Genomic DNA, 72,089 nt, shown 5'->3' on the forward strand with positions numbered 1-72,089 from the left:
GAAATTACAGACAAAAATTGGTTGTCTACAACTTCACGTTGAGGACACATTTCATAGTCCAATCCAATGATTTCCTTAGTCAATCAACACTGAAAATTAAAGTTTTGAGAAAACAAATATGAAATGTGTCTTCAACGTGAAGTTGTGGATACCAAATTTTTGTTTGCAATGTCACATTGCAGCTATATATGTCAAAAATAAAATTCATACATCTTAATTTGTAGTTCATGTGAGCTTGTTAATATTCTTTAGTCAATTTTGCTTATTTTCTAGACAATTGTAAAAAATCAAAATATACTTTCAAAGGCTTACATAAATTAGATCTTATATATGTGCTTGAAATATTTATTTAGGCAAACTTATGTGTGACATATCTTAGAATTAAAGACTTCTCTATCTGGATCAATTTGTCTTATAAGCAAATGACAACTTTTTTCTAAATTTATTACATATCTCCTCAAAATTAAATGACTTGTTAATTAATATTTTCACACAAAAAATGCTTCTCATATAAAAATTATTACCAAAATGCGATAAGCAGTACCGGCACCACATGCATACCTAATTGTGGCCACACAAGAGGTGTGATCCTCCTCAGCATTAATTTGAAGGTAGCATGGATATATAGCCAAGCTAGGGAATGTCAAATTATGTGTTGTTGGCTCTTAATATAAATAAATATAACATTTAATCGATCACACTTAATTATTTTGGTCCGATTATTATGTATTATTCATATTTTTCTAAGTTATTGCAGAAAACCAACAAAATAAAAGAAAATTAATTTATTGATTTATTTTTCGTTATATTAGTTTAAAAATTAGTAATTATCCACCAATAATAAAGTATATATATTCCTTGTGAATTGGATATGATCCTAGATATTCGAAGAAATGGGCAAATTGCATTCTACTGGTTTGTCTTTTTCCTGACAAGCATTAGCTATTACAAAATTTTAAAAAAATATTATAATATATTTGTAAATATAAAAATTAAAATTAGATTAAATCTTAATAATTCTGAATCTGTAAAATGTAAAACATTACCGTGGGCTCATCTTGAAATCTATAAAAACAGGATAATAATTATATTTATCATGAATTTGTTTGATAACTAACTCCAGTACCAATAAGCTATCCCACCTTTAATGACGGAACAAATACTCCAACAAGTTATCCAACCTCGCTTCTTTCCATTTATATTAAAAAGTGGAAAAAAGGCTATTGGATCAAATTTATATTTTTTAATTAGTTTATTAGTTTCCAAAAAATGAAAATTCACATATAAATAATAAATCTTATTTGAACATTATTGTGTTCGATCTTTTCAGATATTTAATCTTATTTCTTCTGTTTTTTTAACATAGATTTGAAAATGAATTCAATAATTTGAATCTGCATAATATGTACACGTCATATTTTTTTATTTTGCACAAATAATTCACGATAATCTACAAAGTAATATATAAAAATCTCTATTCATTAAATTTTTTAATAATCATTCACAATGTGTTGTAAAAAGTTTCAGCATATATGCATATCAATGCTGCATGAATACAGTCACAGTTATCGTAGCGGATACAATATGGATACGGTAATTTTTAAAAAATCTAGAATACGATATGCCTATTATGCATATATATATTATTTTAAGAGAAAATTATATATATCCCCATCAAAACTTGTCTTTTTAGAAATTTTTACCAATTGAAACTTAAAATTTAGTTATTTCCCCATCAAAACTCAATTGCTTTATTTATATCCCCATTTCTTCATTTATCTATATAAATTTTAAAATTAATATTACTAAAAAAAATAAAAAGATGATTTTGTCCTTCATCAATTATTGTGCTAATCCATCCTCTTCATTTCTTTCATGCTACCACTAACGTATAACGCTCCCCCTTCTCTTTCGTTCTCTGCACAATCCAACTATCCCGATCTCAGATTTGAACTTTTTCTTTTCTTTTTTCTTGAAATTCAACTGCAAACTTGTTCTGGTCTTTGGGCACAAGAAAACTTATTCTGGTCTTTTTCAATTTCCTGTATTCTAACTGAGATGACTTAAGGTTGTGTGAAATATCACAAGAATATTGCTTTAATTGCTTCAAGCATTTCAATTGCTTTAATATGACTTGTATCAATCCACCGATGTAGTGTTTTAATGAACCAGTATTAATCAATCAATTGCATAAAATCAGGCTCCAGCTCAATTTATGAGTAAAGGAAAACTTACAAAAAAAAAAAAATTGCACCAAATATTTAATGTGTACACCAATATACCAGTATCTGGTACAGTAAATTGTGAACAATTTATAAAGGAAATCTAAAGTTTTTGTTTGAGCTTGAAACAACATTTCTCAAGAGCCCCAAAATCAGAAATATAATTGTTATTACTCCAGCCTATAGCCATAAATTTTCACTGCAAACTTTCCTAACAATGTCAGTATACCAGTACCAAGAATGCTTTTAGCATCAAATAAAAATAACTCCCTTTAAACAATAAAAAGAATCATATCAGATTTAGCTTCTGGTTAGAATGAATTTCAAACAGAAAAGTAAGTAATCGAGCCAATTTTAGAGAAATTGAAAGAACATGATATTGGCGTAAGCCAATTTAAGAGGTGAAAACACACAAAGTTTTATTCAATAGCATAGTCCAACTAATTACCACTACTACAGAATAAGTGATTGTACACGGACATAAATAGGAGAGCTACACGGATTTTCTACCGTGTGGAATGTGAGGGTTTAGAAATCCCTAAATATTTACACACAGATATTTACCCGTGTGCGATTATCGAGAGCTACACGGATTATTACATAAACAACCGTGTACAAACGCTTGCCAACGTCGCTCTCAAAATAACCGAGCTACACGGATATTTACATAAACAGCCGTGTATGATTACTCTTTCTACGCGGACATTTAGCTAAATATCCATGTACGATTACTCTTTCTACACGGATATTTAGCTAAATGTCCGTGTAGCTCTCTTATTTTTTTTATATGTTTAAATACCTTTCTACACGGACATTTAGCTAAAAGTCCGTGTACAATTACTCTTTCTACACGGATATTTAGCTAAATGTCCGTGTAGCTCTCTTATTTTTTTTTATATGTTTAAATGCCTTTCTACACGGACATTTAGCTAAATGTCCGTGTACAATTACTCTTTCTACACGGATATTTAGCTAAATGTCCGTGTAGCTCTCTTATTTTTTTTATATGTTTAAATACCTTTCTACACGGACTTTAGTTAAATGTCCGTGTAGAATTTTTTTTTTTTTCAATTTTTTTTAATGTTTAAATATCTTTCTACACGGACTTTAGTTAAATGTCAATGTAAAATTGTTCCTTTTTTCCCATTTTTTTTGTGTGGCTAGCTTCCAATTTTGTTAGCCATTTAAAATTAGAATTCCAAAACAGAGAAACATTAAACAGAGGTCTTTTAAACTCATAATTCCAAAACTATACAACAGTATAAATAATTTATGTACACTAAATTATACAAAATTATACAAATCCATATTGAGCATTACAAAATTTAAATTGAAACTGCCTTGTCCACATACATCTGACATCGTCAATTTGCTCCTTGATGTAACACTTTTGCTTTGGTCCATACTACAATTATAATTTGGTATTAGTTAGTAACAAGAAAAGGTAGAAGATTACAATTCATGCAACATATATATATACAAAGCCTTTTGTACATGCAATCTCATGTGATAAAACATAACATATACTCCTCAGGATCCAATACAATGTTTGTATAAAAGTTATATCCTTACCACTTAGTAACCACATGATCAAGCTTTCGCCCAAAATTCGGTAATGGGCTCAAATTGCCAAAACTCTTGGTTATGATCTAGTTTGGACCGAAATTTCATACAAACTAAGGCATATTAGATCCAACATATCAAAAAAGGAGCACCCATGTGATCCATGACATGATGCCTCTTGGTTAAAGGTCTCCAACATATTGCATCTCCAATAAGAATCCATTGATCAACATATACGTGCATACATAATAGGGAATAAAAATTCTCCTTTAAAATTTTCATCCAAAATTATAAGAAAATATTTATATATAAAATTAGTTGAATCTGTCTAGCTTTGATACCAAATGATAGTCTTAATAATTCATGACGTGTTTTGCAATTAAAAAAACACAAGCAATCCAGAATCTGTAAATTCAAAATAAAATAGCAAAGTAATTTAAATCTTACAGTTCTGAAGTGCAGACATCTTTAGGCGGAAGCGTTAGTACTGATCTTCAACGGTTTTTCTCAGATCTGATGATGGAGACCTTAGGCGTTTTCTTTACTTCTCACTTTCAAAAAATGGTCCACATTACACTAATTATTTACATTATCTTAACAAATCAAGCATGCATGCATTAATTAATAATTGACCTAAATAAGCAATAATAAGCTAGTAACAGAAAAGAGAAATATATATATATACATGACTAAGCTTAGCAAGATAGAGAGGAGAAATACAAATTAACTTCAAAGATCTCAGATCCTAGCTCTTTGTGCACAGAAATCAGAATGACACTTCTGGAAGGAGAGAGAGAGAGAGAGAGAGTATTAATTGATCAAAACGGCGCTGCTAGAAGGAGGTCTTTTATATAACCAAAATCCTAGAATAACCTTTCTACACGGATTTTTTACTTAAAAATCCGTGTAGCCCTCTCAAGGCTTTCTATACTGTTATTTAAACAAAAAACCGTGTACAATTTTCACCTTTTTACACGGCTCTTTATTAAACGTCCGTGTTGCTCTCTCAAGTTTTCTACACTACTATTTAAACAAACATCCGTGTACAATTCTTATATTTCTACACGGTTCTTTAATAAATATCCGTGTAGTTCTCTTAAAGCTTTCTACACTGTTATTTAAATAATAATCTGTGTACAGTTCCTAATAAACGTCCGTGTAGCTCTCTCAAGGCTTTCTACACTTATTCTTTAATAAACATCCGTGTAGAGATCCCACAGATATTTCAGGCTTCCAAAAAATTACAATTTCTCCACGGTTTTTAGGTAAAATTATCAAATCCGTGTACAATGTGCAGTGTACAATGACCATTTTTGTAGTAGTGTACATTCATTTGCCTTATATAGGCGAAACTATTCAAGAAAGAAATTCATAATTTTATTGGTCGGATTGCTCAAATGCACGAGGTGTCGCCATCTCAGCATCCATGTCAGTGTTATTTGGTGATATGGTACAGCCTCTTCAACCTCTATCCTTTCTTGTTCACGCACGTGAGGAATCTCTCTGTTTCTGTCAGGTGGGTTCAATATTTAAAAGGGTTGTTGCCTATTTGAACTTAGATCCGCCATTGCCATGAGGCAGAGTCAGACATAGCTTCACAAGGCAAAATAGTTGGAGCGTGCTGCTAGAAGAACTGAGGGTAGGGTAGGGGAGCGTCGCTGCTAAAAGTCAATTTTGTAAGTTTTCCTTTACTCATAAATTGACTTTTAGCTGGAAGGGAAAGAACGACGTAGAGAAAAAAAGGAAGAGATTAGCACAGTAGTTGATGAAGGGCAAAATTGACTTTTAAAATTTTAGTTGTATGGGTCTTAAATTTTAAATAGATAAATGAAGAAATGTGGTATAAATAAAACAATTGACTTTTGATGGAGAATTAACTAAATTTTAAGTTTCAATGGGGAAATATCTAAAAAGAGAAGTTTTGATGGAGATATATATAAATCTCTCTTATTTTAATTATGATATTTAGATTAATCATAATATAACTTAAACCAAACTTGTACACAAAGGCGGATATAGAATTTTCACCATATAAGAAAATATCAAATCAAATTTAAATCTTTATATATATATATATATATATATAGGGTCTGTCTAAATTGCTGCTGGCAGCATTTCGGCAGAGGTGCTGCCGGGGCTATATTTAGCCGTGTGATGTCCAAACAACAAATCCAAACCGTTAGATGTTTAATCTATATTATAATCTACTTGGAGACCAAATTTTACATTTTTTGGATTTTTTTTACTATATATTAAGCTGGTTTGAAAACCGCTGATTTCAGTAAATTTCTGCAGCATTGAAATCAGCGGTTTTCAAACCAGCTTAATATATAGTAAAAAAATTCCAAAAAATGTAAAATTTGGTCTCCAAGTAGATTATAATATAGATTAAACATCTAACGGTTTAGATTTGTCGTTTGAACATCAAAAAATAGAAAAAACAGTGGCAGCACCGCCGGCAGAAATGCTGCCGGCAGCAAATTAGCCACAACCTATATATATATATATATTGACAGCAAAAATTGAAATCTGTCATAGAATAGCATAAATTGGCGTAGTTTCTGGTATGAAAAGCAATGCAAATATTGATAATCACCAGCGCACATCTGATATCAAACTAGACCTGTAAATTTGACCACACTTCAACTGAAATGGTGCTAAAATCATATATATTAGTTGGAACTAGGGGTGGTAACGAGCTGGGCTCAACTCGTAATCAGCTTGTTTAACTACTAAGCAAGCTGAAATTAGAGATCCAAGCTAAAATCTCAACTTTTGATCGTCACAAGTCAGTTCATGAGTTAGACTAAGCTAGCTTCATTGGATCTTGTTTAAGAAAAAAAAAATTACAAACTTTTTAAACCAAGTTGAACCAAACTAGATAGCATAAAATGCGCACAAATTCATATCTAACCAAACTAACTCGCGAGCTAAGTCCAGGTCGAACACATTTAATTTGAACTGAACCACTAACAACCTGGCTCGTTAATACAATTCGGTCCAGTAATGAGTAAGCTATTAACAAATGAGTCAAATGCAAGTCACACGATGATGAGCTAAGAGCTTTCTTACCAACCTAGTCCGAACATCAATCCTTAATTTGACGCTATCAGTCATCAGATGATAATTAATAGTAAAAAGTAAATTGAATCTCAAATGTATATATAAAATGCACAAAACACAAACAATGATTTAAATGGACTGCAACGTTTGTTTATTTACGCATCTCAACAATGTCCATTTCTTATTGCTACACAATTTAATAATAATAATACACAAAAAGAGCCGTCCCAGATTCATAATTTCAACCAAAAAAAAAGCAATAATGTAATAATGACTGGAGACAGAAAATTCCCTCAAAATACAAAAAATGAAATAAATAAACACAGCACTGTGTGTCTGGTAAGCTGTAGCAACAACAGCTTCATATGCTCTCAAAACTAGAATAGCCATAGTAGTAAATTATATAAGGAACACTAGACAACAGGGCCTTGTTTTCTTTTGTTTCTCACCTTGCTTCATCCTCCAGATTGCGGAAACCGGTCGTGAGATCTTCGTATAATTGCTTGAATTTCGCCACAAGTGCTTCCTCTCCCTCTGCTGGGTCTTCAAACTTTTGCGACCTGTTTCAAAAACAAACAAAAAATGTCATTTTATGGGAATTATCAAGATTATAAATCATATATACCTTCAATTTCTTACAAGAAAAAATAAAACTTCAAAATAACCCCCTCTAAACTTTGAAATTACGTATTCCCCCCTCTAAACTTCCAAAACTCACAATCTTATTGTCTTTTATATTAAAACTCATTTTAAATTTTTAAAATACCCATTTTACCCTTTATTAAAGGTGAGTTTTAATATAAAAGACAATAAGATGGGTAAATTTGTGAGTTTTGGAAGTTTCGAGGGGGGGATATGTAATTTTGAAGTTTAGAGGGGAAATACTTCAAAATTACGTATTTCCCCATCTAATTTTGAAATTTCGTATTGCGCCCTCTAAACTTCCAAAACTCACAAATTAACCCATCTTATTGTCTTTTATATTAAAACTCATTTTAAAATTTGAAAATACCCATTTTACAATATTAATATAAAAGAAAATAAAATGGGTAAATTTGTGAGTTTAGAGGGGAAATACGTAATTGTTATGTTTTTGAGTATACATGAAATTCCCCCTTTCTGTAAAAAGTAACAACAATGATAAAAAAAAATAAAAAAAAAGCCAGCATAGTATGAGATGAATTGCTTACACTAAGCGGTAGAAAAGGTCACCCATCCGATGCTTAATTACAGCATATGTTATCTTCTGACTTTCAGAACCAGCTGTTTTCTCCACTGCCTATTATTTATGAAATAAAAGATAAATAAATACCAACGTGCCCCTATAAGTTCTTCATTTAAACATGTAAAATATCATGTAATTTGCAAGAACAAAAAGGCTAGGATAGAATTAGTACCTGATTGGCAAGGTTGTTGAAGTGAATAATGTTGCGCATCATCCACACAGATTTGTAGAAGGGGCAGTATTTATCGTACCTATGCCAATAACTCAGTTAATAAATAACCAAAAAACAGGATTTTGAGCAAGATAATCTTCTCTTTTTTAGAAGAATTAAATTCCATCCAGAAAAGGATATGACAGTTATTGGCATTTACTGCTAAATGTGCTTTCCAAGTTGTAGTACTAAAATATGTTCACCTTTTTTAGTTAGGTTTTAGGATTGAGTGGTAAATATGAAATTATCCCAAATATTTTTGACCAAAATTATAACTTACAGAATGTTGATTAGATATTTTCCATACATGGACCAAAGATAAAAATTTCTTTTGAGGAATCACAATTATTCAATGTTAACATAGAGAGAGAAATCTTACGGGGTAAATGCATTTTGAGCAAGATAATCTTCTCTTAGAAGCTTAGCTGTCTCTAAAGTAATCTTGTCTGTCTCTGCCAGTGCATCTTTACCAACAAGCTATATATTTAAAATTTAATTAGAACCAACTGAGTTTGTACAAACCATAAATTATTGGATGAATACAAAATTTAAAAGGAATTCACATTCAAATGGTATGACATATGCTAGAATAGCCTTACAAATAAGGAACAAAAATATGTACCTGCACGATTTCATTGAGTTCATCTTCTCTTTGTAAAACCTCACGAGCCTTTGTTCTGATGTCAATGAAATCTGAATCGAACTTGTCATAGAATGATTCTAGGGCCTAAAAACATAACAAGTAGCAATGTTATAATTTAAATAACTGAGCTACAACTACTTTGGGACTAAAGTTGTTGTTGTTGTTGTTGTTGACCTACAACTAACACAAACCATGTTTGTATTGAATAAAAAAAAAAAAAAAGGAGATGTACCTTGGAGTAATTGGAGTAGGAAAGGAGCCAGTTGACAGACGGGAAATGTTTCCTCTGAGCAAGCTTCTTATCTAGACCCCAAAACACCTGGCAAACAGGTAATATGCACATACAACTCAGTTCAGTTACTTTCCTTGACTAGTTGTTTTCCAACTCAGTCGATTATATATCACATTGGTTTCATAAAATAAACGTACCTGGACAATACCAAGGGTTGCGGTGGTGACGGGATCAGAGAAGTCACCACCAGGAGGAGATACAGCACCAACAATGGTGACACTACCAGTTCTGTCTGGGCTACCAAGGCACTTCACCTTACCAGCACGTTCATAGAACGATGCCAGACGTGCTGCCAGGTATGCAGGATACCCACTATCAGCAGGCATCTCAGCCTAACAATTCCAAAAATAAATTACTAATTTATACCAGTAAAGTATAGCTATGTAACGAGTAACTAAGTTAGAAGTTAGAAATGCACAATTTTCATTTCAGTGTTACTTTTTATGTCATTTATCTGAAGTCCTATTAAGAAAATTAACGGTGAACAAAAGGGTAAATTAATTTACCAGACGACCAGAAATTTCACGCAAAGCCTCAGCCCAGCGAGAGGTGGAGTCAGCCATCATACTAACATTATATCCCATATCACGGAAGTATTCAGCAATGGTAATACCTGATAAAATTATATCAACAAATGAACAGCTATTAGATAACGATTATTTAACAGGACAAGAAGCATTGAATATTAATACAGGAATAGGAGAGAAGAATTTGTTGTCGTACCAGTATAAATGGAAGCCTCACGGGCAGCGACAGGCATGTTGGAGGTGTTAGCAACAAGAGTAGTTCGCTTCATGACAGACTCCTCACGCCCATCAGGTAGTGTCATTGTCAATTTAGGGAAATCCATCAACACCTAACAGCAATGAAGCATCCTCATGTTTGTATTCAAGAAAATATTGATTACAATAATTTGAAAAGCATCTAATTTGGCAAAGAAACTTAGGAGTTACATACTGGCACAATCATTTTAGTTATTTTGATTTTGTTATCTTTTCAATTTCTTTACATTTTTTGTTCTATTAACATTTTGCAATCTATTCAGATCATAACCATAGATAATTACAGCAAGAATAATAATGATATTTAAGTAGAAAAAAAAAAGAGTTCAGGACAGGAACAATTAACATAAACAAACATGTAGTCCTATGTAACTATCATTTTGTAATTGTTAATTTCAGGTAAAATATTTTACTTTGCATTAGACTAGATATAAAAGTTCCACAATCCTCATTGCACTTAACTAGATAATAGATATAGAAGGCACAATTTGTAGTTTTTGCTCATATCACGCAAGCAAAAGAGTAATTTACTTTAATTAAATTTAGCAACACAAACCTCAGCCATCTCATTTCCTCTTTCTCCACAGCCCACATAGACGACTGTATCCGAGTTAGAGTACTGTAGGAAATGATACATGAATAAATTAGAAATGCTAACAAAAGAGGAAAAAGTAAGCAAACGTGAAAAAATGGACAGGCTAACACATAGGTTCTTTACCTTGGAAAGGGCCTGACTAATGACAGTTTTACCACAGCCAAAAGCTCCAGGAATAGCACAAGTCCCTCCCAGCACAGATGGAAATAAGGCATCAAGCACACGCTGTAAAAAGGAAGGTATAGTATATTAAATAAGAACTATCTTTGAAACAGCTGGTACCAGTACTACTGTTTTCGACTATACCTGCCCAGTCAAAAGAGCTGTATCTGCAGCAAGCTTGGAAGCAACAGGCCTCGGAGAACGCACTGGCCATGACTACAATTATTAAAAGAAAAAAAAGTTAGATAAATATAACAAAAATTCCTAATACATAGATGCTAAAAATCTGATCTGAAAACAAGTTAGACACCTGAAGCATGGTGAACTCCTTTTTGATACCTTGGAACTCCACCTCCAGTACTGTGTCCTGTTCACAGAAAAAACAACAGAGACAGATCATCAAAATTTAAGAACAAGAAAAGAAAAAAAATGAAAAACATATATATATATCTCGTGTTTCATTCTAAGAATAGTCTGATTTCATGTAATTCCTGCTTATCCTTGCCACCTCTTCTCATTGCCACCTCTTCTCATGTGTAGAAATATACAGTGAGAACACAAACTATTTGACAATTTACAGAGGCGCATGCAAAACAATCCCCACATAAAAAAATAAATAGAAAACTTTGACAACTTCTCAGAGAAGAAATACTAAGATGCAAAGAAATAGAAACTAATCTCTGACCTTAAGGCTATATTGACCAGCTGGAGCAACGTATGTTATTTTTCCCATGGAGCCCGGTGGAAGTGCCATATGGTGGTTCATCAAAGTGTTCTCAATAACAGTCTGCAATTAAACCAGAATTTTAGCAACATAGAATTTGTTTCTATTGAACCTTGATGGAGTCAAATAAACCACAAACAATAAACAAAACAAAAATGAAAAAGGATAAGCATCCTAACATATCGGGTTGAAACAGAACCACAATTGTCAAGTAACAAAACTTAAATCTCAAACAGAAACTCAGGGTTTGAAAAACATAAAAGGAACTTACAGCATACAAATCTCCGCCAGTTATATTATCTCCAACACCTGAAATTGGAACAGTAAGAAAGAAAATCAGTAGGGGTTTATTTTTTTGCAAACACTTAAAAAATTTGCCTTATTTTTAGATTTTTGACAGTAGGGGTTTTTTCAAAATTCCCTCACAAAGCTTTATGCATAATTTTGAAACTATTTTATAGGAGAACTTGCCTAGCTTCGTTGGTTCGAATTCCCACAGTAAATCTTTATCAAGAGCAGGGACAGATACTCCACGAGGAATGTACACATCACCAGATTTGACAGCAATAGTTTTTAATGGACGCTAAATGTCAGATAAAAAAAAAATGAGTTCAGCATAAAGTAATAAGCTATAATACTATAAGAGGAGAATAATATTATTTGAGATAGCCTAAAAGCAAAGATATTAAATTCATCTGGTATGGTGTTGAACATTAGACAAGTCATTAGAAACCAAATAGAAAGCAGTAATTACAATTTACAATTATATTTGCAAACCTGAATTCCGTCAAAGATGTTGCCTAAGATACCGGGTCCTAATTCAACTGAAAGTGGCTACAGATGACAAAGAACAACAAAAGAAAAAGAATCGTCATTAAAAATATTGACAGTATAGTAACAAAATTCATAATCTTTGTAGCAGTGATGTAAATAACGGTATGCACTCGTCGGATGGACAGGGCACCGCCAAGCGATTAATCGGAAATAATCAAGAATAATTGGCCATAATCGGGAATAATCGACCGATTAGTCGGGACAATCCGTGACGGTTTGATCGCCGATAACGACTAATCGGCCTAAACGGCCATTTTTTACAACACTGCTTTGTAGAATAGCATCACAGTATAAATATGTACCTTGTGAGTTCTCAAAACTGGGTCATTGACCATCAAACCAGCAGTTTCTTCATACACTGAAATCAAATAGAAGATGTAAAAATTGCAAGTTTCAACAATACTTGGTTGCTTATTCCTTCAATAAGGGAATAAAATTGTACCTTGGATGGTGGCAGAGTCTCCTTCGAGACGAATGATCTCACCGATTAGATTGTCATAGCCGACACGAACCAGTTCATACATGGCTGCACCACCCATTCCATCAGCAACCACCACTGGCCCTGACACCTGTCACCAACTGATGTTAATTCAATTTCATAAAAGTAAAGGACTACAATGATCCATATATTATTTTATTTTTTTTCAATAGCTAATAGGATTTGTCAATGTTTTAAGCATAGTTAACCAAAATGAAAAGTCAACACGAGTAGCAGTCCATCAAATTATTAATTAATTTTACAGAATATCTGAGCAAAACATATCTGATTTACCAGAAATTAATTTCCAGAAATCAGAACTATTACATTGAAATTGTCAAAAAAAATGAAAAACAGACTTCTGATCAAATCAATTACCAGAAATCAGAACTGAAATTGTCAAAATTCCAGGGCTATCCCTGACTATTACTGACTAAAACTCGGATCTCACTAAATGAAGATTACAATAGCTTAGTCAGATCAGCACTGTTACAATGGATTAGGGGGAAGCGAGATGAGAGATGGTACCTTACGAACATAACCGTACTCGCTCTCCTTCTCTGAATCCTCAAAGGTGGTCATGCGATCGCCGTATTCCATGGTTGGAAAGAAGCTCTTTGATCAGAACCCTAGATTAGATCTGCTACGAGAGGAAGAAGAGAAGAGGAGAGAGTAAACGTAGAGAGACAGAGAGGAGATATTAAGGGTGCCACGAAAAAAATTGAAATCTATCACCTGAGGTAACAGAAATTTTTGGTTTAGATCCAAACTGTCTGATCTGTTAAGGCGCGAATATTAAAGGCTCCTTGCATTCCACCTAAGGCCGGATTGACTCGGATTCTGATGCGACGGTTCTGATTTAAACTCAAATATTATGTTACCGCAGAGGAGACGGATCTAAAGGTGCCCCGAGAAGAATTCATATTACCTGAGAAAACAGAAATTTTGTTTTTAGATTCAAGCCGTCAATCTGCTTTGGCGCGAATATTAATGGACTCAGATTCTGATAGAACGGTTACGATCTAGACACAAATGTTACGTTACCTCAGAGGAACAGATAATTAACGGTGCCACGAAATGAATTCATATGTATCACCTGAGGTAACAGACATTTTGTGTTTAGAACTGAACCGTCAGATTCTGATTGGACGGTTCTATTGTAAACTCAAATATTATGTTACCTTAGAGGATGTGGAATCCCACGAAACAAGGAGAGGGAGGGCACTCATTGAATTGAGTCATTGTGATCACGGAATTGGTATTTGAGAATTCCTTATCAGTAGATCGGTGTTTCATTAAATGTTTGCACCGTATTGTTTCTAAGTATAGCCTAGCTTGAGGATTGAGCTCTGTTTGATTCTTTATAGCCAACAAACTGTTATATACATACATAAAATTTATATACCTGGCAGCCTCTGCCTGGTGCCATTCAAAAAAAAAACATACATAAAATTTATATATGGATATTTCCCATTTTAAGCTGCTTAAATTAAGCATCGTTATTATGTTAAAATTATTTACCTCTATTCTTATATTATATTATATTAAATTTATATTAAACATGTAGATGTCCTGATCTACCAACTAGGGGTGTAAACGGATCGGATATTATCCGATTTTGTCCGGATCCGAATCTGAAAAATTACCTAAATTATCTGATTCATATCCTATCCGAAAAATTATAATGGATAAGGATACAGTAAGACTTTTAAATATCTGTATCCGACCGTTTATACTTTTAAATCACAACAAATGTGTTCTATGTTCTTAAATTGATTTATTAAATTGCATATTGTACCAATAATTTATTAAATTGTGTGTGTGTGTGTATATATATATATATATATATAGTTAGGCTGGGGTGCTATGGATAGCATAATGGCCTCTATGCTACGGCTCAATATTCGAGTTTTCAAAATCCAAACGGTCGATCCGAACCGTTCATCTTATTCTCCATATTAATATCTGCTTGGAGACCAAATTTTACATATTTCTGAATTTTTTTACTATTTATTAAGTATTTTACAAAATTGTTGATCCAACGGTGGCTGCACAAAACAGTAAAACCGTTGGATTAGCGATTTTCAAAGTGGCTTAATAAATAGTAAAAAAATTCAGAAAATTATAAAATTTGGTCTCCAAGCAGATATTAATATGGAGAATAAGATGAACGGTTCGGATCGACCGTTTGAATTTTGAAAACTCGAATATTGAGCCGTAGCATAGAGGCCACTATGCTATCCATAGCACCCCAGCCTAACTCTATATATATATATTGATAAATAATATAACACTATGACATAATTAGTGACTGATACTTTAATAATATAATAGAAGTTTTGTAACCAACAAGCTAATTATGAAAAATATCCATACCCGTCCGATATCTGATCCGTATCCGTAACATTTAATATCCGATCCATATCCGTATCTATATGCGTATCCAAAAAATTATAACGGATACAGTAAGACCACTATCCAATCCGTATCCGACCGTTTACACCCCTACCGCCAACGGTAGTGATTAATAGATGAAATTTTAGATTGAATATCAGTCATTCAATCAAATAGTCTGCCTTATTTTGATTTAATGTATAATTTTGGCGTTTTATTACGTGTAGAAGTCTAAATATATTTAGACATACTCACCACACAAACTGCACATGATTTGATTAGAATTAAATTGAATATACTTAAATTGAAGGTGTTGTAATAAAAAAGCTATTTGATGTCTTATTTTTTTTGTCTTCTTCAAATCTTCAATACGTATAATCCCACCGATACAGAGAATATAAAAAAATATTATAAAACTTTAAAAGAAAATTTCAATACATATAATCCAATATCAAATTTTCTAAGAACAGAGATTAAAAAAATATTTGACTACATCTCATTTTATATGAGAATTTTCAACGCACGGCGCACGATTCTGTTATTAAATGAAAAGAAAACAATGATTGTTAAAAATAATAATAATAATAATAATAATAATAATAATAATAATAATAATAATAATAATAATAATAATAATAATAATAATAATAATAATAGTAAGATTAATGTTATGTTCTGATTGTCAAAAAAATTATTGCAAATATTTAAGATAATTAAGATCTTTGTAAATCTATTGATTGTCAAACAATTTAATACAGAATGATTCTAACTTTGTGAATTTATATATGTTCAATTTTACATTTTTTATCAAGTCTATTTTCAATATATTCTTCTCAGCTTTATGAGTAATGCATATTTAATTTTGCTTAGATTTCGTTACTATGTTAATAATTTAATATATAGAAATCTAAAAAAAATGTAATTCAAGAAGACTAATTTAACATTTTCCAACGGATATTTTTGTTTCTGGTCCTGATTTATTTCTATTCATAATTTTTTTTCTAAACCCTCTTATTTGTTTCTCAAATACTTGATTATGATTGGTTCTTGTTTCTTTTCATTTTTAAAATATCATTTAAGAAAATTCCGCTGAATAATTCAGCAGAATTGATCGTGAATTCCGCTTGATTACCCAACAGAAATGTGTAAAATTTGGTCTCCAAACACATATTAATATGGAGAACAAGATGAACGGTTCGGATCGACCGTTAGAATTTGAAAACTCGAATATAGAGCCGTAGTACGGTGCCAAATCGTAATATGCATAGTACCATAGACTCACTCGATGAAGATTGTAAAATTATATTGATACAGTAGTCGAACGGAAGTGAAATTGGATGTAATTTGTGAAAAATGTGAAATTGAAATGAAAACATGTACTTAATCTTTTCCTTTAACTCTTTTTCTTTTTTCTTTTAATTTTATTCCACCATTTCCGTAGATAGATGAGGTGAAATTGTACAAGTGCGACCTTAATTTTAGGATGGAATTAGGTCTCCTTTTACTAGGAGTGTTCATTGGATCGGTTTAATCGGATTTAAACTGAAACGAGAGAGTTCCATAAACAGTTCGGTTTTTACTAGGAGTGTTCTTTGGTGAACTCAAGGCTAAAACATGTCAAATCAGCTTCAAATGACGAATCCGAACCGTTGAAACCCGCTTACCTTACGGGTGATGCGCCTACATGTAAAAATTTTAAACATTCGAATTAATTTAGTATAAAGTCAAGCGGTCAAAAAAATGTTCAAAAAATGAACGCATTAAAATTAAGTTATTAATCTTCTAATTTTGACCGATTGACTTTATACTAAATTAATTCGAATGTTTAAAATTTTTACATGTAGGCGCATCATCCGTAAGATAAGCGGGTTTCAACAGTTCAAATTCATTATTTGAAGCTAATTTAACGAATTTTAGACTTGAATTCACCAAGATACTTAGTGAACTTAAGAACACCCATTAAATAAAATAAAATACATGTTTTTTTTTTGTTTTTTTGTTTTTTTTGTTACAAATAAAATACATGTGAGAATTTGGTCATTGATACACTTCATGGTGGTAGACCGGGTCTAGTAATAAATGCCCTTACGAGCCCTACCAATCATGTAACCTGGCCATTCATATCACATGCATAACCCAAAATAGACACGAGGTGGAGCAAGCAAATGACCAAATGCCACGTGACAAAATGTATGATTTTTATTGAAGCAGGGTTTGGATACTTTGCACGCTCTCTCTCTTGCACATAAATTTTAAAATGTGTCAATTTTCCTCAAATAAAAAATAGGTTATATTTATGTAATCATCTCTCGTAACTATTTTCATAAGATGTTATGTTTAAGAAAGTTGATAATAGTTCTTCTAACAAAATTTATCAAACGTCTCTCAAAGTCTAATTATCTGAAACTGCACTCTAACTACTGTGGACAACGATCGGGTCCGAGATTGGAACCACAAGCACAAGCGCCATCACAGTGCTCTTTGCCAAAAAAAAAAAAGACATATAATGAATAAAATATCTTTTATAACGGAGGAATCAAATAAGATTAAAAACAAAAGAAATTCAAAAAAATGATTACAATTGGAGAGCAAATGGAAAAGAAATGAAAAAAAATATCGAGAAATAATTACTTGAAGAAGAACAAGAAATAAAAGCAAAAATAGGAAAAAAAATAAACCTTCCTTCTGAGAGTAAAAGATAATAATAATAATTTGTCGTAATTTATAGTTATGATTGATTAATAAATTTTAAAATTTGAGGTTTTAACCGTTGTTTCAGTCTGAGAGAAGGCTTAATTTTCGGAGAGATGGAAGATGAGAAATTAATTAAAGAGTATCGTATATTTTGCTGACCATATAGTTTGAGAATTTTATTGTACTTGTGATGTGATAGATTTTTATTTAGTTGTTGTGTGTTAGATTTATTTTGATATTACTATAACCTTCAACCAAAATAACATCTAACAATTGCTGAATAATAAATAAATAAATAAATAAATATATAGGTGCGCCGAATCAGTCTGCGCACCAAATGGATGCTCCAAATTGATGATCCATAATTGGTACGCAGATCATTCTAGTGTAGATGTTAACTTCTGAATTGTTGCAAAATTCACAGTAATGCGTGAATTTTGAAATATTAGGCTGGTAACTAAAAACTCATGTCTTAGAATTTACCATCTTGATGGTGAAAATGGGTTTTTTTTTTTCACAAATTGTTGGTAAGATGAAAATTTTAAAATTTGGAGGTGGTAACTAAAAAAGTTTCGGGAGTTTAACGGAATGGATATCTCTATTTCTCTATTCTATTATTAAGCACGTTGGGTGTCCGATCCGCCAACGGCTACGATTGAGAGATGAAACTTTGGATTTGATCTCAGCTCTCCAATTACATAATTTGTCTTCTTTTGATTAAATGCATTTGTTTAATATATAGAAGTCTAAATTTAGTTAAAAACATACCCACCACATATGTTGCCACACGATACGTTACAATTAAATTGAATAAATTCTTAAATTTAGCGATATATTTATCTGTTTCCTTATTTTTTTTTTTGTTTCCATATTTCTCATCTTCAATTGAGAAGACTCCACCTTCCATTTTCTTATTTATTGTTTCCTTACTTCTTCGTTTCTATATGGATTACAATGGAAATCATTTTTTTTTATTTCCTTATTTCTCTTTCTTTGTTTCTATACATATTGGTGTAGACAATTTAGAATATATTTCCGATATAGAATATATCAATGTGTGTGTGTATTCTAAATTGAAAACAAAGAAGAATATAAATTGGAACGTGTATGTGAATATATATTTTTCTTATAATATATGTGTGTGTGTGTATATATCCTATACATACACATGATAACACTTTTTATTTATGTTTTTTGATATCATATTATATGTTGATATTGAATTGTTGTATGATATGCGATATTAGATTCGAATCGAGCTATTATTTGATATTATTGGTACTTAAAAACAAAAAAATCATCACATCATCAAATTGTTATCATAGATCACGATTAAAGATAATTAAAAATACATAATCATATAAATTTTCTATTAACATGTGTTTTAATTTTTAGATAATTATTATTTTCGTTGATATATTTGTTTCTTATAATATGTTCCGTTGCAACGCACGGGTATGATACTAGTAGGACAAATATCATGTATTTTACGATTTCAGATTAGCTAAAAAATAATGCCTATTCGGGAATCGGGATGGCACAAGGGCGGTATAATTTGAGCTTTGAGATTCATGCTAAGTTAAAGAACGGTTCATATCCAATAAAATAATTGTAAAATATTATCTATTACCGTAAAAGGGAATTCTTTTAGAATTAGTGGATTCATACCCTTTTTTTTAACTTTGCACAAATCTCAAAGCTCAAATAATACTGCCTCTTGTGTTAGTTCGAATCTCAAAGCTCCTAAGAGTAAATCACAAACCGTAAAATGAAGAGAATCTATTATACATATTGGAGAGGATACTCTGCAGAATCTGATTCCATGGATATATTCCGTTTTTTTTAAGTACCACCCCAATAAATCGGAATTAAATAAATACTACCGGATTTCATAAATTTAAGATTCCGTCACGTTCACAAAATGAATTTGCGCACCGACCTGTTCCCGACTGATCCGTTTCCTGACCCGTTCACAAAACCATTCTGCGAACCGACCCGTTCCATGACCCGTTCACAAAACTATTTTGCGGACCAACCCGTGGACCCGTTTCCGACCTGACCCGTCCGCCTGTACCCGTTTGCGACTGACCCGTTCCATGACCCGTTCACAAAACCATTTTGTGGACGGATCCGTTCACAAAATGGTTTTGCGAACGGGTCATGGAACAGGTCAGTCGGGAACGGGTCGGTTCACAGAATGGTTTTGTGAACGGGTCAGGAAACGGGTCAGTCGGGAACGGGTCGGTGCGCAAATTCATTTTGTGAACGTGACGGAATCTTAAATTTATGAAATCTGGTGGTATTTATTTAATTCCGATTTATTGAGATGGTACTAAAAAAACGGGATATATTATGAATATGATATGATATGTAGAGGTGCTATCGGGTCGGGTCCGGGTACTATTATATTTGGACCCGGACCCTAAAAGTGTTCGGGTCCAAATTTCGATCCATATACTTATTTGTTTCAAATCGGGTCGGGTCCGGATCCGGATACCTATCTACCCGTAGATATTTCGGGTCCAGTCTTTCGGTTCCGGGTAGATAGATATTCGTAACTTGTTTGTGGATTATCGGGTCCGGTTCGGATACGGGACGGTTCCGGATCCAGAGCGGGTATAGGTCTGTATTTTGTTAATTTAGAGACTCTAGGCACCACATGTTATTATTTTTAATTTTGAGTCGTCGTTGAATTCAGTTTTTTGTTAATAGCTTTTGAATTCAGGAGGATGGAGGAGATATAATTTTTAGAAAGTAAAATATTAGAGATGATGATTTTCTTTTCTATAATTCAAAAAAATCTATGAATTGAATGTAATAGAAGAAAAAAGGTATAAAATAAGTTGGTTATGGAAGAATAAATTTGACAATCATGTGTCATATGTCACATGTGTATAATATAGAACAAAAATCAAAGGGCGTAATTAAAGGGCTAGTTAATGATGTAATTAAATGGTAGTGTAAAATAATAGCATAAATTTGGTTAAGTTTTATCAAATTATAGCTTAGCTGAAATATATTATCTAACACAAAAACTTGATGCAGAGTTATTAATATATATTTTATCGGGTATTTATACGGGTATCGGGTCGGGTCCGGTTATGGGTCGGATAATTAAATGATACCCATATCCTACCCATTACAGTATCGGTTCCGGTTCGGATCCGGGTCGGATATTAAATTATTAATTTTGTATCCATACCCATAATTTAATCGGTTATATTTTTTAAACCATACCCTATCCAAATTAATCGGATCCGGATCGGTTCCGGGTCGGATCCGGTTCAGTTCCGGGTCGGATCCGGTTCAGTTCCGGATCGGATCCGAGTAATCGGGTAAAAGTAGCACCTCTAATGATATGATGTAATATTAACCTTTACTTTTGTGTATTTTTACAAGGAATTTCATGTATATCCCTCAAAAACTTTAAAATTACATATTTTCTCTTGTGAATTTTGAAATTACGTATTCCAAAAATTCACAAATTTACTTATTTTATTGTCTTTTATATTAAAACTCATTCTAGATTTATAAAATATCTATTTTACTCTTAATTAAAAGCATAAAACGCATGTTGGATTCCAATTTGAATCTGAAAAGTTTCTCTACCATCCGATCTGTGCGAATCGCATTAAGATCTATGCGCATCTTATTATATTTAGAATTTTTATAAGGAAAATATATAATTTTGAACTTTTTGAGGGGTATACATGAAATTCCCCCTTTCTTTTGGGTCTTGTACAAATTTTGTTTTTCTCCGGTTCTCTTTCCCGCAGTCTCCCACCAGAGAGAGAGAGAGAGACTGAGCCATGAATCCACAGAGACCTCGACAAATCCTCTCTCTTTCCAAAACCCTAACCCTAACCCTAACCCGCTCCGTTTCCTCCACCACCCCTTCTCTCCTTCAAGCCCCAGATGCCTCCCCCACTTCTCCTACTCCCTCCCGCCTCGCCGACCTCCGCCGCCGCCTCTCCTCAGAGATGCCCATTCCTGGTGATTTCGTCTACTCCGTACCAGTCGGTACCAAGAAGAACCCCATCAGGAAACCTGATTGGATGAAGGAAACTATACCTGGTGGTTCCAAATACACTGCAATTAAGGTAATAATCAATCAATTTCGTGCAATTGGGTTGCATTTAAGGTAATAAAAATAATTGCAACTTGTCTTTTATTAGGTAAACTTCAATCAATTTTGTGCAATTTGGTACCTGAATTTCTGTTTGGTGACCTTTTCTCTCTACTTTTTTAGAAATTTTCAATTTGCATTTTGGTCAGTACAATTTGAAATTCAAAGGGGGGTTCTGAAATTTTGTAGTACTTTGGGGGCATTTTTGTGCATAGTTTTGAATCTTGTCTACTGTTACTGATGCAATGCAAATGACATGAAGTGAACTATAATTTGTCACTGAAATGAAGGCCAAATTGAGGGAGCTCAAATTGCACACAGTATGTGAGGAGGCGAGGTGCCCAAATTTGGGGGAGTGCTGGTCGGGTGGTGAAACTGGTACGGCAACCGCTACTATCATGATCCTTGGTGATACCTGTACCCGTGGTTGTAGGTTTGTTTTCTTCATATTCTTCTCTTTCAAAATTTTTAGTGCAATTGAGGAGAGAATTTGGTCAAATTGAGGGTTAATTAGGAGCAAATCAGGTTAAAATTAGGACAAATTTTGCCAGAATCACATTTAATTGATGATAGTTGCATAATTTTACCAGTACTGACCTGACTGGTATTTACTAGACATGTGTATAATTTTGTTTCTGCAAATATCTATAAAACTAACCTAAATAAAAACTCAATTATGTATGACTCCTGTTTCTCCAATTTATTAGTCTTAGATAAAAAAAAAGTAAAAAACACATCATGGACAATGATGTATCTCTATTTCTAAAACCCGCTTCAAATTTCAGATTTTGTAATGTGAAGACATCACGGACCCCACCGCCACCTGACCCGAATGAACCAACAAATGTGGCTGAGGCAATTGCATCTTGGGGTCTTGATTATGTGGTCATAACAAGTGTCGACCGGGACGACTTGTCAGATCAAGGAAGCGGGCATTTTGCTGAAACGGTACAAAAACTCAAGTTTTTGAAACCCACGATGCTCATTGAAGCGCTTGGTAAGATGTGATTTTACTAATTTAAGGTTGATCCCATGATTTTTCAAATGATCGTACACAAGTCGTCTGTACTGTAGTCATGATTCTTTGTTTATGTTTTTATATGTTTTTTGTGGAGTAGAACTAGGGTGTTCTTAAGTTCACCAAGCCCCTTGGTGAACTCAAGTCTAAAACCCGTCAAATCGGCTTTAAATGACGAATCCGAACCGTTGAAACCTGCCTACCTTACGAGTGATGTGTCTACATGTGAAAATTTTAAACATTCGAATTAATTTAGTATAAAGTCAAGCAGTCAAAAAACGTTCAAAAAATGAATGCATTAAAATTAATTTATTAACCTTCTTATTTTGACTGAATGACTTTATACTAAATTAATTCGAATGTTTAAAATTTTCACATGTAGACGCATCACTCGTAAGTTTGATGGGTTTCAACGTTTCGGATTCATCATTTGAAGCCGATTTGACTGGTTTTAGACTTGAGTTCACCAAGGGGCTTGGTGAACTTGAGTACACCAAGGGGCTTGGTGAACTTGAGTACACCCTAGTTCTACTCATTTTTTGTGCTCTTTTATGGCAGTTAATGGCGTATCAAGCAATTAACTAATGAACAAAGGATTCCAAAAAGTAGTTGAGATTTGGGACTGACCATTTATTTTATCGGGGGAATTTCATGTATACCCCTCAAAAACTTCAAAATTACGTATTTCCGCGTCATAACTTCCAAAACTCTCAAATTTACCCATTTTATTGTCTTTTTATATTAAAACATTTTAAATTTATAAAATACTCATTTTACTTTTTATTAAAAGCATAAAAAAATTGTAGTTTGTTTAAGAAAAATGTTGGTCTTATATTTGATACCCATTATACTCTTTATCTAACTTGAGGGAAAATACGTAATTTTGAAGTTTTTGAGGGGTATACGTAAAATTCCCCCTATTTTATCAATGGTTCTAACTTGAATTAATACGCTTGATGTAGTACCCGATTTCCGAGGTGATGCAAGCTGTGTAGAGAGAGTTGCCACATCAGGATTAGATGTGCTTGCTCACAACATAGAGACAGTGGAGGAGTTACAGAGGAGTGTGCGGGACCACCGTGCGAATTTTAAACAGTCGATAGATGTTCTCAAGATGGCCAAGGAGTATGCCCCTCCTGGTACGCTTACGAAGACCTCTATCATGCTCGGCTGTGGTGAGACTCCTGATCAGGTATTCCTTAAAGATCTCCAAAACTTGTACCCATAATACACCTATTTTGATAGGGGAGATTTCATGTATACCCCTCGAAAATCTTGAAATTACATATTTCTCCCTCTAAAATTCATAATATCATATTTACCCTTATAAATTCGAAAACTCACAAATTTACCCAATTTATTGTCTTTTATATTAAAACTCATTTTAAATTTTTAGAGTACCTATTTTACCCCATAAAACACCTTTTGTTTTTGCTAAGTTTCTACTTTCTACTTTAGGTGTCATTCTTCCTATGTGGTATCATATCATGTGATTAATATGCCCTTTTTAATATAATAAAGAGTGAGGCTATGGTACTGCATAGCGCGTATTGGTCCGTACTATGAATCAATATATTTGTTTTTAAAGCCCAGACAGTCGATTTGAACCGTTCAACATGATTTCCATCAACTTGTAGATCAAATTTTATATTTTTTAGAATTTTTATTACTATTTTTTTTAGATAGGTATAAAAGAATTTGATCTAATAATTCTTAGACCATTCAAAAGTAGTGATTTTCTACCTATATAAAAAAATTCAAAAAATGTAAAATTTAGTATGCACTTAACCTTTTCTTATGGAGATTATGTTAAACATTGATCCATAGTACAGACTAATATGCGCTATGCATAGTACCATAGCCTCACTCTACAATAAGTACCTATTTTGTATTTGATATGTTTGAGGATGCATGTTTGTCATTTTTTATCACGTCTTAGTAGAGTAGAATCAATGGCATTGTGGTGGCAATATTGGTCTGAAACTGTTAGTTAAATCTGATAGACCTGTTAAGGTTAACTGGTACGGTATGTCACCTTGTGAATTGATAAGAGTCACATCTGGTACATTACATGTCAAGTTATCATTTGCTGTGTAAATTACAATTTTACCCTACTACCAAAGAATTTGCAGAGAAGGCACATAACAGAACAAATGAAATAGTTATCAACTCGTATCAACCTGTGCCAATTGAAATTTCCTCTGGTACATAGTAGTTCTTGGAGATTGAAACTGTACTGAAATAAGGTATTGTAAAATTCCTCTTTGTGATATAAAAGAAACAAAATATCGGTCCCTGCTGGAATTCCACAGTTTCCTGTTTCAGTTCTAGATTGTAACATGCATTTGAATTGGCAAAGTTCCCATTTTACCCTTTATTAAAAAATAATAATATATAGTAATGTATAAGAAAAATGTTCAATCTTCTAATTGGTCGGTTTCCAAGGGCAAATGGTTCATTTCTAATTGGGTAAATTTTGTGAGTTTTCTTTAGAGGGGTAAATATGATATCATGAATTTTAGAGTGGGGTAATATGTAATTTTGAGGTTTTTGATGGGCATACATGAAATTCTCCCTTTTTGGCATGGAATTGCTGATTTGATCCTTAATTGACCCTTGAGTATTGTAATTAGTTCTACTAATGTTATATTAGAGTACAATTATGACCAATTGGAGGTTTTATTTTCTTATTTCATATTTTTTTATAATCATTTTTTATAGGTAATAAGCACAATGGAGAAAGTACGGGCAGCTGGAGTTGATGTGTTTACATTAGGCCAGTATATGAGGCCTTCGAAAAGGCATATGCCTGTGTCTGAGTACGTCTCTCCTCAGGCTTTTGAGAGATACCGTGCTCTTGGTGTTGAAATGGTAACCCTAGTTTTCTTTAACTTCTTTATTCTCTTTCGTTGCAGTAACATACTTTGTTTCTCAATAGATTGTAGATATGGTTCCTCCCCAATAAAATAAAATAAAATAACTAAATGAAAACTAATCAGAATTAAAATAAAAAATGCTGATTTGGTCCTTTTAACGCCTTGGCATCAGGGTGAAATGTTGTAATTAAATTATTAAAAATACAGCTAAGTTTTAAGTCAAATGTTTTAGTAATGAAATTACTAAAATTATTACAACTAATCTTTAACAAAGCATTAAAATATGAGAAAATATTAGTAATTAAATGTATGATATCCACCTTTTTAATATAATGCAGGGATTTAGATACGTGGCATCGGGCCCGATGGTGAGGTCGTCATACAAAGCCGGTGAGTTCTACATCAAATCAATGATCGATGCCGATCGGAGCAAATCTGCATCAAGTGTGTGAACTCGTATAATATAAATTCATTTTTTTTAACATTTTTCGTTTCTTTAATTAAATAAGCAAAATCTCAATCTCATGTGTTTGTACAAGAATAGTTCTCTTCTTCGCTACCAATGTCTTGTGAAATTATGTTGAACGGAGCAAATTTAATGTAAAGCATTTTTTTTTCTTGATTGATTGTTTTTGAACCTTACTAAAACAAAAAATAATAATTCAATAAAGAAGGTAACTTTCTTTTTTCTTGGTCTCCCAAACTGTTGTGTTTATTGAGTTGCATGATATACCCACCTTTCTGAAAAGAGAACGGAGTATGTCTGATGGGTTCTAGAGCCATTCGATCTGCTTTAAGATTTGTGTGTACAAAAATTGGGGCGAGTGCACATGAATATTAAAGCGGATTGCATGGATCTTAAAGTGGATCAGACGGTCCTAGAGGCCATCAAGCCTACAATATGTCTGATGCTAAGGTTTATTCTATGTTTTGTGCTAAACATGATATAATAATCAAATCAGAGGGAGAGAACAAAATCAAATCAAATCAAATCCACATATTACAATCTTGTTTGCCATTTACATCGCACCACAAGATAATAATAATAATAATAAATAAATTAAATTGGAGATGCTTCAACAAACTTCAATAGTCGTGTTGTCATGTATCATGTTCCGTACCTTCAATACTATCTCCAAGATCATATTTTTTTTTAATAATGATAATAATAATAATAGTAAATTAATTAATTAATTAATTAATTAATTATATTCCATTCCTCAATTCTGGGGCGTATTCCAGTAATTTACCAGTAAAAGGTGAGACTTTGTCTTTCTGTTGGGCACGTCTACATAATTCAAATCTTTTCTTATTTCAATAATATGAAATTAAGATGCTTCTAAGTCTCTATATATATACCCATTTAGGTTGAACTTGAACACCTTACTTCAAAGTTAAAACAATTCTTCTTTGAGCAACCAATAGTACACCAAAAAAAAAAAAAAAAAAATCATTAGATTCCTTCCTTCCCTTGCAATTAAAGGTCTCAGCATAAATCTTGTTTTGCCAAGAAAATAAATGGAGCAAAAAATTTTGATGTCTAGTTGTGAAAAAGGAATGAAAGAGTGTGATATCACTAATGATTTGTTGGTGGAGATTTTGGTGAGACTTCCTTTCAAATCTCTGTGTAGGTTTAAATGTGTCTCGAAATCATGGTACCGGTTGATCTCCGACAACTATCTCCGACAAAGGCTCCCTTCAATCGCCACCAGCCTATTCTTTCGATCTGAATCCGACCAATTCAACAAGGCTAGGTATGCATACACATCTTCAAATGGTACAATTCAAGATTGCAACCTCGATTTCTTTCCTTTCAATGATAAATTGTTGGTAGTCGATGGTTCAAATGGGTTGCTTCTCTATTACGCATCAACCTCTTCGACATTTTATGTCGTAAATACGGCTACTAAATCATGGGTTTCTTTACCTAAATCTAAGAAGGAAACACATTTATCAATATTGGCATTTGATCCCTATAGCTCAACTGACTATAAAGTTGTATGTTTTACTGCATGGCGGGCCCGAGGTGCACAGCTAGAAATATATTCGTCAGAGACTGGCAAATGGGACCAGCATGATGTTGAATTTGGCATTGAGCCGGATGCAATGTCGACTACTAAGCACTATTTCGACGGCCTCCTCTACGTTCTAGTGTACCCAAATATGCTTGTTGCTATGAATTTGATGAAATTCTCGTGCAAGTTGATTCGGATGCCCGAGTCGATAAACATGCTTAGTCGTGTCGGTCACTGCCACGGCCGCCTTCACTATGCGCATATTAATGGAAACAAGTTGAAGATTTGGGTGACGAATTATTTGAATAGAAAATGGGGTTTGAAGAATGAAATTAATTTGAGAGAAATTATGGGAAGGAGAGATTATGAAATTAATAACCCAAATCAAGTAAATTTGTTGGTTTTTCATCCTGAGGAGGAGATGGTGTCTGTATGGTTTCATAATTGGAAAATGATGTGGTATGATTTTAAAGAAAGGAGATTGATTGGAAGTTGGAGGGAAAAGGCTTCTGTTATTCAAATTTGGATGTTTCCTTGTTCAAACTTTTTGAGAAATTGTATAGCTTAGCATGAAACCAAATGTAAAGGAATATAAGATATATAAAAATAAAAGAAAAGAAAGAGAACTAGTTTTTGATTTAGTGACAATAAGTAATGCTTTTTGTATAAGATGTCATAAGTTTAAAATTTAAATAATAGATTTGTTGTGAATATTAGATAGTTGTATTGCTTGACTTTTATATCAAGTAAATTTGTTGGTTTTTCTTTCTGAGGAGATGGTGTGTGTATGGTTTCATAATTGGAGAATGGTGTGGTATGATTTAAAAAAAAATGAATTTGGAAAAGGCTTCTGTCATTCAAATTTGGTTGTTTCCTCTTTCAAGTTTCTTAATGTAAATCTATGTAGTCAAATCGATAAAAAAATTTGAAAATATAATAAATTTAAGAATAATTATTCTTTAAATTAAATTAGAAGTAGAATTACGTGTCAATTTTTTTTTTGAAATCTTAACAATATTCATAAACCACATCAACAAACTCACACAATATAATCCTCTTCAGCAAAAAATAAAAATAAAAGAAAGAGAAACTTGTTGTTGCACTTGACAACATAGTGATAAACGAATTATTCAGGTTCGGTTTGACGAGGTCAAAAATTCGTGATTCAGGAATAATTCGGATATAATTCGGAAATAATTTGGTACTACAATATATATATATATATAAATTCGCATTTTTTTCACAAATAATTTGTGATTCGTGTTTTATTCGCGAATAAAATATATCATACGTTTTTCTGTATTTTATTTGGTGTTTGATTCGAAAACGTCAAAAAAATATTATATTTGCGAGTAAAATGCCCGAAATTTTTAAATATACCATTTTATAAAAAATGTTAAACCAAAACACCAGTTCTGGCTGTTTTTTACAAAAATCGCATGGCCGCTTGCCCTGGAAGCGGCCACATGAAGCTTGGCCGCTTTGGAGGGAAGCGGGCACCTATTATGGGCCGCTTTGGGGGCCAGCGGCCAATGTTCATTTTTTTTTTTTTTTTTTTTTTTTTTGAAAACAGAATTTTTTTTTATTTTTATTGTTTGTATTAAAATATTAGAAATGTTGAATATATTTCTTTGAAAATAGATGAAATACAATATAATTTGATTTATTAGAAAGACTGCAACAAATAACCGGATCAATATTTTTCAGGCCGGATTTTTCGTGGCTGTAAGAAAAATTAATATATTTCTTTATGTGTTATTGGAAAATAATAAAAATACTTAGATTTTGAGTTATTGATCCCGGTTCAAAAGTCACTTCTAGGTAATCCAGAAAATATTGTGATCTTTCTAATATATTTAATTTATAAAAAGTTATATCTATTTTTAAAAATATTATGATCCTTCTAGTGCATTATGATCCTTAATAGAAAAACCGAAACTAGTTCATTTCGAACTAGAAGGATCATAATATTAATCAAACCAATTAATAGAAAAACCGAAATAGATTAAAAATTGAACCAAACTAGTTCATTTCAAAAAAAAAAAAAAAAAAAAAAACTGAAACAATTAGTTCAAAGTTTTCTAATTCGGTTAAAAGCTGAATAGACTAGAAACCAATTAAGCAACCACCAGTGAGTGCAAATTGGCACGCTCGTATAAAGTTGATGCAAACCTGTCTATTTCTGTTTTTGTCATCAAAGGTTCCGAACTTCCAAGTGTTACACATTAAGAGGAAAGTAAATACACTTTAGATGGCTCAATTGCATGGGCGTGCAAACCTTTTTTTGCATATGTTATGATGCGTCACAATTTAGATGGTCCAATTTATCATAATTATGATGTGTCACAACCTGATTTGTCCATACTAAATTACTTTCATATTAAAAATAATTCTAAAAATAGATACAACTTTTTAAAAATTAAATGTACTAGAAGGATCATAATATTTTTTGTATTACCTAGAAGTGAATTTTGAACCGGGATCAATAACTCAGAATCTAAGTATTTTTATTATTTTCCAATAACACATAAAGAAATATATTAATTTTTCTTACAACCGCGAAAAATCCGGCCTGAAAAATATTGATCCGCGTTATTTGTTGCAGTCTTTCTAATAAATCAAATTATATTGTATTTCATCTATTTTCAAAGAAATATGTTCAACATTTCTAATATTTTAATACAAACAATAAAAATAAAATTCTGTTTTCAAAAAAAAAAAAAAAAAAAAAAAAAAATGAACAGTGGCCGCTGGCCCCCAAAGCGGCCCATAATAGGTGCCCGCTTCCCTCCAAAGCGGCCAAGCTCCATGTGGCCGCTTCCAGGGCAAGCGGCCATGCGATTTTTGTAAAAAACAGCCAGAACTGGTGTTTTGGTTTAACATTTTTTATAAAATGGTAATTTTAAAAATTTCGGGTAAAATGCACACCTTGTTATTATGCTTGACAGCACATAACTGTTTAAATCTGAAGTAGTACATTTAGAAAAATATATCCAATTGCTAAAGAATAATTAATAGAAAAGAAAATGCTCCATCTGACAGCATTAAATCCTCAAAAAATAAACAAGAAGAAGAAGAAGAACAATAGAGACCTACTTGACAGCAAAAAATTGTTGAGATCCATTGCCACAGAAAACCTCTGTGTATATAATTGACTGTGTTACTGCTGAGCATAGTGACAAGATATTCGAATTATATCCGAATAATTCTTTTTTGGGTGATATCGAATCGAAAGCCGAATTATTCGGTTGACTGAATTTTGACAGAATTAAACCCGAATAATTCCATAATTTTTCCAATAACAATAATTTTTTATTTTTTTGCTCTCTTTCAGGACTGAGATTTTTTATCCGGATAATTCCGAATCATTCCCGAATTATATCTGAATTATTCCAGAATCACGAATTTTTGATCCCCCAAACCGAACCCAAATAATTCATTTGTCACTATGCGTGCTGAGTAGGTAAAGTATTCAAAAATATTTTAATTTTTTTAAATTAGACATTAATTTTTAAAGTAGACGTAAAATTATGTCCAAAAATATCTTTTTGACAATATAAAAAAAGAAAAAAAAGAAAGAGAGACCTGTTGTTGCTGTTGGCAGCACAAAACTTTAAATCCCTTGCCACAGAAAACCTCACTACATATCCGTTACTCATTTCATTTTGTGTGGCTGAAACAAATGAGAATCAGAATCCATTTTCTCAGAACCAAAAAAAATGAGCTCCAATTCTAAACCTCAAATCCAATCTCTTTATTTAGTTGCTCTCTTCTTCTTTTATTTATCTTTCCACTTGTTTTATTTCCTCTCCCAATGCTCTCATTTCTCTCCACAACTCCTTTCCAAATCCAATCATCTCACCTCTCTCCATTGCCACATAGCTGTTTTACCACATTTCCCTTTTACAAAAAAACCCAAAAAGGTTCTTTAAAGTCTCTATCTTTATCTTTCCCTACCAGTATCCAGTTAACAGCGCCATGCTCTGATTCCACCTCTGTTGTACAAAATCTGATTCAGGATTTTGTAAATATCAGAACAATTCTTGTTTCCTATCTCAGATCATGTACAACATTAGATGAGGTGAAACAGTGGCATGCGCTTTCAATTAGACTCTATTTAAGCCATTTAGGATATGTAGCTAAGGATATTATGTTTGCGTATATTGGAGTAGAAGAATTAGATGCTGCACAGAAGGTGTTCGATGGAATGTACAAGAGAGATGTTGTATCTTATAGTATGCTTTTAGAGGGTTATCGGTTAATGGGTCTTGGTGACAAGGTGTTACATTTGTTTTTAGAGATGGTAAATGATGGTATTGGTGCTAATAGTTATACCTATGTTTGTTTGTTGAAGCTTTGTACCGAGCAAGGTGATTTTGACCTAGGTAGGCAACTCCATGCCTGTGCAATAAAAAGAGATGCTGTTAATTTAATTGTGGAGAGTGTTTTAGTACATTTCTATGCCCGATATGAGGATATAACAAGTGCCAATAAGGTGTTTGATAGAATGTCTAAACGAGATGTTGTTGCCTGGACTACAATTATAGCAGCTTACGTGCAACACGGCCATTGTCAAGAGGCTTTCTCAATGTTTTCAGCTATGGAGAATGACGACTTATCTCCAAATGAGTTCACTATCTCTAGTGTTTTGAAAGCTTGCGGGGATGAAAAAGCCTTAAAAAGCGGTAAACAACTGCACGCTGCTATTGCCAAAGGCCGGTTTAAAAATGATGTATATGTGGGGAGTTCTCTGTTAGCTATGTATGCAAGGTGCGGCGAAATATCAGATGCAAGGTTAGTGTTCGAAAAAATGCACAGGAGAAACTCAATTACATGGACCTCAATGATTTTTGGTTATGCCCAAAACGGCCTTGGTTATGAGGCTATTTCACTTTTCCACAAAATGAAAAATCGGCGAGTATGGGCAGTTAGCGAGACCATATTAAGTATTTTATACGCTTGTGGGTCCCTACAATCTCTCTACATTGCAAAAGAAATCCATGCACAAGTCGTAAAGAATCTCTTCTCGGATAACATTCGATTCTCCACAACTCTCATTTGGGTCTATTGCAAATGCCATGAATATGGGTATGCAGAGAAGATTCTAGAAAGAATGCCTGAAAGAGATACCATTTCATGGACCGCCTTGATATCGGGTTATAAGAATTTGGGACAAAATGTCGAGGCCTTAGAGTTGTTAGCTGACATGTTATGGGATGGTGTTCGGCCTAATGATTTTACCTATTCATCGACCTTGGGTGCATGTGCCAAATTGGAATCCAATAGATATGGCCATAGGATACATGCATTTGTGAACAAACATGAACAAGCGATAAGTAATGTTTTTGTGGGGACTTCGCTCCTTGACATGTACATGAAATGCGGGGACGTGAAGGATGCTCAGAAGGTGTTTGATGAAATGACCGAGAGAAACTTGGTCACTTGGAAGTTGCTCATTTTGGGGTATGTGAATAATGGAATGCCGAAAGAGGCACTCGAGTACATGCGAAGAATGCAAGAAGAAGGGTGGGATGTGGATGAATTTGTCAGAGGCATTGTGATAAGTTCTTTTGGGGATGCTCAGTTTGAGATGCCAATTAGCTCTTTGGATGATGAAACATGAGAGATATAATCTAAAATGTAAATGATGAACATTTGTATGATAATCCAAGGTTGTAAAGCCATGATTTTGATTGTAGATTTGATTATAATTGCCTAGTGAATTTTTTGTTTTACATTTATATTCTTGCTCTATTTTTTATTTTTTTCTTATGAGTCTAATTTTACACTTCTGATGTAATAATATATTGATATCACATTTGACATAGTATATAAATATTTTCAAAACAAATGTAAAATTGTATATTGTGTATATATTGTAGTCTCCAACCAATCTAATCAAGAATTCTTTGTTTTAAAATTAAATAAATTATAATTATTAGTTGTAGTCAGACACCCAACTCATAAAAATAATCAATTTGAGATTTTTTTTTTATTAATTTATAATTAATTCGCACCTTCTACATGTATCTTCAATGCACATGTTACATAGTTGGTTTTCTAGTCATACTGCTCCAACATAGTAAAGATGTTAACAGAGTAGTTTTGACTTCATGCAGCACACAGACTATAGAATGAAACCAGCACTACACATAGTTTCTGCACTGTATGAAGCCAAAACTAATCTGTTAAAAGTTTCTCTGATGCCCAGAAGTTGTTCGATGAAATGCCTAACAGAGATATCATCTCCTGGAACTCCATTCTTTCCATGCACGCCAAGGTAGGGAGAATCAACACTGCACAAGAACTGTTTGACAAAATACCCCAGAGAGACTGGGTCTCATGGATTACCATGATTGTCGGGTTCAACCGACTGGGTCGGTTCAGAGAGGCTGTTGATACATTTTTTGCAATGGTAAGGGCTGGTATTGTCCCAACCCAGTTCACTTTTACCAATGTTCTATCTTCATGTGCTACCCTGGAGGCGGTCAGAAGGTTCATTCCTTTTTGTGATTAAACTAGAACTTAGTAACTGTGTATCAGTCGCCAATTCGTTAATTTTTAGGGGTCCAATTGTTAGAGCCTTATTGGGCCTACACGGACCTCATTCCCAAATTGATACATCTGCAGCCTTCAGAGATTCAAAAAAGTACCAAGACTAAATCCAATTGAATATTGATTAACGCTTTTCTTTTTCAAATTGAACATTGATTAACAGATTGAAAAATTGAATATTGATTCAATTAAGTACTTAATCCGATGGAATAGAAGTATTTCTCTCATAAAGAAACTATAGAGTATTGTTTAATTAAATTTATCATATCATGCAAACAAGTACTCTTGTTATTTTCCATATTAAATCATTTCTTACCTTCAAAAATAAGTTATTGACAATGGAATACATATAGGTATATATGAGAACAAAAGAATGACAAATAAACGCAATTATTTTTCCATTGTTGGCGAACTAATTAAGCAATATATACAAGGATTTCTAGTCTTGAAATCTGCGCATGACAGGTCAGAGCACATGATGTGGGGAATTTAGCATTTATTTTCCTTTGATCTGTCCTTGTCTTCCTCAAAGATGAGTCCATATTCTTTTTGGATGGCTTATTTTCGGTGGAGTGGAGTCAGAACCGAATCATCTAGGCAGAAATTTTTTGTCTTTAAAGTCATTGACATATGAGTTCAGAATGAGTTTTGAGGCACATAACTCAGAAATCAAATTTGCTGCTATTCTCTTATCGTGAACAGTAACTATGCTATCCCTGCTTTTCCGAATCCAACAGTTCAATTTTTTTCGGGAACAAATCTCAAAGCAACTTTTTTCAACTTTTTTTTATAACTTTTCAGTGCATGCATTTCGAAAAAATTCAATGATTGAATTTAGAAAAGCAGGAATAGCAGGAACACTATTCATGCACAAAAATAACAACAGATGTTCATCCCAAAACCCATCCCAGATCCACGTGTCAGTGGCTTCAAAGATAGAAATTTATTGCGCATAGGGAAGCGGGTGATCCGGTTCCAGTGGAGTCATTATAGGTAGGGGTATTCATCGGTTCGGTTCGGTTGAAACCGAACCGAGCTAAGCAAACCAAAGTTATAATTCAGTTTTAAAAATAGAACCGAACCGAACTGATTTAGCATTGTAATCGGACCGAATCAAACCAAAGTTTTATTTCGGTTTGTACGATTCAAACCGAAATATATTATTTTTAATTTAAAGTAATTGATTTATAATAAATCGAAGTATATTGCAAAATAAATCGGGGTATTAATAAATAAAGTGGGATATTAAGAAATAAACAAAAATATTTAAAACAGTTGATTAAGAAATAAACTGGGGTATTAAGAAATAAACTAGGGCGGTTCGAACCAAATTCATAATGAGGAGGGTTCAAATGCACCCAAATGCACCCTATTTTTCAAATCCTTTTTCTTCATTTTCAAAGCCTGAATAGTCAATCCGAACCGTTAGATGCGATCTATATATTAAGATGTGCTTGGAGACCAAATTTTATATTTTTTGAAATTTTTTTACTATTTATTAAGCCACTTTGAAAATCGCTGATCCAATGGTCCAGAAAATGTAAAATCAGCGATTTTCAAAATGGCTTAATAAATAGTAAAACAATTCCAAAAAATGTAAAATTTGGTCTCCAAGCACATCTTAATATATAAATTGCATCTAACGGTTCGGATTGACTATTCAGGCTTTGAAAAATGGAGAAAAATATTTGAAAAATAGAGTGCATTTGGGTGTATTAGAACCCTCCTCATTCATAATATATAAAAGTTCGGTCGGTTTAGTTATTTTGGTTTTGAAAATTTCAAAATCGAACCAAACAAAAGTTATAATTTAATTTTAAAAAGTAAATTGAACCAAACAATTAAACCAAAAAATTCAAATCATTTGATCCAAATTAATTCAGTTCGGTTTAGTCTGAGGGAATTTTCCTACTTCGCCTATGATATCTCTATTTAAGATATTTAACAATAACATATTTTTGTTTAAATTGTTTTGGCAACACTGGATATATTGTTTGAATGTACATTTATATGTGTTCACTTTGTCCTTTTAAACTCATGTATTCAAACATTATATAACACTGAATTTTGAAAAAAATCAAACAACTATCTAACCGGCTTTCATAATGCATGTCTTCAGTATCTTATATTTAAATTATTTATTTTGATATATAGAAAAAAAAATAATGTAGAATAACTTGTGAACATGTTTAGAATAATCAAACAATGGGTTTAGAATAACTTGTGAACACGTTTTGGAATTAAACATATAGGGGTTAAACATTTAAAATAAAAATAATCAAAATTCTCAAACCGACTATAAAGAAGTCAAAAAATGAAAAACAAAATATTCGTCTGAATAATGTTTTGACTGACGATGCTTTTTGCCGGGTTATATAGACCCTGAATTTGCATTGAAGAGTCACTATTGTTGTCAATTTCCAAATCCTGAATTTGCATTGAAGAATGAAGACCATACAAGTGAAGAAAATCCCAGGTACGTACTACCTTTGTCTCAGCAATTCTTTGAATTTACGAAATGGAGATTGAATTGCCAAATAAAGGTTAATGGAAACCACCTCTGAATTGGCTCATCCAACTATATCATCTGATTCCAGTATTTATGTTGTTTCCCGCTCAATATAGTCAACTTCTATTTTTAAAAGAAAAGAAAGAGCAATCAATTGAAAGATTGGCATTGTTGCTGTGTTACTATTTAAACAACAGATCAATTTCCCAGTTCGTGTTATTTAAATAGTGCTTTGATTCAACATGAGAAATGCTGAGTGTGGTACCCTTTTAGCCTTTCTTCACTACGGTTATCTACAATCTTTGTTTCTACAGAGCTGGAGATTGAGTCTCCATTAAAGGGAGGGGAGGGGGGCAATGGAGGTCGTCTAATAACACAGCAGGAAGCATGCGGCAAGATAGCGGATTACTAATTCCAATTTTACAAAAATCAGGGTGCCACTGGTTAAAACCCACTTGCTTACAAGTGGTACAATGTCAGGAAGTAATTATTGGGAAGAAAATGGAGGTACTATTTACAATGCTATATATTTGCATATGTTACCTAAAGACTTTAGAAGTGTTGCATGTTTCCTGCAAAAGATATGAATAGAATACCAGAATACCATTTATGACCCTACATAATTCAGGAACTATATCTATTCCCTTAATAAGAAAGTAATTATTTTGTGATGTCTTGTTATACTTTTATTTGAAAAAGGAATATACTATACTTTATAAGATACCCAAGGATATATTGGGTCTTCTGTATAAGGAGATAAGGGGCTCAAGTGATATATATATAATCCTTTACAAAAATCAGGGTGCTACTGGTTAAAACCCACTTGCTTAATGCAGTGGTAATGCCATTTTTCATCCTAGAAAATTATTTAAAACAAAGCACAGTCCTGGTACCATAACCTGTAAATATTGTACTGATTTGTTTTGTACTGGGTTATCCTGGGTGCCAGTCAATTTATATTACAAACTTGTACATACATTAGTGCCCGTCTGTTATTTACAAACTTTCAGATGTATGAAACTGCGACAGCATTACTATAATGTTTGTCGATGCTATATAAATAAGTAATGATTATAATCACCATTATTAATATTTAATTAATCTGGTTTTTATCAAGCAGAACAGGAAATTGGATGAGCTGTATGATCAGTTTCGAGACGAGTACGAGTCAGCCAAATGCTCAGCAATTCAATACGAGTCAGCCAAGCGCTCAGCCAAATACTTCCTCAGAAACCAGCCTGATTTGTTCTCTGCAATGGTCAACATGATGCAGAGGGACCCACCTCTGAGACCGGGTAATATGTGTTAATTAATTTGTTGACCAAGTTATAATTCTAAAATCAGATTTTGCATTTCTGCTGGAACATATTTTTTTAGGGACATCAAATAAAGCTTAAGCAATTCACGACAAAATACTTAATTGGTCGCACTATCAATACAATTAAGTGTTGTCTACTTAACTTCTTATAGTGGAACATGTAACCAATAAAATTTTGCATAAACCCCCCTTCAATTCTGCAATATATTTCTAATGTAATGTCTCTTCTTATTTTTATAGACACTTTAAAGAAAATTAAAGTAGCCTTCTTCAATTTCCATTTACTCTTCTGGCTTTTACGTAATTGTAATGTTTCTTCTTATTTTTATGATAGGTACCATTTTGTTTTTCTCCGTTATAGACAGAGAGAGAGAGAGCGAGAGGGAGAGTAGAGTGTATATGGTATGACTCATTTAAGGCCTTCAAAAATTCATGCTCTGACAGGTTTTCAAAAAGGGAAAAGGTGTGGCACACATGGTTTATCTGTGTGGTTTGGGGACTCTGCAAACAAAGAAATGAGTGTGTCTTTAGGGTTAAAGGATTTTGCAGGAAGGGAGGCTCTGGATTTTGCATTAAGGTCCAATAGATAATGCATTAGGATTTTTATTAGAATATTGACCATTATACCCTTATATTGAATTATGCATCTATTCCTTTAGTTTTAATGATCATGCCATGCTTCTAGAGAAATGAAAAGCATGACAAACTGTTTGGGACATGGTGAAATAGAAAGCCCACTTATTTTCATATCTGGTTTATGACCTTTCAATCTCGCTCGCTTCATGAACAACCTTTTCTATAGGGTTGGTTTCAAGAATTCATTACTCTTAAGCATACTTTTATAATCCAGTACATACCGTGCCTTCGTACTGGTGGTTTTCATTTGGGGTTAAATGGGTGTTTTGTTTTCACGACCTTAAGTGCCTAAGAAGATTCGAGCCCCTACATATTTCAAAAATTATACCTTTGCTGCATATGGGACCCAAATTGGAGTCTTCAAGCGTGTCAAACAGGTCAGTGCTATGTTATTTTCATTGGTTATTTTGCTAAGCTCTTTTATGTCATATATTGGTCATGTTTCTGTTATAATCTCTGTAACCTCTGAAGTTTATTATGTACTACCATGCAAAATCCCAAGCATATATATGGTAATTTGGGTTTTGGAGGGTTACACTGTTTCTTTATTTTAGAGGGCATAGCAACAAATTAATCAACCTATAGGCAAGAAGATGTTCTTCACGGTCTTTGCCTATAAACTAGGTCTGAAAGGCTCATTTTCTATGCAATTGACACTTAGCACAACAGTTAAAAATTTCTCAGTTTTTAGGTGCTACAAGAATTTATTTTTTCCCTTTTTTTATTTCCGTTTTTTTTTTTTTGGAATGATATTGCAGGTAGCTGCATGGAATTATACCTTTTTAAGTTTAAGCTAAATGGAATTATATAATTTGCGAATAAAAGGGTTGAGGTGAGTATCTACCAAGATGACAAACTGCACTTAAGACTGGATCAATGGATAGAATACTGTTTAGTCATTTCTGGTGAAACTAATTATTATATTGTCATGCACAAGTAACTAAGAACCAACTCTATGGAGTCAACCAAAGCTTGTGTATTTGTGCACATGTGCATCTCCCTTGTGCGCATGTTACGGGGCAGCACCATGTTCCCTTTTCATTTTTATGTTTAAATTATTTGATCTTCTTGTATGCAGTATATCTATGTTAGATTTTGTTTGCAGTTCTGTTCTACGGACAAAGAGGTTGGTGATTTTTCTCTTGTTTCTTGGGTTCAAGAAAGAAGATCCTTTTGGCATTGGAATCAAAAGCATAACACTACAAAAGTGGGGTCGTATGGTGACGACATCATCAATTAATTTGGAAATTGTTTGGGGTAGAATCGGATGTAGATAATGGTTTTGGGTGCATTTTGTTTCCTGGCCAGGCAAGGAGATCAGTATTTTAAACCAATTGACCACTTTACATTGCAAAATTGAGCACATGGACGCATGTATAATATTATTAAATATTAGTATTAGTTTTCTAGACTAGGAGTGAGAGTTACGATATGTGAAATTCCTATTACTTGATGATATTTTGTTACTGAGGCATTCTATGTAGATAGTTTTATAGTTGGCTTTGTATTATAAGCTGGATTTTTTTTTTTTTTTATATATATATATTCTCTTAGTGTTATTATCCTTTTTTTTCAATGTAGAGGCTTTCTTTGAATGTTTTTTGTTGCAAGTCTGTCCCAAAATAATATTTATGACATAAACTCGGTCAACAATAATATTTCAATCTCCGTTGCAACGCACGGGTACTTCACTAGTAAAGAAAAAAGAAAAGAAAAAAAATAAGACATTGGGTATAAAAGTTGAAAGGGAAATATAAAAAGAAAAAGAAAAGTATGCTTGGGCACACAATTTGAGTTCTTTATAAAGGAAATAGTTAGCTTTAAATGACTTCATTTTGACTTAATTAAGTACAGGGCAGGACCAAATTCCAGATAAACTAGTACAGAGCAGGACAATACAAGGGTAAAGATTTTAACATAAGAGCTTTGGCTTAAGCAGCGCTGTTTTGATTCTATAGTCCATGTGCTGCATGAAGTGAAAACTGCTCTGTTAAAATCTTTACCCAACAAATTAAGTGAAAGAATAAAAACAAATTGATTATTTATGTGATTTAAGCTGAACTGAACCAAAATATACTTTAGTGTACTATATTTTGACAATAATATAAACTCATATTTTCTTGTAATTTTAAATTCATTTCCTCCATTCACTTAGCATATCATCTAAATTATACATTAGCCATATTTCATTTCTTTTCATCCTTTTTTGTTCTCTATTTTTTTTTCTCATTTATTACAGACTGCACTTGATGAAGAATTAATCTTTATTATTTTCTTCAACTTATTTTAAACTATACATTTCAGCAAAACTAGTGATGTTTCTCTTAAAAAATCTCCAATGTGAAATAAAATTTAATTAATCAAGTCATGGCATGTAGAAATTAAACATGCATTGCTTTCTTCTATTCAGGGTGTGTGGAAGTGTGTTTTGAGTATCTGTGAAAGGTTGACACTTTGATTAAAGTGTTGGAAACATTAGTGCACGAAAGATTGATATTCCTTTTTTAGGTTGTTGTTGATGCTTTGCTTCCAACTTTTTTTTGTTTTTTTTAATATTTCCCTTTCTCCTTGATCACTCTTTTCATATTCCCAAATTGATACATATGCAGTCTTCAGAGATTCCAAAACTAATCACATGGAATGGAACACTTTTCCTTTTCAAAGTGAATATTGATTAACATATTTAAAAATTGAATATTGATTCAATTCAATACGTAATCCAATGGAATAAAATAATTTCTCTCATAAAGAAACTATATTGTATTTTTTAATTAAATTTATCATATCATGCAAACAAGTACTCTTGTTATTTTCCTTATTAAATCATTTCTTACCTTAAAAAATTTAGCATTTCTTTTCTTTTGATCCGTCTTCCTGAAAGATGAGTCGGAACCAAATCTCGGTGTCCCCATGTGGGATGGCTTCCTTTTGATGGAGTCGAGTCGGAACCAAATCTCCTACCCTCATGTGGACAGGAAATTTATGTATCTAAAGTCACCGACACGTGGGTTCTGGATGGATTTTGAGGCAAAATTATATCTAATATTTAAATGTCAAAACTCACCTCGGACCTATGTGTCAGTGACTTTGTCTATAATATCTATTTAAGATTTTAAACAATAACATATATATTCTTGTTTAAATCTTTTTGACAACACTGGATATATTGTCTGAATGTATGTATATGTGTTCACTTGGTCATTTTTAACGCATGTATTCAAACATTATATAACACCGAATTTTGGAAATAATCAAACAACTGTCTACCAGGCTGTCTTAATGCATGTCTTCAGTATCTTAAGTCTTAGACAACACAAGGGTAAAGATTTTAACATAAGAGCTTTGGCTTCAGTAACGCTGTCTTGATTTTATAGTCCATGTGCTGCGTGAAGTTAAAAATGCTCCGTTAAAATCTTTACCCAACAAAGTGAAAGAATAAAAACAAATTGATTATTTATGCGATTTAAGCTGAACTGAAACAAAGCATACTTAAGTGTAGCATATTTTGTCAATAACATAAATTCATCTTTCCTTGTTATTATTAAATTCATTTCCTCCATTCACTTAGCATACCATCTAAATTCTACATTAGCCATATTTCATTTGTTTTCATCCTTTTTTGTTCTTTGTTTTTTTTTTCTCTCATTTATTACATTCTGCACTTGATGAAGAATTAATCTTTATAATTTTCTTCAACTTATTTTAAGCTATACATTTCAGCAAAGTTTGTGACAAATGATGTTTCTCTTAAAAAAACTCTAATGTTAACTAAAATTCAGTTAATCAAGTCATGGCATGTGGAAATTAAACATGTCTTGCTTCCTTCTATTCATAGCGTGTGGATGTGTGTTTTGGATATCTGTGAAATATTGATACTTTGATTAAAGTGTTGAAGACATTAATGCACGAAAGATTGATATTCTTTTTTTAGGTTGTTGTTGATGCCTTGCTTCCAACTTTTTGTTTTTTTGTTTTTATATTTCCCTTTCTTCTTAATCACTATTTTCATATTCCCCTCTCAACCTTTATACCCAAAACAGACTTCTCCACCACTTAATACTCCCAAAAAAAAAAAAAGGTAAGACATTGAGTATAAAGGATGAAAGGAATATAAAAAGAAAAGTACGGTTGGGCACAAGAAAGAGATATGAATATGGAACCACCTAAGAAAAGAATAATATACTATTAAATAAATATGCTAGTACACAAGTAATGAGACAATATATCTTTGCCTTTAGGATAGTAATCTGCTATAGCTAACAATTAATATCCTCTTAATCGCAGCTGCTGATGTGTACTGAAACAAAATAGGAAATGATTAACTAAAACAAATTATATTTTAGCTGATTAAGAAAGAAATTAAGTGAAATTGAAAAATTGAAAAGTTTAAATTAAGTTCGAATTTTTACAGTCAATTTTTTTTTTTACAAGTAGATTTATCCATTCATTCATGATCCAATTTTTTATTTAAAAAAAAAGGAAAAACATTTAACTATGAGGAAAACACCAAAAAGCACTTCTCTCAAAACATTTCACTATGCATGATGATTATATGTGGTATCCCATTCCCATGTGTTATTGAGCTTTCCAGGTAAATTAGACATAGCATCCTTTCAAAAATGATATATATATATATATATATTTTTTTTTTTTTGCTTTCCAGTACTAGCCCGCCTATATAATCACATTATCTTTGCCTAGCATAGTCATCTGCATATTAGCTAATAATATCCCCTTACACTAGTGCACATTATTTCCAAAGAGAGAGAGAGAGAGAGAGAGAGAGAAATGGCTGAGGGGATTATTGTGAATATCGTGGTCAGCAAGCTTGCTAATATCATCGAGAAAGAAATTCAGTTCTTGGGTGGGGTTGGGGAGAAACTCAAAAAGGCGCAGCGTGAGCTAACCCGAATCCAGTCCTGCCTGAGAGATGCGGATTCAAGACGAAAACAAGATGAGAGGGTGCAGAACTGGCTCAATGAGCTCCGCGACGTGGCATATCGCATCGAGGATGCAATCGACATATTCTTTATCAAAGTTGAATGTAACCAAAATCATACCTTTTTACAGAAATTCAAGAAGCTGTTGAACAAGCCCCGGGAGGTGTATTTGCTCCACAAACTTGGCACTCAGCTCAATAGCGTTCAAAATGAACTTGAAGAGATTTGGAACAGCAGAGTGCACTATGGAATCGTAGCCCTGCAAGACATAGTGGTGGGAGAGCCAGTCATATTGCCTGTTCGGAGAGCTACTTATTCTGAAGTTGACGAGACTGAAGTCGTAGGCCTGCATGCTGACAGGGACAACATTCTGAAGTTGCTGCGCCGTGAGGAAACACAAAGGCGGGCCGTCATAACCATCGTGGGTACCGGTGGTATAGGAAAGACTACCCTAGCACATATGATATACAAGAGGCAAGTGCAGATATTTCTTATTCAACTATGATATAATGAGATAAATAATTGCAAGACTAGCAAGGTTGCAATGTCATTATTATTAACAGTGTTTCCTAAATTCCCAATTTAAATAATAATCATAATAATAACAACAACAATAATATCATTTTATCAGTATTTATTAGCGGTTAACTTATTTGTTAATCATAATTATCAATATGTTTCGCTATTGACATTCATATATTGAAGTGGTTCTGAAAAATTTAATTAGATAGTTATTAATTTCTAGGAAATAATTGCTCATATCTTAGAATATATAGTTGCCGTGATGACTATTGTTAAAAATTGTGCTAGAAATCAATCTAATAGTTTATTTTTGTTTGTTTGTATATGCAGTGCGAGAGCAGAGTTCGAGTATCATATAATGTTGTCAGTTTCTCAACAGTTCAGTCTAATTGAACTCTTGAGAAGGATGCTACGTCAGCTCATAGGTTCTGTACCGAAGGAGCTAGATGTGGAAGATTTAATGAGCGAGCTCAAGAAAAACATAAGTGGCAGAAGATACCTAATTATTCTTGATGATGTATGGCAGGTTGATGTGTGGAATCACCTGAAAAATGCATTGCCTGATATAAAAAATGGAAGTCGCGTTCTAATTACCAGCAGATTTATCAATGTTGCAATATCTGCAGACCCTAATATGGCACCTTACGAACTTAACTTTTTAGATGATAAGCAAAGCCTAGATCTCCTCCTCAAAAAGGTTCACTCTAATCAAGAACCTATTGAAGAATTGCCTAGCGATCTCCTGAAGCTCGCCGATGAACTATCAAAAAAATGTAAGGGGTTACCTCTAGCTTTGGTGGTACTAGGTGGTATACTTATAACTAAAGGCCGAAACTATCATGCATGGGAGAGAGTGTTGCGTACAATGGATTGGCACTTAGAGGGCAGAGAATGCATGGATGTCCTCGCCATGAGCTACGAAGATATGCCTTATTATCTCAAGGCATGCTTCCTTTATCTTGCTTCTTTTCCTGAGGACTATCAGATCTCTGCAAGACGTTTGATAAGAATGTGGGTAGCAGAGGGATTCATACCACAAGAAGGGAGGAAAACGATGGAGGACATAGCTGAGGATTACCTCTACGAACTTTTTCAAAGGTTATATGTTTTATTTTTTATTTATCCTTTAATTTATTTCAGCCTTCCTATACAATATTTTTGCAAATTTTTTTGTCACAAATAAATTTTCTCATAAGACAAAATTCAGGTATACATGATATATACTCCAATTTTGTTCTCATAATAGAGTAGAAGTAGAGAAATACCATATTAAAGTATATATAAATGAAATGAAATGCCTGACGAACAAAATAAGCTACAACGCCTTTAATACTCTTTACTACAAAATAATCATGTAGACCTGACTAACAGAATAATCAATACTCTTTACTACAAAATTTGATATATGTTTTGCAATAAAATATAGTTTCGTTCATTATATACACCCCTTTATATCTTATTACAAGTATCATATATACACCCCTTTATATTTTATGATTTCTTCTCTAATAAATAGCTTCTTCCTCGAAAACCTTGTACCAAGTGTGCTCTAATTATTATTTTTTAAAATAGTGCCAGCAAAAGCTTTTTCTAAATTCGATATCTTTCACTTCCGTTGCAAAAGAAATAATAAATACGATTTGATACTAAAACACGATTCTAAGGATAAAATCAAAATTTGATATTTCAGAGACTAGAGGGTGCAAAAGTATTATTTTGTGTAAGGAATCAGAATTTCAAAAGTAAAAATCAATTATTTTTAATATTATTAATTCTAACAGTTGTTAACCGAAATTTTTAAAAATACTATTTCTCCAAAAAAAAAAAAACTAAAAAACTACGATTTATGTACAATTATAAATCTACCACGGCCGCATCTGAGGAATTCTCAAATGATAAGAATTCAAATTTAAGTTATAATATATTATTTTATTTTATATCTATTTTTTACCGAAGACCTTAAAAGTTTATTTGCCGATAATCCTAAATTAATTCTTATTACAAAGAAGTCTATTTACATATATGTTATTTTATTTTATGGTTATTTTTCACCGAAGACCTTCAAAATTTATTTTTCGATAGCCCTTAAATTATTTTTTATTATAGAGAAGTTCAATAACATATATATTATTTTATTTTATTTTTGAAATTATAAATTATTTTTTATTATAAAGAAGGTCAATAACATATATATTATTTTATTTTATCTTTGAATTATTTTTCACAGAACAGAAATTTATTTTTCAATAGTCAAAAATTACAAAGAAGTTCAATAATTATTTTATCTTTGAGATTAATTTTCATCGCAAGCATTGAAATTTGTTGTTGACATTCAACGAAGAGATCGCATGGGCGCTTTAAATTCCGAACCTGTAATAATTGGTTGCATCAGGTTCCTTCGTTTCATTTTTGTCTTTAATAAAGCGGGATATTATATAATGGGCTTGATTTATTTTTGATTACCGCAGTGGGACTAAGTTTGTCCACAGGAGTCCGGAACTTTTCTTCTTTTTTTCCTTGGATTCTAGCGCACCGAAATTCTTCTTTCTTTATTTTTTTCGCATGAGAAGAAGCGCCAGCCAGTCTTTTTGACTGGACCCATTCCATTGAAGAGCTTGTTTCTATATCGAGAACTTTATTTGTAGAACCATAGTAGATGAAGTCAACATTCATTACCGATTAATGTTGATCAAATATATGAACTGCTTTCTTTTCCATTTTTTTTTTAATTTTATTTATGTTTTGTTTTATTCTTCTTATTTTTTTAATTAATATTTGCATATTAAAGTTCATATGAATTAATTATTCGATAATTATTTATTTTATATCTGTATTCGAATCCGTATCCGTAGACTATCCGTTCCGTATCCGAATCTGTTTAAGGTGGATTTGGTTTTGAATTTTGTTATCTATTTACTATACGTATCCGTATTCGTATCTGCTTATCGGAGAATAAAATTTTAAGGTTATCGGTAAAAAATCATCAAAAAATAAAATAAAATAATATATATTATTGGATTTTTTGTAATAAAAATAAATTTACGGATATCAGTGAATAAATTTTTAGAGTTTTCGGTGAAAGATAACCATAGAATAAAATAATATATTATAACTTAAATTTAAATTGGTATCCTCTGAGAATTTCTTAGACTTTGAAAAAAAAAAAAATATATATATATATAGGGCCGTATATAGCGGATGCGAACCTTATTCTAGGGCCGCATCCCCTAGATATGGTCCCCAGTAATTGAGTCCACATCTCATAGATGCGACCATAATAGATTTATAATTGTATAGAAACCTTTATTTTTTTAGTTTATTTTTTTTTTGAGAAAATGGTACATTTAAATTTTTTTGAGTTTTTAACCAACATATGTACATTCAAATATTTCTCTTCAAATTTAATGTTCTTATTTATAGTAGTACATACATATTGCATTAATTGTTTATTTTAATTTCAGTCATCCAAATGATCAACATATATAACTTAATTTTGAATGTAGAAAGTAATTAACTAATTTTAACATTCAATGTAGAAAGTAATTAACTAATCTATTATGATAACAATATTTTATGTATTCCTGACTTGTTTATAAACCAAAATTATTTCAGAAGTATGATTCAAGTATCAAGCCGACACGTGAATGGTTCAATCAAGTGCTTCCAAGTGCATGATCTTCTCCGCGACTTAGCAATGCACAAAGCCAAGGAAGAAAACTTCGTTATGGTTTTCTCAGAAGAATCAGATTCCAAAAAGCCGAACAAAGAAATCCGACGGGCTTCGTTTCATTCCTTGAAATACGGTGATGATAATTTCCACATGCGTAATAACCTTTTGTACTTAGAATATGCCCGTTCTTTATTATTGTTTGGGGAATATGGCTGGAATTATACCCAAATATCCAATTTCCGTAAGTTTAGGCTACTGAAAGTTCTACAACTTGAGGGAGTCAATAACCATGATGTTGACCTGATCAGGGGATTAGAAAAGTTGGTTCACCTAAAATACTTGGGGTTCAGAAGATGTGATATTCCCATCTGGAAATGTTCCTTTCATCGTATGAAGGCTCTTGAAACCCTTGATATGCGAGGAAGGCGGGGAGTACCACCAAATGGTTTATGGTCAATTGATACATTGAGGCATGTGATGTGTGATAATATTTTCGAGCTACCAAAAACAACAGCTGAGCTAAAAAATATCCAGACCTTGCAATGGGTGGTTTGTACTAATAAGCTGCCCCTCTTAAGCAACCTATGTAAATTAGGTACTCGTGTTTATCCCTTTGATCCGATTGCATTCACCAATCTAATTGCAACTTTGCCTTCCCTGGTCTCCCTAGGGATCGAAGGGTTTCATCTCTCAATGGAGATTGTTTACCCAAAAGCACTCCCAAATTATCAACATTTACAATCTCTCTACTTAGATGGAGATTGGTCAGAGAATGTCACCTTAGATGCTAGCTTGTTTCCACCACACCTTCTCAAATTGACACTTAAGAGATCCAGATTTGCACAAAATCCAATGCCGGAGCTTGGAAAGTTGAAGAGCTTAAAGAAACTTTGCTTAGAAGAGAATGTGCTAAGTGACGAGCTGGACAACTCTGGTCCAATATTCTGTCCAGCAGGATTCCCTGTCCTACAATACTTGAAATTGGGATGGGATTCTGTGAAGAGTTTAACGGTGGCAGAGGGGGCCATGCCAAATCTTAAATACCTCAATGTATATAGACTCGGCGAGTTTCACCTGCCTCCTGAACTACAGCACGTGAGCATTACACATGTATCTGATGGAGACTTTGACGTGCCTCCAAAACTACAGCACTATAGGTTGCGTAATTGGTCGATGTTACTTTTCTTATGAAATTGTTAGTTGTACACATGGTAGATGTTACGTAATTGGCCTCCTTCGAATAAATTTGCTTTTTTGTTTTCTGTAATTTTATTCTTTTGACAGATGAATTATATGAAAATTTGATTGTTGTTTTTCTACTTACGAGTTGATCTTCATCCTGCAATTTTTGTATAGTTTTAAATTGTACCGATCGCTTTATTTTCTCATGCCGGGAATATAAAAGAAACCGAGCACAAGATTGTTCAATTGCGAATAATTTATTCCACTTGTGGGGAATGGAATAAAGCAGCTAATTAAAGTTTGGAAAAGAATGACGGATCAAGAAATTAAAAAAGAACAAGGGGTTAGTTTGAATAAAAATATTAAAAGGTTAATGTTTGTCAAATGACACAAAATCGGTTCTACAAAATAGTTAATATTTTAGGAATGAAATTTGTTCTTGTAAAGATTTTTGGTACCATAAAAGAAATTACGTACTGAGATTGACAATTAGATCTTGAGAAATTAAGATTAATTTAACTTTTCGTGCAAATTTTAATTATTAGTTAACTACAAAGAACTTAGATCCTGAATCAACTGCTTCACTGTGATAATTTTTAATTTTTTATACTTTGAATCATTACATTATAAAGTCAAAGGCATAGTAGTTATAAAAATTTATATATGCATGAATAATTCTTTCATAATTAGAAGTAATACATACATGAGGAGGGTTCAAATGTCTCCATTTTCTGTGCCTCCATCATGCCTTCATTTTTCAAAACTTTAATAACTCAAAATTTGAAACTTAAAAGTCAAAATAAAATCGGTAGATGTGATCTATATTATTTTCTCTATGTGCTCATAAAAAATTATCACATTTCAATTTTGATTTTATGTGAATCAATAAGTTCAAAAATCAACGTCTAGAAATCACCCTCATTAGTGCATTTTTTACAAGCTCTTGATGACAATCAAAATAAAATTGAAATGTAATAATTTTTTGCACGTGCATAAATAAAATGATGTAGATCATATCCAACGGTATTATTTTGACTTTTAAGTTTTAAATTTTGAATTATTAAAGTTTTTAAAAATAGAGGTATGGTGGAGGCACAAAAAATGGAGGCATTTGAACCCTCCTCTACATACATATATACAATACCATTTAATTATACTTTTTGAAATTTCATGCTATCAATTTGAACTGCTGTAATGATGCTAATTTTTAATGTCATTGGAACAAAATAATCAAGAAAATATTGTTTATGAGGTCAAATGTAACTCACAATCTAATAATTTAATTATGTTAGAAAGTTTCACATTTTTTTCATTGAACAATCGTTTCATTTAATTTTAAAATTAGTTTCCTCCATTGCTCTATAAAACAATTAACTAAAAACAACTATCATAAATTGAAAACCTTTAAGTGACGTCATTCAACTAATTTTTTACTTTTATAATTATAAATCAAATAAATTTTATGATCCATCATTGTTAGTTTAGCCTGCTTGTTTATCACAAGAAAATTACCTTATTTTTGCTTGGCAATCAAAAAGTGTTGAACATAATTATCAATACTCAAAAAATATTTATTATTGTGTAATGCTCAATTCAATAAATCTTCAGTGCCATAAATGCTTACAAGGTGTACCATGATATTTTTATGATTTCTATAAAAGTCTACTACTTCTGGTGCCCAGGTTTAATTATATGCTGTGCCTATTTGTACTGTAACATTATTCCATATTGTAATAATGACTAAGGTGTAATTTTTTCATTAACGGGTATGAGTACAGGTAAAAAAATTTTAGTTTGTTGGATAAGAGTACAAGTAAAAACTATTTCATACTCATTATGCTATATAATGATTAATAAATATTAGATGATATACGATATTTTTATTTGTTCTCATGTAATTCTATCATGTTAATATTATGATTAGATTTAGACATTTGCTAAACCCGGAACGGGTAGAACCCGTTTTGCCCGGCCCGTACCCGTTACCCGTGGTACCCGTACCCGTTGCCCGGGTACAAACGGGTAGACGGGTACGGGTAATAAACGGACCGGATAACATGATTTAAAAAATAACCCGTTGTACCCGTACTCGTCTACCCGCCAACCCGTACCCGCTTACCCGTACCCGTACCCGTACCCGCCAACCTTTACCCTGTTGCCCGTACCCGTTACCCGTTACCCGTTACCCGTACCCGTCCCCATAACCCGTACCCGACCCAGTTTTTGAAATTCAAACTTTTTTGAATTTTTCCGCCGGTTCAAGAGGGGCCCGGTCCGGGTCAAATCAAACCCGGCCGGACCCACCCGGGTCACCTCAACCGGTTTTTTTTTTTTTTTTTTTTCAAATTTTATTCCCTCTCCAATTTTTTCTTTAAATACACTCCTCTAATCCTCTTCCTCTCCACATTCTAACTCAAATTCTCAATCCCTCAAACTCAATCTCAAATTCTCATTTTTCATTATTCTCAATTTTTAAATTTATTTTTTTAAAAATATATGGTTGTAATTTAATTCATTTTACAAATACGCAAACGGAATTAGAGGTTCGCTAAACCCGTTACGGAATTACGAAGGTATCGAAATTACAAAGTTCGGCACCTCCCGCAAGATTTTTCCGCGAAATTTAAAGGTTAGATTTATTTTATGTTAGATTAATTTATTTTTGTAGAGTAATTTAAAATTTGATATTAGATTTATTGTTGTAGATAAATGTATAATTTGCTGTTAGATTTAGTTTTATGATAGATTTGTTAGATTTATTTAATTTATGTTAGATTTGTTAGATTTATTGAATGTTAGATTTAGTTTTATGATAGATTTGTTAGATTTATTTAATTTATGTTAGATTTGTTAGATTTATTGAATGTTAGATTTATTTAATTTATGTTAGATTTGTTAGATGTGATTATGTGAACTTGTGAAATAATTAGGTTTATTTTGAATATGTTAGATTTTATTTTTGAAATTCGGATTTATTTTTAATAGGTTAAAAAAATATGTTAGATTCATTTTTGTGAATATGTGAAATATTTTGAATATGTTAGATTTATTTTTGAAAATGATAAATTTATTTTGAATAAGTTATATTTATTTCGAATATGATAGATTTATTATTAAGATTTATTTTTTGAATATGATAAGTAATTGTATTTATTTTTGAATATGTTAGATTTATTTTTGAATAGGTTAGATTTTATCTTTGTTTTTTCAAATTCTTTTTTTTTCTGTTTTTCCTATTTTTTCTGTTTTTTTCCAGATTTTTTTAATTTTATTTTTTTCTGTTTTTTTTAAATAAAGTTGTATTTGAAATTCATTATATAATTAGGTTAGATTTATTTGTTGAATATGTTAAGTAATTGTGTTTATTTTTGAATATGTTAGATTTATTTTTAAATAGGTTAGATTTTATTTTTGTTTTTTCAAATTCTTTTGTTTTTTCTGTTTTTCCTATTTTTTTCTGTTTTTTCCAGATTTTTTTAATTTTATTTTTTTCTGTTTTTTTTAAATATAGTTGTATTTCAAATTAATTATATAACTAGGTTAGATTTATTTGTTGAATATGTTAAGTAATTGTATTTATTTTTGAATATGTTAGATTTATTTTTAAATAGGTTAGATTTTATTTTTGTTTTTTCAAATTCTTTTTTTTTTCTGTTTTTCCTATTTTTTCTGTTTTTTTCCAGATTTTTTTAATTTAATTTTTTTTCTGTTTTTCTTAAATATAGTTGTATTTGAAATTCATTATATAATTAGGTTAGATTTATTTGTTGAATATGTTAAGTAATTGTATTTATTTTTGAATATGTTAGATTTATTTTTCAATAGGTTAGATTTTATCTTTGTTTTTTCAAATTCTTTTTTTTTTCTGTTTTTCCTATTTTTTTCTGTTTTTTCCAGATTTTTTTAATTTTATTTTTTTCTGTTTTTTTTAAATATAGTTGTATTTAAAATTAATTATATAACTAGGTTAGATTTATTTGTTGAATATGTTAAGTAATTGTATTTATTTTTGAATATGTTAGATTTATTTTTAAATAGGTTAGATTTTATTTTTGTTTTTTCAAATTTTTTTTTTCTGTTTTTCCTATTTTTTCTGTTTTTTTCCAGATTTTTTTAATTTTATTTTTTTCTGTTTTTTTTAAATATAGTTGTATTTGAAATTCATTATATAATGAGGTTAGATTTATTTGTTGAATATGTTAAGTAATTGTATTTATTTTTGTCAATAGGTTTACATTTTTAAAAAATGTCATCTCATCGTGATTCGGTGCAAGAAGATATCGCGAGAATGTCGGCCGATATTTTTGGCCCCGAAATACCAACTGCAAATTATCCACAAGATTATCCACAAAATTATTTTGATAGTTCATCTCAAATGCCGCCACCTAATTATCCACAACCTCCCCAAAATTATCAAAGAAGGGACCAAATGCTACAAACAAATTATCAACAAAACCCCCAAACGGGTGCACCGTATTATACTTCAAATGATCCAAACGTATTCATTCCACAAGAATCACATCAACTACTACCACCGTATGCATATGGAGGCACTTCTTCCGTTGCATCGTCGAGTCAACTCAACCCCCCTATTTCAGGTACTCCTTCGACAAGTGTCACTGTCACACCCCGCGGCCACGAGGCGTGACAGGGCCCCGCCGTAAGCATACAACTCCATGTATGCTTACAAGGCATTTACAATATTTTCATCACATCACAACAAAATACATAAAACAAGTTTATATATATAGTTCAAGTACAAAATGTCTGGTACAAGTAGGTCATACAAAAGGTATCTCGTACGGATACCAACCATAAGGTGTGACATAGAGAGCACTATATAACAAAACAAGATATGCCCCTCTAGTCAAATAACAAAATAATTGTTAAGGTAATCTGGTGTCATATACCACAGGCCTACTACTCGCGTGCCTCTCCAGGATCAGCCGCACCTAAACCTGAAAAGAACCCAAAAGGGTGGGGTGAGAATAAAATTCTCAGTGCGAATTTGCCACAATCAGGTTATTGGACTTGCAATCAGACTCCAGGTTCAAAAATGAAATCCATACAAAATCACATTAGCAGTTCTATAACAATATATAAGTGAATGCATATGCTCGACAACAAGTAATCAAATGAATTTACAACTTACGGAATTTCCAAGGTGAAGCTCAATCAAGCACATATTTGGCCTAACTCATTTTATTAGGGCTGGTAGCATCTACAGATGTTCAACCGAGCTGGACCCTTTATCTGACCCTCATCTGTAGGGTTACAGACACCTACAGATGTTCCACCGAGCTGGACCCTTTATCTGACACCCATCTGTAGTGCTTTGGCTTAACCATTTACTAAAGTCTGGTTCCAAGTCATAAAATGAAAATTCACATGAAATAATTCAGAATGTCGTCATAGTCAATTGACCGTCCAAATGCATTACCACGTAGGGTAATGCCCCTGAGCCACAGACGTCACACATAGGTCACCCATAATCACAATCAACATATATATACAGTCACCCACCCCTCGTCCCAACCGGTACTGGGATATCTCGAGGGCCATTCACCTAAGGCCATTAGGATCCTGGGATCAAAGCCAGCTTGCAGACTTTGCAAATTCATTCACATATCATCTCAAAGTTAGCTGATACAGCTCAACCTTGCCATTTCATTCACATATCATTTCACAATCATCAATTTGTGGTGACCTTTATCCATAGTCAACTCATAAGAGAACAATTAAAATGACAACCATACAAATATGCAAATCAACCATACCGCAACAATTTGGTTTTAGATGTATTATGGACACAATTCACATAATTCTAATTATGCAACAATCAAACATACAACATGACAATTCTAAGTATGCAACAATCAATCACACAACATGACAATCGAAAAGAATTTAATTTCTGAAAATGAAATATCAAACAAGTCCAAGAACCCCGCACCTGATTACGAAAAGCGTATCGCGCACCTATGGTTTGGACGTCTCGAAAGGTCCCGCAAAATCTTGCTCAACCGAGCCCACACCTATATCAACATATATACTTAATTCAATCTTTGTTCAACGATTGATATGCTTACTTGAGTGATATTATTTTCTTTATACTTTCCTTAACATAATCCATATAACTTTGTATCCACCTTCTTGATGTTATAAATAGAGAGTGCTATTGGAGGAAGAGTAAACAAGAACACAAAATAAATGAAAAACAAAATTCTAGACAGCAGCCCTAAATTCTGACCCTTGGTTACTAAAACTGCAATAACTTTTTATAGGAAACTCCAAACGACTTGAAACTTGAACCACTAGAAACTAGACTCCGAGATGCATCAAATAGACTGTTTATTTGTCCAGAATGATTTAGAATTGCCCATTCAAATTAGCTCCTTAATCAGCCTAAAAATCTGCCCACTGTGCAGTCACGAATTTAATGGTAAATCAAGTTTGTTCATCAACACTTGCTATTTTGATTCAATATGTTGGACATCATAGAATATGCAAAGTTCACATTTTAGAATTCTAATTGAACAACAACATGCACAAAAGAGGGAACAAAGAAAAGAGATAAACTTATACCAACTTGGTCCCCTATTTATTTATTCTTGAGTAGCTACCTGTGCTCACAAATTATTAAATAAACTTTAAAATAATAATTTCTTTTATTCAAATTTATTTTGAAAACATTACTTAAGTTTAATACATTTTGCAACTAGTATTTCTAGGAAATTCCCATTAGAAAAGACTTATCCTACAACTTTTTACATTCTGTCACAGAGAGGTCCCTAGCCAGGGACTGTTTTCTAAACAAATTTTATTTTCTGTCACCATTTGGTCCCTGAACCCTGTCAGACCCGAAATTTTACACTACCAACCCTGTCATTTACCAGAATTGACCTAGAGCTGTTCAGAATACTGGAAATTTACATAACAGACCCTGGAATGTTGCAGAATAATGCAGAACTGTGCAGAATGCTGAAAAATTACAGAAATGACCTTGGGCAACTTAGAATAGCATACCAGGATACCAGAAAATGCTGAAACAGAATACTATTGAACTGGAAATCAATACCAGCATAGAGAGGAGGAAAATTTTGGTTATTCAAAGTTGTATAAATAGGTTAATCAACCCTTCAAGGGAAATCATGACTAATTCAGAATTTTAGAAGGAAAATCAAGCAATTGTTGACAAGTCATTCAAGCAAAGGAAATTTAATTAATCAATGACATACGTATGTTGAGATAAAAGGTTATCAAAACTGATTCAATTCATTCAAAATCTCAATAACCAAATTTAATTTAACATGAGAGTTTCAACCGATCAAAACACTCAAGCCTTAGTAGAAAATATAAAATTTGCAAGGGCCGGTTTGAATCAAGCACCACAACACTAATTAACTTCATGAAGTCAAGAACATTGCATAAATCGACAATGTCACATAAAAATTCAGATTTATCAATTTTCTCAACCACACAAACCCTAAATCCATCATAATCAAAATAATTCCAGATTTTAAGAAGGTGAGAGAAGAACTTACCAATTAACACCTTTATTTGTTGGATTAGACTAGATGAATCAAAACCCTTCTCTAATTTTCGGATTTGTATCAAACCCTAGATAGAAAATCAAGATTAAGATAGAATTGAGAAGAAAATCACTAAATTTACAACCTAGAAGCATAATGGAGATAGATTACTCATAATTTATACAAACATTTCAGATTTGAGCAAAACCCTAACAATGGAGATAAAATTCAGATTTTTGAGGAGAGAGGAGAGAAAGGGAGTACCAATGGGAAAGCTAGATGGCCACTAGAAGGAGAGATTCTCAACAATTTCCATTCTTTTATTCAATTTCTCAATATTTTTTGGTGGATTTTTGAGGGAGAAGAGATGATCTCTCATTCTCTTTCTTTTGGCAGCACACACACAAGGGAGCAACGAAGGGAAAGAGAGAGGGGTTGAATTGTTTACATGCATTTTGGATATTTTTCAAAATAGACCCTCTACTTGCTTAATATTAATAAAAGAAACTTTTATACCTATTTTCATGCATAAAAGATTGCATCTTGATCCAAATTTATATAAGATATAAATTTCAAGATTCGATTAAATTTGGTTGTTTCGAAAATTCAGACCAAGGTTATATTTGTTTTAAATTTTTGACTCCTAGTTTGCCAATAAAATTTTCGATTATATTTGAAACATTCTAATTTTTATTATTAAAAATTTCTTAACGTAACAGTCACTGAAATTCAAGAAGAAAGTCTCGCTTCTCCTCCGCCAATTGTCCCCCACCCCCCCACAACAACCAGCAGCAAAGAAGGCTAGAAGACCTCCCGAATACAACCAATATTGGTTTGAATGGTATGATGTGACGAAAGATGACGACGGCTACTTGAAAACTCTTTATTGTAAGGTAGACCATTGCAAGAAACCTTATTTTGTTTATAAACAAGCTAGTGGTATGAGTAGCTTTAAAAGACATGTTGATGTGCATATTAGAAAGGGTGAAAACTATAACCCGAATAATACCGCGCAAATTCAAACCCAAATCACCCCGGATGGTACTTTAACCAACCCAAAATTTGATGAAAAAAGAATGCTTAGTGAATTGGCCCGGTACATAACCCACAAAGAACAACCAATCAGTATGGGTGGTTGCACAGCCTTTGCCCGGTTGGTCATTCGGGGGTGTGCTCAACCAATGTACAAGAGGATGCATCATAGAAAGTTGGTTGGTGAAATAAAAAAACAGTTTACAACCATAAAAGATGACCTCAAACGTACATTTGCATATCAATCCAATAAGGTCTCAATTACCTCCGATATATGGACTGCTGGTAAACATGGCCTTGGGTACTCTTGTATTACTGGGCATTGGATCGATGATCAGTGGGTATTACAAAAGAGGATATTAAGTTTTCGAGTGTTAGATTCCCCGCACACCGCAAATATAATTTTTAAATCTATTATTGAGGTTTTACAAGAGTATAACCTTAAGAGGGATATGGCTAACAAGGTTTTTTCAATATCTTTCGATAATGCTAGCAACAACATTGCTTCCATTGAAATTTTTAAACGGTCACTAAACCCGATTATGAATGGTGAAATGTTTCACCAAAAGTGTGCTTGTCATATACTTAACCTCGTCGTGAAGTCGGGACTTAAAACAGAAGCCATAAAATTATTGATAGTTAAATTTAAGGATGCCCTCAACCACATTGTTTCAAACCATGAAAGAAGACAAGAGTTTGCGAAGTTGTGCGTAACCTATCGACTAAGCAAGTTAAAAGTACCTTGGGATATAGATACCCGTTGGAACTCAACCTATAGGATGTTGAACCGATGCCTTCCTTACAAAGCTGTCATAGGGGAGTTTTTGAGGGGATCCACCCCTCAGGGAATGCAATTGGAACTCACCGTCGGAGAATGAGACCAACTAGAAAGGCTTTCAACATTCCTAGGAACTTTTTTTGAAGCAACCGTCAAACTATCCTGCTAGTATTCACCGACGGCATTTGAGTTGTTGGGGCAAATCTATCAAATTTCCAAGATTTATCGTAAATTGGAACAAGCAGAAACCCACGATAAATCTCTCACACCGATTGTAGAGGCCATGAAACTAAAATTTCTAAAATATTGGGAAGATGTACCCCTCTTGGCCATTATTGCAAGCTGCCTCAACCCGGCATACAAGAAATATTACACGATCAAAATGGTTGAAGCGTACAAAGATAATATACATTTAGTCGCAACCGGGGTCGAGGCATACGTGGATGCGAAGTTCGCTGAGATGTTTAACATATACAACTCAAGAATTAATGGCAACCAGAACCCCTCTTCGTCCCGGGCTGGTCCTAGGTATGAATAAATATACATTATGCTTTTAATCTTTATTATTTATAATATCTACATTATTTGTCCACTAATTTTTTTTATTTTTTAATAGTTCCACTTTCAGGAGCACTAGCTGTTCGCACAGAATATATGCTACAAAGTTTCAGTATAGCAAGCTATACCTTTTAAACCTTGGTTATACTCTGTCAAATCAGAGAGCAAGTGTACTATCCTATCGATGAGTATGCTCAGGTATCGATCCACAGGGACGGAAGAAAATAACCGGACTCGTCTTAAAATTACTTGAGATTTTAGAAGTGAGAGAAATTGGTTTGGTTTGGTTCTAACAATTCTAATGATTTATGACAAGTTTAAAAGGCAATAAAAAGAATTAAAGTTGTTTTTAAATGATAAAAAGGCGTTTCCAGGGTTCAGATTTCATTTCTGTTCAGCCTCAAGGCATACGGCCCGTATGGATTCCCAAACGGCCCGTAGGGTACCCCGAGTTAATGCTGCAGCTACTGTTTTCTGTGTTGGTGCTAATGTTTAGGGTTTCTATCGACCAGATCTAGATACCTAACCTCAACTTTCGCATTTTGGCCTAGTACCCGATTACCGGACTCAAATACTTCCCTCTTAGATGCGTTAAACCTCAACTTTCGCATTTTGACCTAATTTATCTAAGTTACTTGTTGGTTTACTAAAAGTATCCAAGGACTTTCGCCTCAAGGAAAGTTTCACCTTTCGGGTACTCCTTGGTTTCACCCTACTTCATATACTTTATTTGGTTGGATTAAATGTCATAGACTTGGCTCCTAACACTTAGATGTGCGCATTCATCTAACGGGATGACTAATCAATTCAAGCAACCACAAATAAAGCAATCGAAATACTACTCAACAAAGTAAAAACAAAGCATTCAACACAAAATCCAAGTAGCATGCAAACAAAACCAAACTAGAAACTACATCTTAGCCCTAGAAACAAAGTAAATTAGCTACTCATGTTCATAAGATAACACAAATAACAGAAAATAAAAGAGTTCATGACAAAACAGTGGAAAATCCGAAGATCCGTTGCAAACTCGCGTTTTTCACTTCTCTTCTTCTTCTCCTCTCTTCTCTTTTACTCCAAGAAAAGTTGTCCAAGTTCCAGTGGTGAATCTCCCTTTTTTTTGGTGAGGAAATCTCTCATTTAATGCCCCAGATCGCGCCTGCAGAGGTTTCCTTTTCGGCCTCCTTGATTTCAGCTGATTTCAGATTCTGGCTGGATCTTCCAATTTAACGTCCTACGGCCCGTAGGGGACCCCATACGGCCCGTAGGGCTGTGCTTTGTCTTAGAGACTCTGTGCCTCTGTTGTGGAACCTTCTGTGTGGTTGGGCAGATCCTGTACGGCCCGCAGGGAATATCATACAGGCCGTATGAAAGATTGTCAGATCCAGTTTTTCGCCCTTTTTCCTGCAAAACACCAAACAAAACATAGCAGTACCACATTTCTTCGAAATACAAGTAAAAAGTCCACATTTATAGGCTTTAAAGCACAGGTTTTAGTGTAAATCAGGGCCGTAAATAAGACATAATATGGAGATATCAAATTCCCCCAAGCTTGAACTTTGCTTGTCCTCAAGCAAAAATTCTAACTTAGGTGTGGTTCTGGTTGTTGGACTTACCTAAATGCAAGTTAATCTACTAAAAGGAAAATTTGCATGGTCTTGCGTTCGTTAGAAACCTTTAAGAGTCATTTTGGAAAGTGATTTGGTTTCCTTTGGTCCATTTTGATTCACCCCACAATTCAATCAATCAAAACCCCATATTCAAGAATGTATTGTTATTTGTAAGAATCAAGTAATCAAACGTATCAATAGTTCATTTTTCTACCAAGTTTATGCCCTCATTTGTGGTGATTTGTTTTTCTCTTTGATACCCTCCCCCAAGCTTGGAACAAGCTTAGGTCAGAAAGTCGCGGACTACATGTGTTGATATGTGCAAATTCTCTATTTTTTTATTTATTTATTTGGGAGACGAGCTCAAAGGCGCCCTAATGGACTTATAGCCAGTACTCTTATTTTCTCCATCTTTTATTTATTCTCTTTTTTATTTTATTTTATTTTTTTTATTTTGTTGCACATATCATGAATACACATATCTAATGGTATTCTCTCATACCAATGGATATCCCAACCTTTCTATTGTTTCCAAACCCCATTTCTCTATTTTTATAAGGCACAGTTCAGTTTCAAATGCTTTCTTGGTACAATTCAATTCTCAATTCTACAAGGTCCCAAAACAAACTATCATATACAGTTCTTTCAACCAAACGTGTGGTTATTTCCAACTTCACAAATTCAACCATTTCACAACCCAAATTTCTCAAATTGGTCCCTAATTCACGCAATTCACACAAATTAATCCTCGAAACATGCAAACACAAAAACAAAAAGAACAAAACTACATGCAACTAAACAAATCAACTAATCACCCCCCAAGCTTAGTCTGAGCATTGTCCTCAATGCTTCAAGACATGCAAGCAAGTAAACTAAGATAAAAAGATAAAAGCTGGGGTAGGAAAAACAAACCTGATCAGTAATCGGAGGAGGGGTCGAAGCGCCAGTCACGAAACTGGTCCTCGATGTCACCAAGTCGCTCGGCATAGTCGAACATGTGGCCACTGATCTCATCCAAGCGCTCGCTGTGAGTATCCGTCTGCTGCTGGATGGCTGTGATGTGACGGCCCTGCTCCAGCTGAGTCTCCCTGATGTCCCTCATGAGGGAGTAGATGTCCCTCAGAGTGGGGTCTGCCAGGTATGGGGGCGCAGACTGTGATGGTGGTGGCTGGGTAGAAGAGCTGGGTGCGTCAGAGGCCGGTGGTGGAGGAGCTGTGATCAACCAGGTGGATGGGTCATGTGGTAGGATGGATGGGCCAAATGGTAACCTGCGGGAGGCACCATTCTCAAAGCGCCAATCATAGAGGTCCTGGTGACCTGGTGGGCCACGGGAGATAGAGATGAATAGGCCCTGGCGGTAGCTGTCAGCATCCATAATGGTGGGACCAGTGCATGGCTCTCTACCCGGTATTGCTCCCAATCCCAGCTTTCGCTTGATGAGCTCAACATAGGCCCCGATTTTGATCTTGCCACCAGCCTTCTTGTTTTCTCGCTGCTGGATCCAGTGCTGGACCATGAGAAGGGCTAGGTCCGGAGACTCGGTGCCTGGACGGAGCATAGTGTCCATAAGCATGAGATCGCATGTGTTGGCGCGGTTCAGAGTCTCACCGCGCGCAAAGATGGTAGAAGCGAGGGCGCGCTGGATGATACGGAGAACGGGATGAGTGATGAAACGGGCTCGGTATTCTGAACTGGCCGATCTAGGGCAGCCAGTGATCATGCCCCAGAAGGTATCCATATCCCATCCCTCACGGAAACTGAGGGTGTCAGAAGTGGTCTCTCGTCGGAAACTGAACCACTCACGAAGAGTAGGAAAATAGACTCGGTGAGTTCTATTGCACAGCCGGAATTTGATGAAGAGGACATCTTGATTGTCCCTCTTAAGCTCGAGAGAAGAGAGAAATTACTTGGTGTCCATTTCGTAGGCTGGGAGGCGGAGGTTCTAGAAATCCATGCCAAATCCAACCCCAGCAGTTAGGAGGACGAAATCATCTTCCACTCCAAAACTGTGGAGTGTGCCTAGGTCGACCATTGCCGTGTTCTCAAACTTCTTCTTTTGGAGATTGATGAAGTTTTCGTACATCCGACGAGTGGGCATCTCAAAATACCGTTCCGCGAAGCGGTCGGTGTATTCGCCAGAGTATGCTTGGTCAGAGCCAGAGTCATATGGCTCATGTACTGGATGGGGTGGTGGGGCTGGTGAGCGGTCTTGACGTCTCTTGCGGCGGTGTTCTGAAGACATGGCTGTCAGGTTTGAGGTCTACGGGCCGTAGGGGTTATGGTACGGGCTGTAGGGGTTAGGAGAGACTTGGCTGGTCTTGGCAGAGAGGTTGTACAGGCCGTAGGGGTTCGGTATACGGGCTGTAGGGGTTTGGTGAGACTTGGCTGGTCTTGGCAGAGAGGTTGTACAGGCCGTAGGGGTTCGGTATACAGGCTGTAGGGGTTTGGTTTTCGCTGAGAGGGTAGGGTTTGAATTGGGTTGGGTGGTGGTGGCCGACAGATCACAGAAAACACAGAAAATTTTTTTTGCAAAAATAAAGAAAGTGATGAAAAAGAAAAAGGAAAAAGGTAAGGGCACTTACCTTGGAGACGAAAATGGAGAGGCGGCGGTGGAGGTGGTAACTCGGGAGAAGGGGAGAAAGAAGGAGAGGCGGCGGTGGAGGTAGCAAGGAGAACGGCGCGGATCCTTCAGGCAGAGGTGGGGACCGGGTTGCTAGCGGCGGAGATGAGCGGAAGAGTGGGTGGCGGCGGCTAGGGTTTGGTTCTACGGGATCTCGTGCGGCCCGTAGGAGGAAGAGGACAAGGTGGGGTTCAGTGGGTCAGGGGTTGTCGGGAGGCTGTCGAGTGGGGGTATAAAAAGGGAGAGGGGTCAAATGAAGGGTCGCGAAGAGAGAGAATCGCGTCCCTTCAGGTCCTGCGCCGAATGACATGCCCTACGGGCCGTAGAGGAACAGGTACGGGCCGTAGGAACGCCCAGAACTGATTTTTCCTCCTATCTGATCTGAATCGAAAAACAACTAAAAAATTGGAGAATTAAAATTAAACAAATATGAAACTAAATATGCAAAAATTGAAACTAAAATAAAAGAAATGACTAAACAAAATAAATTAAAAAGTGCTTGGGTTGCCTCCCAAGAAGTGCTTGTTTTAGGTCCTTAGCTAGACCACCTTGCAAATTAAGCTTCAATCGGAGCGGGGTCAGAAAGAAACTGAACGCTCCGCTCATTCATCAAGTGGTCAGCAATGTAATGCTTGAGGCGCTGACCATTCACCTTGAAGGTACCACTTTCCGTGCTCCAGATATCGACTGCTCCAAAAGGATACACTTTCTTCACTTGAAACGGGCCGGACCACCTTGACTTGAGTTTACTTGGAAAAATTCTCAATCTAGAATTAAATAAAAGTACAAGATCTCCTTCTTTGAATTGGCGAGGCAAAATGCGTTGGTCATGCAATCGCTTCGTCTTTTTCTTGTAAAACCTAGTATTCTCATATGCATGCAACCTCATTTCCTCCAACTCATGCAAGTCGAGAACACGTTTTTCTCCGGCTGCAAGTAGGTCCATGTTGATTGCTCTTGTGGCCCAGAATGCCTTGTGCTCAATTTCAACAGGGAGGTGACACGACTTTCCATACACCAGCTGGTAAGGGCTCATGCCAATCGGTGTCTTGAAGGCGGTGCGGTAGGCCCAAAGTGCATCATGCAGCTTGAAAGCCCAATCCTTCCTTGTCCTAGCCACTGTTTTCTCTAAGATTGACTTAATTTCCCTGTTAGAAATCTCAGCTTGGCCGTTAGTTTGAGGGTGATAAGAAGTAGATACCTTATGAGTCACTCCATGTCGGCTCAAGAGATTGTTGAATTGTCGATTGATGAAGTGCTTGCCTCCGTCACTGATGACAGCTCGAGGCACTCCAAAACGAGGGAAAATGATCTCATTAAAGAACCTTCTCACCGAATTTGAGTCAGCCTTGCGGCATGCCATTGCCTCTACCCACTTCGACACATAGTCTACTGCCACCAAAATATACTCATTCCCTCGAGAGGAAGGGAATGGGCCCATGAAATCAATGCCCCAAACATCAAAAATCTCTACCTCAAGGATAAAGTTGAGAGGCATTTCACTTCGTCTCGTCATGTTTCCGGATCTTTGGCACCTGTCACAAGCTAGAACAAAAGATCTTGCATCTTTGAAAAGAGAAGGCCAAAAGAAACCAGATTGTAATACCTTGGCAGTAGTCTTGGAGTATGAAGAGTGTCCTCCATAAGCGGATGAGTGGCAATGTGCAAGAATAGAACTTGTTTCCTCGTGAGGAACACAGCGTCGGTATATGCCATCAATTCCAATCTTGAAGAGATAGGGCTCATCCCAAAAGTATTACTTGGCATCAGACTTGAGTTTCTTCTTCTGCTGGTAGGACATTGTGGCAGGAAAAACTCCAGAGACTAGGTAATTCGCGATGTCGGCATACCAGGGAGCTTGCTGTTTGCTCTGGTGGGTCTGCGTACGGCCTGTATGAATAGGTGTACGGGCCGTATGCTGGATCATGCAGACCGTATGAACTTCTGTACGGCCTGTATGGATTTCCTCCAGGTTAGAATTGAATGCGAGGAGTTGTTCATCGGGGAACGAGTCATTGATTGGGAGTTCAATTGTGGTGTCCTCTTCCCAACGAAGCCGGGACAGATGATCCGCCACAGAGTTTTCAACTCCTTTCTTATCTCTTATTTCAAGATCAAACTCCTGCAAAAGAAGAATCCATCTAATTAGCCTTGGTTTTGCATCTTTTTTAGTCAAAAGGTACCTTAGTGCAGCATGGTCTGTGTAGACCACTATCTTCGAGCCCACCAAGTATGATCTGAATTTGTCAAGGGCGAAAACAATGGCGAGAAGCTCCTTCTCGGTTGTGGTGTAGTTCATTTGGGCCGGATCCAACACCTTGCTAGCATAATAGATAGCACACGGCTTGTTGTCCTTTCGTTGCCCAAGGATTGCCCCAACTGCATAGTCGCTTGCATCGCAGATCAACTCAAATGGTAGCGACCAATCGGGTGGCTGTAAGATAGGTGCAGAAATAAGGGCTTCCTTTAAACTGCAAAAAGACTTGACACAATCATCAGTAAAAACAAAATCAGAATCTTTAATAAGTAGATTGGTCAATGGTTTTGCAATTTTTGAGAAATCCTTTATGAAACGGCGGTAAAAACCTGCATGTCCGAGAAAACTTCGAACCCTCTTGACATTTTTTGGGGTTTCGAGTTTCTCAATTACCTCAATTTTTGCTTTGTCAACCTCAATCCTCCTAGAGGTGACAACATATCCCAAGACAACTCCTTCTTGGACCATGAAATGACATTTTTCCCAATTGAGGATTAAATTCACTTCTTCACATCTCTGCAAAATCTTACACAAATTAGCCAAAAAAGAATCAAAACAAGTACCATATACAGAAAAATCATCCATAAAAATCTCAACTTCTTTCTCAATAAAATTAGAGAAAATAGCCATCATGGCTCTCTGAAAAGTCGCAGGTGCATTGCAAAGACCAAAGGGCATTCTACGGTATGCATAGGTACCGTATGGGCATGTGAATGTGGTCTTCTCTTGGTCCTGCAGATGAATGGGAATCTGAAAGAAACCTGAATAACCATCAAGATAACAGAAATATGAGTGATTAGCAAGCCTTTCAAGGAGTTGATCAACAAATGGCAAGGGAAAGTGATCCTTGTGCGTAGCTGCGTTGAGCTTCCGGTAGTCAATGCACATCCTCCAACCGGTTGCAACGCGCGTTTGAATCATCTCATCTTTTTCATTCTTCACCACTGTTACTCCCCCTTTCTTGGGAACCACATGGACGGGGCTCACCCATTTGCTGTCAGAAATCGGGTAGATAATACCTGCTTCATAAAGTTTTAAAATTTCTTTCTTTACTACCTCTTTCAGATTTGGGTTGAGCCGTCTTTGGTGTTCAACTGTAGGCTTGTGGTCATCCTCTAACAAGATCCTGTGTGTGCAAATGGTTGGATCGATCCCCTTCAAGTCCTTGATAGAATATCCAATCGCGCCTTTGTGGGCTCTCAACTTCTCCATGAGCTTGGCGGTTTGGTCAGGGGTTAATCCTGCATTTACAATAACAGGACATTTCTTTTCTGAGTCGAGGAATTCGTACCTGAGAGTGGCTGGGAGAGGTTTTAATTCGGGAGTGATCTGCTCTGTCTGACTGGTCGTACGGTCCGTATGAATCTTGTACGGGTCGTATGCTTCAGCTTCAGCCTGAGCTTTTAATTCCTTCTCAATCTCCAGCTTCTCTATTTGAAATTCCTCTGGTCTACGGCCCGTATGATCTGGGTATGGCCCGTATGGAAATCCTTCCAGACAGACAGGTGTTGTGTCTGCCGCGCAAATCGTCTCAAGCTCGCTTGTTTCATCCTGCATATCAGATAAAAAATTGAAATGATACCTTAGCGAGTTGTTGACTTGCTCCAGAAAATTCTCTTCAACCAATTCATCAATCACATCGATCATATAACATGATTCGGGTTGAGCGGGATACTTCATTGCTCGGTCGATTTGAAAGTGAACTTTCTCATCTCCGATGTTCAAAGTTAAAGTCCCATTTTTCACATCAATCAGCGCCCCCGCGGTCCTCAAAAATGGTCTTCCTAGAATGATAGGGACCTCCTTGTCTTCCTCCATTTCCATCACAACGAAATCACCGGGCACATAGAACTTACCGACTTGAACCGATACATCTTCTACTATGCCAAGTGGTAGCATCACCGAAGAATCCGCGAGTTGTAAGGTCATTCGTGTAGGTCTAAGCTCTCCTACACCCAATCGTTCGAAGATAGTTCGCGGCATGAGACTCACACTAGCCCCCAAATCACATAAAGCTCGTCGAATGGTGGCCTTGCCAATTGTGCATGGAATGGAAAATTTACCCGGATCTTCCAATTTCGGTGGAAGTTCACTTCTCAGTATAGCACTGCACTGTTCAGTCAATTTCACCGTATCATGCCCCCCCAAGCTTCGTTTATTGGATAGGATGTCCTTCAGAAACTTAGCATAGGTTGGCATTTGGGTCAATGCCTCGGTGAATGGAATTGTAATGTGCAATTGCTTCATAACTTCAATAAACTTGAAGAACTGTTCATTGAGTCGGGTTTCGGCTAATCTCTGTGGGAATGGAACTGGTGGCCGGTAGGGTGGTGGTTTCTCGGTCACCTTCTTTTTCTGCCTGTCAGCTTCACTCAGTACGGGCCGTACGGGATTGGTACGGACCGGATGGTCTGTCTCTTCATTCACAACTTCAATCGGATCAGGCTCTGGCAGCTCAGAAATCACAGGGGTTGTCTCTACGGGCCGTATGGGATTCATACGGGCCGTAGGGTCGGCTTCTGGCTCGACAGGCATGGCTGGTCCTTGGTACTGTGTCCCACTTCGCAATGTCACTGCCTTGGCCTCCTCCCTGGGGTTAATCTCTGGTTGGCCTGGTAGCATTCCAGGTTGTGGTGGTGCGGTTGGGGCTCCATTTTGAGGTTTGTTTTGGGCGGCTAAATTAGCCAACTGAGCGTTGATCGCTTGCATCTGCTCGAAGAGCATTTGATTCATCTTCCCTTGTTCATGCATAAAGTTGTCCACAGCAGGGGCAACATAGGGTTTGGATGGTCCTAAGTATGGTGCACGGTTGTTCGAGTTATTGAATGCAGCATTGTTGTAGAAGTTGCGGTTGTTATTGTTGCTGCCAGAAGGGTTGTTGTTGAAGTGTGTGGGGTTGTTTTGCTTCCACCTCCAATTCTGTTGTTCAATCGGGTCCTTGGAATAGGTTCGGCTGAAAGGAGGTTTTGGAAAGTAAGATGGCTCATTGTTAAGAGAATTCACTTGCTCGGGCCCTTCATCCCTTTGCGCAAGCGGGCAACTCTCATACTCGTGCCCCTCATCTCCACACATGACACAAGGTTGTGGTTGCTGATTACCAAGCGCTTTGACACTCATCTTGTCAAAAGCCCTCTGCATGGCATCCATCTTGGCGGTGAGAGCTGTGATCTGATCGACCTCAATTCGGCCTCCTCCAGTTCCTCGAGTGCTCCCTCGGCCAGACCATTGTTGGTTGGTTGCAATATTGTCAATTAAGTTCATTGCCTTGGTAGCCTCTCGATCCATGAGAGCTCCACCTGCAACTGCATCAACTGAAGTACGAGTGGTATCAGTTAAACCAGCATAAAAAGATTGAACTAGTAACCATTCGGGAATACCATGATGTGGACAAGAGTATTGCAATTACCTAAACCTTTCCCAGGCCTCATTCAGTGGTTCATCAGGCCTTTGTCTGAAACTGGTCAGTTGGGTCCTAACATTGGCAGTTCTCTTATGGGGGAAAAATCTGGTCAAAAACAGTTTTGACAGTTCCCTCCAAGTGGTAATTGAATCCCTTGGTAGTGACCCTAACCATTTCTTGGCTTTACCCCTAAGAGTGAAAGGAAATAAAGCAAGCCTAATGTAATCAGTTGTTGCGCCATTGATTTTAATGGTGGCACAACACTCAAGAAAAGTTTGAACATGGGCATGCGGATCCTCATGATCCATGCCATGGAATGTGTTTTGCTGGACGATGTTGACAACGCCCGGATTGAAGTTGGGTTGGTTGTCGGCAACCCTTGGCAATCGGATTGCTCCTCTAACATCTCCTGCTCTCAGGACATTGAACTCTCGCAATGTCCTTGGCGCATAGTCTGCTCCATCATCATCAGAGAATTGATCCTCCACGGGAGGGTCCTGGATGGGTACTTCATTGATGGGTGGATCAGTGACGGGAGGATTGGCTCCGCCGTTGTTCATTGTGTCTTGTTCTAGGTCTGTCTGGCCTCTGTTGTCGGCTGGTACGGGCCGTATGAATCTCCTACGGGCCGTACGGAGAGGTGACAGATGTGTTGGTGCTGGAACAAATGTGCTGGAAATTTGCCCCTTGCTTCTAAGTTGGTAGTTGTTCTTGGGCCTTGACCCTTCCAGTATGTTCCTGTCAAGATAGAAAAAAGAAAAATTAAAATTAAAATCTAGAATCAAGCGAAAATAAGAAAAAGTCCAGAATTTTCGTTGCCATCCCCGGCAACGGCGCCAAAAACTTGTTCGCACAGAATATATGCTACAAAGTTTAAGTATAGCAAGCTATACCTTTTAAACCTTGGTTATACTCTGTCAAATCAGATAGCAAGTGTACTATCCTATCGATGAGTATGCTCAGGTATCGATCCACAGGGACGGAAGAAAATAACCGGACTCGTCTTAAAATTACTTGAGATTTTAGAAGTGAGAGAAATTGGTTTGGTTTGGTTCTAACAATTCTAATGATTTATGACAAGTTTAAAAGGCAATAAAAAGAATTAAAGTTGTTTTTAAATGATAAAAAGGCGTTTCCAGGGTTCAGATTTCATTTCTGTTCAGCCCCGAGGCATACGGCCCGTATGGATTTCCATACGGCCCGTAGGGTACCCCGAGTTAATGCTGCAGCTACTGTTTTCTGTGTTGGTGCTAATGTTTAGGGTTTCTATCGACCAGATCTAGATACCTAACCTCAACTTTCGCATTTTGGCCTAGTACCCGATTACCGGACTCAAATACTTCCCTCTTAGATGCGTTAAACCTCAACTTTCGCATTTTGGCCTAATTTATCTAAGTTACTTGTTGGTTTACTAAAAGTATCCAAGGACTTTCGCCTCAAGGAAAGTTTCACCTTTCGGGTACTCCTTGGTTTCACCCTACTTCATAGACTTTATTTGGTTGGATTAAATGTCATAGACTTGGCTCCTAACACTTAGATGTGCGCATTCATCTAACGGGATGACTAATCAATTCAAGCAACCACAAATAAAGCAATCGAAATACTACTCAACAAAGTAAAAACAAAGCATTCAACACAAAATCCAAGTAGCATGCAAACAAAACCAAACTAGAAACTACATCTTAGCCCTAGAAACAAAGTAAATTAGCTACTCATGTTCATAAGATAACACAAATAACAGAAAATAAAAGAGTTCATGACAAAACAGTGGAAAATCCGAAGATCCGTTGCAAACTCGCGTTTTTCACTTCTCTTCTTCTTCTCCTCTCTTCTCTTTTACTCCAAGAAAAGTTGTCCAAGTTCCAGTGGTGAATCTCCCTTTTTTTTGGTGAGAAAATCTCTCATTTAATGTCCCAGATCGCGCCTGTAGAGGCTTCCTTTTCGGCCTCCTTGATTTCAGCTGATTTCAGATTCTGGCTGGATCTTCCAATTTAACGTCCTACGGCCCGTAGGGGACCCCATACGGCCCGTAGGGGACCCCATACGGCCCGTAGGGCTGTGCTTTGTCTTGGAGACTCTGTGCCTCTGTTGTGGAACCTTCTGTGTGGTTGGGCAGATCCTGTACGGCCCGCAGGGAATATCATACAGGCCGTATGAAAGATTGTCAGATCCAGTTTTTCGCCCTTTTTCCTGCAAAACACCAAACAAAACATAGCAGTACCACATTTCTTCGAAATACAAGTAAAAAGTCCACATTTATAGGCTTTAAAGCACAGGTTTTAGTGTAAATCAGGGCCGTAAATAAGACATAATATGGAGATATCACTAGCAGTAGTGGATTGTTAGCAGATTTTCAATCAGATAGCGAACGGCACGCATCCACAAACGAGTTAGTGAGCTATTTGAATATGCGCAACGAAAATGAAAACGTTGACATCATGACGTGGTGGAAGAGGAATCAAAGGTCTTATCCAACACTGGCGATGATGGCCCGCGACGTCTTTGCCGTACCCGTGTCAACCGTCCCTTCAGAAAGTTGTTTTAGTTCGGCGAACAGGATCCTCTCCGACAAACGCAGTAAATTGGGTCCACATGTTTTTGAAAGACTTGTGTGCTTGAAAGATTGGATTGATGCTGACGAGCGCAACCAACATCAAGCTCAAGAATCATCTTCTGCAGCTGATACTGAAGAAAGCGTTACCGAGCCGCAGCCTCAACCTAATTCAGATTCAGACGGTGCGGAAGAAAACGAACAATGGTATATGAATCCAAACTACTAGATAGGTAGTGTCGGTATAATTTTCTAACCTCTTTTAATATTTATGGTTATTTTAAAAATTATAATTTCTAAACATTTCAATTAGTTTTTAAATTATTCATTTTAAAGAACAATTACTAACAAAAAAAAAGTTAGAACTCCGCCTATGTTATTTTACATAGCCGGTCCCAAGTCCGGAATAAAGGAGGAGGGTAACTTTTATTTTTTAATCTATTGTTTTCAAATTATTCATAATTATTTTTAATGTAATAAATTAATTTAAGATATTATTATT

General features: G+C 34.7%; 5 protein-coding genes across 5 annotated transcripts; 4 read left to right on the top strand and 1 right to left on the bottom strand.

Annotated features, from left to right (window-relative positions):
* Positions 1-6,982: 6,982 nt before the first annotated feature.
* VHA-A (vacuolar ATP synthase subunit A) lies at positions 6,983-13,502 on the bottom strand. Its single transcript, XM_078310255.1, has 20 exons — positions 13,323-13,502; positions 12,759-12,885; positions 12,619-12,674; positions 12,260-12,316; positions 11,954-12,065; positions 11,754-11,791; positions 11,444-11,545; positions 11,069-11,125; positions 10,903-10,974; positions 10,720-10,821; positions 10,558-10,620; positions 9,943-10,075; positions 9,726-9,832; positions 9,357-9,551; positions 9,160-9,246; positions 8,907-9,011; positions 8,664-8,761; positions 8,246-8,324; positions 8,039-8,127; positions 6,983-7,408 (listed from the first exon to the last, which is right to left on the bottom strand). Exons 1-20 carry the CDS (start codon positions 13,392-13,394, stop codon positions 7,294-7,296), a joined length of 1,866 nt encoding a protein of 621 aa, XP_078166381.1. The 5' UTR covers positions 13,395-13,502; the 3' UTR covers positions 6,983-7,293.
* An 8,136-nt stretch (positions 13,503-21,638) lies between these two features.
* Positions 21,639-26,598, top strand: LOC144560451 (lipoic acid synthase 1). Its single transcript, XM_078309652.1, has 6 exons — positions 21,639-21,982; positions 22,299-22,441; positions 22,794-23,005; positions 23,989-24,218; positions 25,748-25,897; positions 26,241-26,598. The coding sequence occupies exons 1-6, from the start codon at positions 21,692-21,694 to the stop codon at positions 26,352-26,354; spliced, it is 1,140 nt and encodes a 379-aa protein (XP_078165778.1). The 5' UTR covers positions 21,639-21,691; the 3' UTR covers positions 26,355-26,598.
* Positions 26,599-27,215: 617 nt separating this feature from the next.
* LOC144560624 (F-box protein At5g49610-like) lies at positions 27,216-28,490 on the top strand. Its single transcript, XM_078309859.1, has one exon. The coding sequence runs from the start codon at positions 27,421-27,423 to the stop codon at positions 28,483-28,485; it is 1,065 nt and encodes a 354-aa protein (XP_078165985.1). The 5' UTR covers positions 27,216-27,420; the 3' UTR covers positions 28,486-28,490.
* Positions 28,491-31,610: 3,120 nt separating this feature from the next.
* LOC144560748 (pentatricopeptide repeat-containing protein At4g18520, chloroplastic-like) lies at positions 31,611-33,658 on the top strand. Its single transcript, XM_078309991.1, has one exon. It carries the CDS (start codon positions 31,732-31,734, stop codon positions 33,538-33,540), a length of 1,809 nt encoding a protein of 602 aa, XP_078166117.1. The 5' UTR covers positions 31,611-31,731; the 3' UTR covers positions 33,541-33,658.
* Positions 33,659-43,685: 10,027 nt separating this feature from the next.
* Positions 43,686-49,421, top strand: LOC144560905 (putative disease resistance RPP13-like protein 3). The gene is made up of 3 exons (XM_078310126.1): positions 43,686-44,370; positions 44,686-45,495; positions 48,010-49,421. Exons 1-3 carry the CDS (start codon positions 43,724-43,726, stop codon positions 49,256-49,258), a joined length of 2,706 nt encoding a protein of 901 aa, XP_078166252.1. The 5' UTR covers positions 43,686-43,723; the 3' UTR covers positions 49,259-49,421.
* Positions 49,422-72,089: the final 22,668 nt, after the last annotated feature.

This window comes from Carex rostrata, chromosome 10 (assembly GCF_964058835.1).
Source record: "Carex rostrata chromosome 10, lpCarRost1.2, whole genome shotgun sequence".
In the NCBI taxonomy this organism is placed as follows: Eukaryota; Viridiplantae; Streptophyta; class Magnoliopsida; order Poales; family Cyperaceae; genus Carex; species Carex rostrata.

What these genes read in the sequence shown, in the direction of transcription:
- VHA-A (XM_078310255.1), bottom strand. Translation starts at nt 13,394, where the DNA reads ATGGAATACGGCGATCGCATGACCACCTTTGAGGATTCAGAGAAGGAG. An exon ending in ACATCTTTGACGGAATTCAG is followed by an intron (nt 12,066 to 12,259) that starts GTTTGCAAATAT and finishes TCTGACATTTAG; the next exon opens with CGTCCATTAAAAACTATTGC. An exon ending in GCTCAAAATGCATTTACCCC is followed by an intron (nt 8,325 to 8,663) that starts GTAAGATTTCTC and finishes TTATTGGCATAG; the next exon opens with GTACGATAAATACTGCCCCT.
- LOC144560451 (XM_078309652.1), top strand. Translation starts at nt 21,692, where the DNA reads ATGAATCCACAGAGACCTCGACAAATCCTCTCTCTTTCCAAAACCCTA. An exon ending in ACCTGTACCCGTGGTTGTAG is followed by an intron (nt 22,442 to 22,793) that starts GTTTGTTTTCTT and finishes TTCAAATTTCAG; the next exon opens with ATTTTGTAATGTGAAGACAT. An exon ending in GATGCTCATTGAAGCGCTTG is followed by an intron (nt 23,006 to 23,988) that starts GTAAGATGTGAT and finishes CGCTTGATGTAG; the next exon opens with TACCCGATTTCCGAGGTGAT.
- LOC144560624 (XM_078309859.1), top strand. Translation starts at nt 27,421, where the DNA reads ATGGAGCAAAAAATTTTGATGTCTAGTTGTGAAAAAGGAATGAAAGAG.
- LOC144560748 (XM_078309991.1), top strand. Translation starts at nt 31,732, where the DNA reads ATGCTCTCATTTCTCTCCACAACTCCTTTCCAAATCCAATCATCTCAC.
- LOC144560905 (XM_078310126.1), top strand. Translation starts at nt 43,724, where the DNA reads ATGGCTGAGGGGATTATTGTGAATATCGTGGTCAGCAAGCTTGCTAAT. An exon ending in CAAGTGCAGATATTTCTTAT is followed by an intron (nt 44,371 to 44,685) that starts TCAACTATGATA and finishes AAATTGTGCTAG; the next exon opens with AAATCAATCTAATAGTTTAT. An exon ending in CTCTACGAACTTTTTCAAAG is followed by an intron (nt 45,496 to 48,009) that starts GTTATATGTTTT and finishes AAATTATTTCAG; the next exon opens with AAGTATGATTCAAGTATCAA.